The 72,089-nt window shown below is 37.0% G+C and overlaps 2 pseudogenes; both read right to left on the reverse strand.

Moving 5' to 3' along the window:
• Window positions 1-9,673: 9,673 nt before the first annotated feature.
• On the reverse strand, window positions 9,674-10,691 carry LOC143586650 (syntaxin-124 pseudogene; annotated as a pseudogene).
• Window positions 10,692-18,619: 7,928 nt separating this feature from the next.
• LOC143586646 (pentatricopeptide repeat-containing protein At1g73710 pseudogene) lies at window positions 18,620-25,460 on the reverse strand (annotated as a pseudogene).
• Between the last annotated feature and the right edge of the window lie 46,629 nt (window positions 25,461-72,089).

Genomic DNA, 72,089 nt, shown 5'->3' on the forward strand with positions numbered 1-72,089 from the left:
TTCCATACCCTTACACCTGGCCCCGTTACAACCATTTAAAGACCTCTTGATTTGCAATTGTGTCAAAGCAGCTTGATGGATGAATATGTACTTATGAGTGATACTGAGAGCAGAGTGATACTGGCACATCTTTTTCAAGTCCATATATTAAACCGAGAGGAGAGATGTTATATTACGAGGGGTATGAGCATGTGTGCCTTAACCGGAAACAAAGTACACTTGTCTGGGCGGCTCTGTTGTTTTATTATAGCACTTAACCGTATTTGTGAGATGTCAATCTAAAAACAGTGTCAGTCTGGGAAACTGGGTATGACCTTAAGCCTTACTAGTATTAATGGTGATAATCTACATACCTATGTTGGAGGTTGATGTTTGCTTTAGAGTTTTGCTTGAGGGCAAGCAAAAGATAAGTTTGGGGATGTGATGGTCGATTAATTTGTATATGTTTTAGTTCGTTTATTGTTTAGTTTTAACTGTTTATTCTAGAACTATCGATACTTCATACGTGTATTATTGGATTTCAGGTCATGGGCGTTAAAGTACTCAATATGGACCTGTTGTGACACGGAATGAAGACCCGGAATGTCCAGCACGCGAAACTATGAAGTTGATAGAAGGTTGTTGTAGCAGGACCCATCGCGGTACGCGATGGGCTTGCTGAAGGACCCATCGCGGTAAAAAATAAATGTTGACTTTTTGGTCAATCGTGATACGCGATTGACCATAGAAGACCCCGTTGCGTACCGCGACGGGGGTGCAGACGGGAATTTTAGGTTTAAATGATATCTTTCATTCAAAAGATCCCTAACTCCGTTTTGATGAACCAAAGGCGATTCCAGCAGCTCCAAGAGGCGATTTCCACCATTATAGCTTGTGCCAAGACCTTCGGCATGATCCATATCATCCGTATCGAAGATTTGATGATGTCAAGGCTCGGCTAAACTCCTAGAATCGCACCCGGGATGTATAGTTTGTAACCTTTACAGTTTTTCTCATGTGATTAAGAACACTTGTGTATTATTATTGATGATTGATATATGATTATTGATGTTTGGTATTTTTGTGTGTTTGGTCGGTTTAGGTTTTGTTGGTCTGAACGATCTGTTACCAGTTGCTAGATAATTAATTATATAACTGTTTGGTTAGATTGAATACGATAATACATACAATTTTGTCTTAACCGAGTCACACTGGCAAGGACTGTTTGATAACCAGTTCCGTGTGTAAAGTAATTGTTGATGTCTAAGGTTTTGTCTGATTGTTCAGTTTTCAGTTAATCGTTAATAATTAATCTGTTAGGTTGCGTGAGATAACTGTTGGTTGCTTACTTGAATTCCCGGGTGTGATTTGTTTGTTAACTGCTTAATACTCGTTTACTTGTTTGTTGCTTAGTTCTTTAAATTCAAACTATTGCTTGTGTGATTAGTACTAAAAATCATTCACTTCATAATTAGAAATCTGTTACACGAATACATTGACCACATACTGCTTGTGGTACGATACCTTACTTGCTCTAACTATTTAGAATAATTAGGTTTTTGATTGACTCAAACGACGGTCATCAAATTCTAAACAAGTAGTTCAATTATATGAAGGTTACCATCTAAGATCAAGAATCCACTCCATTTTATCATTAATGATTAATATGTAAACATGTGGTAAACTTGCCATAATAATATATGATAGATAGCACCTCATTTCTAAGCGAGCATCTATGACATAAAATAAGTAGCATGCACATTTTAAAGTCGACCATTTCCTATTGTCATGCTACCACGAGAATGTCAATTTAAGTAGGCAAGTATTTTAATAAAGTATAAAGATTAGAATTGACTTCGATTTCTCAAATACCAATTCTAACAACTTCGAGTGGCTATAGTTTATCACATAACCTCCCCTTGGTTGATTTAAGTAGGTTATAATTACACATTCCGTTAACATATGATTTCTTTAACTAGCATGATATCCTAAGCAATTGCGTTAGCGATGCCATTTTAGGATTACCAAAACTTAGAGAAATAGATCATAACTTATATATAATCATTTCTAAGTACAATATAATGATCCATGTGTCGATAAGTTTTCAAAGTACTTCTATCTTTCAAGAACATGAATCGATCATGAATGATTGCCAATATAATTGACAATCACCAACTTTGAATTGTTGAATTAAGATGGTGAAACATCTCTCATCAAAAGATAATTGCAAGATAACCATGTACTTTACTAAACTAAACCACATGTTTTATATAACTATCAAGTAAAACAAAGCTTCTTCATATATTTTAGATGGTAAATGGAGTTTAGCTCATAATGAGCATAGTTATGAACATTAGAATGGATGATGATAACAAACACATGATTAAACTAGAACAATCTAACCAAATGTGGATGAATCTTCCTTCTTAATGATGATGATGATGGATGATGATGATGGTCGATGATGATGACCTCCAAGCCTTCAAACTCTTCATTAGATCTTCAATATGAGTGTTAGTGGGTGTTTTTATAAGTGAAAACCATATAGAACTCTCTTCAAGACACACCAAATGAGTGCATCATGAGCCACTATTTATAGGCAGTCTAGAGTGAGAAACACGGCCCCGTGCCTTGGTAGGCATGCCCCCGTACTTTATTATGACATGTGCCAAATTTGTTTTGTCTTTTTCTTGAAGGTGACCACGGCCCCATGTTCAAGGGGCACGACCCTATGTTGTTCCCAGTTTTTGTCTTTTCTTGTAGATTTTTGTCTTTTCTGGTGTTCAGAAGCATGGGGGCGTGTTTCTTGAGGCATGGGGCGTGTTTCTTGCTTTTTCTTGTGTTTTCTTCCGTTTTTCTTCGTCTTTTCGCTTGTTTCTTCGTTTGGGGTTTGGTTTCACATGAAATTATATTTTATTACAATAAGTAGCCTTCTGTGCTATGTTATTTGATAGAAATTTCAGTTTTCAGAGATTATTTGATGCTAAAAAGATGTTTAATTTTATGTACATCAACACACATAGAAAATAATGGAGGCACAATTTATGAGAGGAAAATTATTTATTGTTACTTCACAACATTATAATATGCTACGAATGATTTTCGACATCAACTCGGGTTTAAAGACCTGGATATTGAGGAATAATATTAACAGAATACGTGGAAAATTTTGTTGCTGATGGTGCCGAATTTTGGGCTTCCATGATAACGGAGTGAAATAACATTTCAAGTAAACGACGATAGATCAAGCTATTGTAGGGTGTCGTCACCATTACTCTAACGAACATTCCTTTTACTTGGAGACCGATTATCGATTAACAAACTTATAAATTTAGATTAATCTGAACATCTGCTCAAGCCATAGCATTCACCAGGATTCTCATGCATTTCACATTATGATTGTGTGTGCACCCGTAATGATAATTTGCTTTACATGTTCATCCAAGCGTCTTCCATGTTCGAGCGTCTAGTTAAAGGGAACCAAAGTGTCTATTTAGTTGCATTATCGAATGCTAAAACTTTGTAATGAACAATAAAATATTTGTTAATAATCGTGGACCGAAGTTATATGGGACGGAATGATTATAAATACTCCATGCAAAGGCGTGCTCAAGATAGGATGTTACATGAATGGTTCAGTATGAACAATGAGTATACTCCTCTTCACGAATGTTAGCCTCTATGTCATCGTGCAAAATTTCAAATAGAAACCGGCAGGTAGCTTCCTCATGTGATATACGCCCACACATAATCTAGACGCACCATATTCCGTGTACCCGATTTGCAAGCTCTAAATCGCAGTCTCGTGAGACGTACTTTACGGGAGCAATATATCAATTTGGTACTCCCATTATTGGAGTTATCGGTTCACATTCCATAACGGTACATTGAGGTTACCGAGTCATCCAGACTCCTCAGTGTTTAAGAATACCATATTAAGTCACCACTCGGGTGTGGGTCCCAGTGGTTATCGGGATGGGTGGTTGATGTGATTTCAAAGACTAGCGCGTCATAATTCATGAAATAGTGGCGATTAGGAGACTGATCGTTATAATATCACTAAACACAGTGAAAGCGGATGATGAGGACGAAATCCATGTGACAACAATATCTGTACAATGTAGTATATATTATGCAAACGTGTATGCATGCAAAGAAAACATTTATGTGAGTCACCAGTTATAGACTAGACCCTCTAGTTCGCTATAACCAATGGCTCTGATACCAATCTGTCACACCCCGCCAAGGCAGAATCGCAGGCGAGTGGCGTCATGTATACCGTAAGCATTGATTATCGCCAACATACATGTATTAGGATACCAATAGTAATAATAAGCGTTTACAAATCATAACTTACTTTCAAACAAAATATGTTGAAAACAATTAGAAGATTTCTCGTATATGACCCTAAACATCGATAGGGTTATACAAGCAAAATCCTCCAAAATGGTATCCTAATTATGCATTGAGGTCCCGTCTTCATGATTCCTTATGAGCGTTGTTAATTCCCTAAAAAACATACGTTTAAAAAGTCAACACAATGGTTGGTGAGTTCACAGGTTTTGAGACTCGCCATGAAATGACGTTATTCATAAAACTTTGAATCAGTTCACAAATAAGTATACGATAATCTGTTGAAACAAATACGATGATCCTCCGTAGACTAGCTAAATCTACGAATTAATATGACGAACCCTAAGCCTATAACCAAACCACGACTTATATCCTTTTTCCCTATTCAAATCTCACAGATGGAATATATGCACCCTGTTTCGATGCAATATCGGAGGTTAGCGCGACTAACCTAACAGTAGGGGGAAATGTCAACGTCAATAGTACTATTCGTATATTTGTGTGGCTAACTCCGTTAGCTAATGGTTATAGTATGCAAGCAAGGGACTTTTAGCACTACATAGTTTAACTCATGTTCGCATAAGGATTGTGTATTTTGTATCTAATTATCGTATATAAAGGCAGCTTTGTATGTTTTCCACCCCCGGATAAATAAAACAATAAAACTGTAAAATGGGGGTAGTGAAACTCAACTCGTGAGTTCAGTGGTCGTTTCGCTAGCAATTTCAGATTAATCACAGTTTTGCTACCTTCACACGTCCTAAACGCGTAAGGTCAGTTAGTTCATTATCGACTCGCAAGTCGGTTTATGCTAGTTGCTTTCACCCAACTAGTCATTTTGTTAATTCGTTGTGTCGGTTGCTTTCACCAACCGGTCGTTTCGTTTGCGCCTGTTGCTTTCACCAACCGGTCGTTTCGTTTTCGTGTCGGTTGCTTTCACCAACCGATCATTTCGGTTGTTTTGTAACTAGTGTTCATACTTTAATTTTTGGTCGACCCGTTGGTGACAAGTTTTATATTCTTTTTGAAAATAAGTATTTATATTATTATATAAATATTATGTATGTACCTCATATTTGCGTCAGTTTCATTTATATGTCACTTGACTTAATACCAATTATTTGCTTGATCGAGTAATAAGTAATATATATATATTGAAAGTATATGTTTATTTCTAATAATACTTCTTAAAGTTACAATTACTGTATTTGGTAAAACCTAAAATATATTTATATTTTTGTTCACAATTTTTAAAACCAACTTTATATACCATTTCGGTTTTTTAACATGTAAAAATTATTATTCTTACGTCGAACATATATACATATATATTTATGTAAAGATCGCCGTTTTGGCACAAAGTGTCGCTATTACAAATAATATTATTATTTTTCGTTTTAAAACTTATAACTTAGTTTTATTCAAGACTCGTATTTTAGATTCATAGACTTATATGAACGTATTTTCAACAAAGAAATAAAAGTTAAATTTTATTTTCTTGAAATTATGAATTACGTTTTGACTAAAAAAATACGTTTAAATTTATATATCATCTCAACGTATCTGTTTTTCATTTATTTTACCAACTAATGTCCAAATACAATATATCCTTTATAATACATGCCTTTTGTACCAAAAATTCGTCTTCAAACAATATCACCTTGTATAACACATGTTGGGGGGTGCTTTTATTAAGTACTAGACACGAAATCACACTATATATTAACATGTAATCCGTATTAAACGTATTTAAGATGTTGGCATAGGCTTATTATTTACTTATAACATGTATCCATACTTTTTAACCCACATTGATTGTACACTCTTTTGATCTTAAATTATTATTCATGCTTAATAAGTTCACGTACATGGTCATATATTTTAATTAACGGGCAAATATGTAGATGGTTGTTTTGGGTGAAAGTCTTAGCATAAACGTATAACTTTTACATAAGTATAAAGATAGATTAAAGATAGGTTTTAGCTCACTTAGTTATAGGATTACGGTTCAAAGAGAGATTAGAGAGTCTTGAACTTGTTTAACTTCCCGGAGGATGCCTTACACCATTTTGATTCTTGAAAACAAAAATGGCATATATATTAGTTTTGGATGTATGTGTGTGTTTATATATAAAAAGAAGAGAGAGTAATGAGAGCGAAAAAACTCGTGAGTTGTATGCATGTTTTATACTTGATGTGAGAGATTTTAGAGAAAGAGAAAGTGACAGATGATTATGGTGGCTCCGAATGATTAGTTCGCGGTGGCGGCGGGAGGGTGTAGGTGGCGGTCGGCGGTTACAAGGTGGTTGGTGGTGGTGATATGTTGACAGTCGTGTTTTGTGGTGGTGTTACGGTGACCGCGAAGAGAGAAAGAGGCAACAGAGGTGGCGGCTGGAGGCTGAAAACACCAATGAAGAGAAGAAAGAAGTGGTCGGATGTTGTTTGGGTGGTAGGAGGTGGTGGTTCATGGTGTAATGATGTTACCATGAGACAAATGGGAAGGATTTGAGTTCTCCTTGGGTAGCCGGTGCATACATAGTAGAGAAAGAGTGAACAAAGTTGGGTTTGAGTTTGTTGTTGTGCCTTACTGATGGTATAAAACTATTAACCACATATAAAGATGACAAGATGTTATACAAGTATCGTTTGCTTCATTTAAAAATATAGGGAAGGTTTGACAATTGGTATTACAAGCATGGTTGGCGTTGAGTGTTTCAGACGAGCAAACCTGGAAAAAGAGTGATTGTGAATTTGTGTATATATCTTGTTTAATCATTAGGAGATCACGTGTAGAATTTTCTTCTTTCTCCCTTTTATATATATATATATATGGGTGGGTTATAATAAAAAGAAGTAGTTTTCTAGGAAGTGTAAGAATAAATCTAAGCCCTTGGATCTATGATCTAGTGGTTGAGATTGATAGTTTTTAAACTATCAAATAGTTTCCTAGGATCTAGGATTTAGGCTAAATAGTTTCCTAACTCTAAATTTTATGTTATTCCTACTCTTCCTACAAAACTATATATTTTTATTTTAACCTTTTTCTATATATATATATATATAAACTCCCTACTCTAATTAGGCTCATTAAAATGTATGAGAGATATGTATTATAGCAATATTTGAGTTTGTACATCCATCAATGATGGTTGTTAATCGATAATAGTTATAGAAGTAATAATGAGTGCTCGAATGATCATTTCACAGTCACAGTCAGTATTTTATAAAATAATTATAATATATTTGTATAAAATAGCTTCAAACCTTATAGGTTCATTAAATATGTTTTGAGTCGTTTGCATATCTTATCACCAACGTACGTATCCGTCGGATAATTCCGAAAGTTCGAGTAATTTTTATAAAACAAAAATTACTTAGATGCAAATCGTACATTTGCGGGGTTCCGCCAAACTCATTGTGATGTAACGTAAAGATATCATATTAAGCAATTGTACGGAAAACAACATATTTTACGGAGTGTCACAACGAGTAAATGAAGACTTGAATGAGGAACTCAAACCCTTAATCATCCCACGAGACCATAATATCCCCATTTAGTGAAATCAAAGGCCCACGACTCGTTGAGAGCCTCGTTCAAAGAAAACAGAAGCGACACTTTTTATACGAACAATTGAATGCCCTAACGAACAAATGATGACCGCGACGAGTAAATGAAGACTTGAATGGGGAACTCAACCCCTTAATCATCCCACAAGACCATAATATTCCCGTTCAGTGAAAACAAAGGCCCGCGAGTCGTTGCGAGCCCCGTTCAGTGAAAAAGAAGCGACACTTTTCAAACGAACAAATGAATGTCTTAACGAACACATGATGATCGCGACGAGTAAATGAAGACTTGAATGGGGAACTCAACCCCTTAATCATACCACAAGACCATAATATCTTTGTTCAGTGAAAACAAAGGATTATGAGTCGTTGCGAGCCCCCGTTCAGTGAAAACAGAAGCGACACTTTTCTATTTACTTTATATGCAATTAGTGAACTGCGGTTTTCGTCTATGTGGTTTGTCCAGATCTACGGTCTTAGTCCACTATTTTCGTCCCAATAAAATTTGCGATTTTCGTCCTTGTAGTTTCATTTCTCTTGCAATTAAACCTGAATTTATTAACACCGTTAAGTCTGGTCATTAACCCATCTACGTTCCCACCACGTGATGACCAATTTTTTCGTTTTTCTCTCCAAATAAACCTCAGTCCTAATTTGCAAGCCTCTTCACGTGAGGGCTGGGGTGTGTTTGGGGAAAAAGAAAAAAACTATAGGGACCAAAATGTCCCTCACGTGAAGGGCATACTGATGGGTTTAACGACCAGACTTAACGAGATTAGTGAATTCAGGTTTAATTGCAAGTAATATGAAACCATAGAGACAAATTACAAATTTGAAACTACTAGACTATAACCGCAGATTTAGACAAACCACGGGGACAAAACCACAGTTCACTACAATAAGTATTATAATAAATAAAGAGTAAAAAAACATGTCTACCACTGACTTAACGATTAAATTTAACGGAGTTAGTGATTTAGATGTAATTGGCAAGAATTGTGAAACATGGATGATCCATATGCAAAGAATAAATTCTTTTGGACTAAATTCTTATTATTTGTCAAACCATAAGGACGAAAATGAGACTTTATTCTAAAAAACATAGAAATTAATTATGATAAACTTTGTTATATATGATAGTGATTGGTATATAATATCCTTACAATTTAACATATATATAGTTTACTAAATTAACCGAAAAAATAAATAAATAGATTTAAAGCATATATTATAATTTATAAATTTATATGACAGTTTACAATAATAATAATAATAATAATAATAAAATAACAATAATAGATAAATTGATTGATTTTATAAAAATGGATCGACTTTTAAACATAAATTTATAAGTTAATGATTAAAAAAAGTGTTTCGTAAAATGAAATCATATTCGAGTTTTGTTTTTTAGAATATTTAACAATATAGTATAACATGTTAATGATAACATTTGAAATTATATTTTTTTCAATCTTTAACAAACATGGTTGGTTGTTGAGTTTTTTAGATTTCACCAAGTATTTTGGAATATATAATAACATACATAATATGTTAATATTTATTCTTATAAAAATGTATAAACATAATATAATTATGGTGTAAAAGGAAAATGAATAGTTATTGATTTATGACATATATTATGATCAATTAATATTTTAGTTTTGGAGGGAAAAGAGATATGAGGTTTAATCACAAAGCGGCACGTATCACAATTATTTTCTTTTATTAGAAGAGTAGGATGTAGATTATACAAAGAATCTAACCGTATAATGAAAACAAAACGTAGTAAAGATTTGTCATCACCACTCCAAGTTTCTTAAAGCAAAACGCGTAATCAAAGGTCAGCATAACTTAGAAAATAAAATACAACATTAAATCAAAACACAAATATCTTAATCTAAACTTAACACACTAGGTAACACGAAAAATAAAATGATAATAAAAACTAAAAAAATAAGGATGAGGATGACTGTGATGCAAGCACATTTTCTCCATTTCTTCTCCAAGCCCTTGGATCTTATTATTTGCCCGGTCCCAGGTCGGGCAAAAGAGCTTTCGTAATCCACGTGACTTTCAATGTCGCTAAGTTGTTGTCCTTGTGTCTCTACTAGTATCACCATGTCCAAAAAGATTTGATGTAATTGTATTAGATTCTTCTCAATTACAATAAAAGCATTATGTTGTTCTTGAATTTCGGATATCATGTTCGTAGCTTGTTCTCGACCATGATCTTGTATTACTTTGTGAAAAAGATCTTCAACATTGCCACTAGACATTAAGTTGCTTATTAATTCATCGTTGGCTTCTTCACTGATGAGGGTGAAGTATCTTCTCCCAATAGTCTCCCAGTACTTGTCTTTTGCTTGAATGCGCATTTCTTGAAAGTTGTCCGTAATGATCTTAAGCTTCTTACCCAAGTTGATAAACACTAAAGTGCGAGTTTGATATGTGGCATAACCTAGGATCTTTATATGTTCAACATTAGACTTGTCTAGGGCATCTAGCTTGCCCTTGATGATCTTCACAATCTTCAACAAGTGCGTAAAATCCGAATCCATCTTAGATCTAATTAACTTCATCTCACTTGCATTGGGGACCATCTTGCTTTCCTCAATAGACTCTTGTACCTTCTTGTAGAGATTCTCGACAATGATCAAGTCATCCTTCACCTTCTCAACATCACAAAAGAACTTGTCGAAATCGATTGTTTCATTTCTGACACCGCCATCATTCATGTTTTCAGAAAAGGAATTTGTGAGGTGGGATTTTGGGTATAGCTTATTGTCTATATACAGACTTTTTAAGGAAGAAGAAAAACAATGATAATGTTGGCGTGTTGAATCTAAAAGTTGAATACCCTTTAGCATTGACTATATTATCAAGAAAGTCAACGGTTGATCAGTGATTGCTGGCAATCTTTATATAAATATTTTAATTATTTGTTAATTAGCCACTTATTTACACGAAAGACTAGAGTTCCACAATTATATTAATTTTATACCGATACTAAATGTACTTTATTTATACTAACGTTTAAGTACTTCAATTAAATTTGTATGTTTAGTGTCCAAATAAATCCCAGTTTGAAGAGGTTTGAAAGTAAATAGTTGAGAAGATATTTTAAACATGCTATATGTTTTATGCTTAATTTGTAAGTCCCGAATCTGGATCACTACAATATGATATCAACCAAACACGTCAAATATGCGGAATCTAGTTAACGTGGTGATTCAAGAACAATATAAATGAAGAACACTATGTAATATGGTTTCAATGCATACGATTATATTAACAATAAATCGTCTAATACATAAACCGATTCACACAGAATCTTATGCTCACTAGATGGTGGCTCTTACTGATTTACAGTTTCTCTCAATGTGAACAACCTAAAACCCTATACAAGATGTTCTATATATAGGGAGCCAAAACAAGCTGGCCCAAACAACCAAAAGCCCACCGAGATCCCAAGGGATCTCGGTTAACATACGCAGCCCAAGCCCATATTACATACTCAACCCAACAAACATAGAACTAAGTACAAACCACCAAATATGGACCCAACAATCTCCCCCTTGGTTTGTAGCTTCGTTCTTGTTTATTTCACTTCAAACTAGCCAAACCGAAATCCATAGGGATTTCGGTATTACACCAATGTAATTATTCAACTCGTCTTCGTTTACATCACTTTAGTCTTGATCATGTTGTGGCCTTTTGATATGCGTCAGTTTAACCAAATTATGACCCAACAATCTTGCCCTTAAACTGACGCTTTCAAGATCTTCATAATCTTTACTAGAACATAATCAGCAACTTCAGTGATCAGCAACTTCAGCATCTGCATCCAATAATCTATCATCTCCCTTTTTTTGACAGCATCATCCAATTTGAATCTCAGATACTTCATATGCTTCCGTTGCAAGAAATCAGTCTTGAAAGAACAATCAACTTTGATAGAAAGATCAACCAAAATATTTTTGAAAACAATTAAATAAAACAAAATAAGACAAACATATTTTTGTAATTTTTATTTTTTGTTTTTTTAATGATTTTCTTGAAAAGACTTGAAATGAGATCATACCAGCTAAACCAACTATAACACAATAACCGATATCAGATTTCATGAGCTGAAAATTTTCAAAATGATTTCTTAACACATTTGTTTCGACAAGAGTAATCAAGAAGTAAAAACTAAAATAAATGAAATAAAATAAAACCTAAAACAACAAATAAAACAAATTTAATCACCCGGTCTTCTTGTAATTTAGCTAAAAGTTGGGATCAAATTTCAGTTTTTGATAAAAATGTCGCCTTTATGAAAAGATCCGAACATGGAATCATATTGTTTAAGGTGTTGTCACAGGGATTCATGTTCAGCTTTATTATGACAACAAGAGACAGGTTGATAGCGTGTATCCCATACTTAGCATGATTTTTCATCGCATCAGTGATATGATTAAGGTTCAGTTAGGCATAAAGCTTAGATGGACATCACTCATGGACCTGTGATGCCTCCTATCTCTTCTCAAAGCGTATTTGGCTTTCCCCAGATCACCCCAATTTGACTCCAACCCCCTGGATTTGAGGTTGAACGTTGGACTTACAGTTTAATTAACAGGCCTTTCATTCGGGATGTTAAAGGACTTATATTATTGCCTCCACCCCTGTAGTTCTGTTATTAACCCTCATGTTTGTGTTTTTCTTAAAAGCTTGTGAACATTTTTCAACTTTTGGTTGATTATATATTTACAGTAATTTTGTTCACATTTGTTCTTTGTCATTCTCAATAAGATACATCATTTTGGGGACCAAATACCAACGAGCTCGTGTATGACTGGGTAATTGCTTTTCTGCCTATCATTCGGAGAGATGTATATAGAGACATGCACATGTCTTCAAAATGACTCTCCACAGTAAGTTTAGCATATTTAGTTTATATCACTTCAACTTTTACGCATCATGGAAAGCTACCATACAGATCAATGACTGTTCTAGAGCCCTTTAAGCTTAATAACTTCACCCGTTAGGCACACAGAAACAATTTATCTATCACTTTCCAAAGGTTGGATCATTTTCATTTGAAAATATTTTGAAGCTTCTAAAAAGCTGTTAACTGAATAGTAATATCACATCCCTTGAAATTACAGAAGACACACATGTTAAGAACTCAGTCACCCCAGTCACTCTTCAGTTTTCAGGTAAATGGCTATCCCGTATGACCACTAGTGGTTAACAGGACCAAAACACATATGAAAATACGTGTCCGTCCAACTTGGAATTACTGACATAATTTCAAGTGAAAGAATTCAAAACACAAAAACACATCACAATCACCCCGGATGCTGTCAGTCTTTAGACAAATGGCTATCCTGTGAATCTACAAGTAGTTCACCGGACCAAACATATACAAGTATACGTTCTTCAAACTTGAGCAACCGACATAATTTTAAGCGAGAGTGAAGTTTGAAAGACATAGATTTTTTTTATTATTCAACGCACACACACTCTTTTTGAATTTTTTAAATTTCTCCCCCTAAATTTGTGCAAATACTTTTATGTACAAATTTAACCTCAAAAAGACTCAATCGTCGAAACGAAGTATTTAATAAAAATGAAGTGTGATAGTCAGCCAACTGATTTACTATCATTTCTCATGTACGTTCAAGTCATTTTCTCATTTTTGAGAAACTAAATACACTATACTTTTAAAACTATACGTGAACATATTTTTGAATTTTTTTATTAAAATTTAAAAATTTAAAATCTTTTTGACTGATCAATCTTTCATACCAAAGTGATACGGTTACCTTTTATCTTCAAGACATCATCTTTCATTTGTGAGAATCTCCCCTAGGAATAATCATGTTTTGAGATTTTGCATCCTTGCGAGTTGAATGTCTGGAGCAAACCTTTTAATATGCAATGTATTCCCTGATTTGTTCCTACACACTTAAAGAGCAGATTAAAAACGTTCTATCACCCAAAAATCCCGTCCAGGAAACAAATAATCCATTTTGTGGTTTAAGATTTTTTTAAAAAAACAATGGATATTTGCCCTGACATGTGCCTGGAACAACCCATTTAATAAGCAATGAATTTGTGGTTGTTCCTACACGCATAGCGGGATCAGTTGGACATAGGAACCCAAGTCATAAATGTCTTGGGGTTCCCTTGAGCATCAACATATGTGACCTCTTGCCAACTCATATCTTTCCCATCTTTAACAGAATTATTTGTCATTATAGATTCTGTTTGCTGAGTTTTAAGTTTCCAAGTCTGTCTTGGTTTAGTTAAATTTGAAAGAACAAACTTTGGAGTGGAGCAATTCGAATTTGAACTCTTAGAACTCTCAACACTTCTTTGAAATTTGAAAATTTATTTTTCTTTTAACAGTTTCTAAATCATTTGAGTGCAAACCTGTCATATTAGCTTTGAATCTTGGGTATCTGTGACCCGTTGTACAGATACTCGTGGTTTTCTAAAATAAGCATTTTGTTTAACCACTGGATTCAGTTGAAACTTGTTACCTTTCACCTGAGGGGCTTGTCTATTGACACTCCTTTGCCAAATGCCTGCCGTTCCGCAAACGAAACACTCATTCATCCTTCTTCTAATGTCAACGGAAGCACTTGCCTCATGTTGGAATTCATTCTTAGTAAAGGTTTTTCCATTCTTCTTGCCCATTGGCACAACATTCTGATTTTGCTTGTAATAGGGAACATATAAACGATGAACACAAATTCTGGCTATATGTCCTGGCGTGCCACAGTGGTAACATGTTTGCCTCTTCATATAAATGGCACCCATTGATTTATCAACACATGGAGATCTGGAGGATATATGAGGATGAGACTGTCCTTGTTGTGTTGATTTCTTACGTGCCTTCCCTTTGTTGCCACAACTCGGTGTATTATTATCAGTACAATTTTGTGTTGTAGGTGTCATCTGAGTTTGATGACACGTTCGAATGAGATTCACTTTCACTAGCCTGAACCCCTTTACTATCAGAAGCAACATCCTTCACTATATTTGAAGCAACATTATTTACTATATCTGCACATGAAGTAGAAGCATCAAAATTGTTCACACATTTAAAAACAGGCTTGATTTCCTCTAGGGATCTTGATTCAACATCTTCAGATTGAACCTGTTTACCATACTTCATGCCTTTTATCTTTTCCTCCTGTTCTTTGGTAAAAGGGGTAGGGACATAATTGTGGGTGTAAGGTGGGGAACTTGACTGTATCCTATTCCCTCACCTTCATTTTCCTTCCACCACAATTGGTTTTCAATCATTGAGTTAACTACTTTATTGGAACCCTCGAATTTTTTTAAATCAAGTTCAGCATTTTCAAACTTACTAGTTAGATTTAAGATTTCCAACTTGGAAGCTTCCAGTTTAGCAGTTAACTCAGCAATTTCTTGTTGGGCATCTAGATAATAACAACCTTTTATACTAAGATCAGACTTAAGTTTTTAATATCCTTGTTTTGAGCTTCTATTTTGTCTAAAAAACCATTTTCATTTTTCTTAAGTTTAAAATTCTCTGATTTTATTCTTTCCATATCTCTACTTAAACTGTCATTATGAAGCTTATACATTTCTATTTTCTCACCACAATTTAAAGAGCATGGTTGAAAAACGAGTTGTGAAGAATCCATTGAGTAATTAATCAGATTAAACTGATTTTCCCGCCAAAATTTCTCGAAAAATATGATCGCCAAAATTCTTAAGAAAGATGTCCCGCTCAACAGAGGCGTCCAGAAAAAAATTTCGTTCAGGACAAATTTTTCGATTTTTCCCGCCAAAAATTCACCGAAAATTACCCAAAAAAATTTGTTATCGCCAAAATTTTCAAGGATGGATTTTTACTAATAAGGAGTATTCTGGAAAAATTTCGTTCAAGAAAATTTTTCCACCGGCACTGGCTCTGATCATGGGTTGGAATTACAACTATTAAAGATGGGAAAGATATGAGTTGGCAAGAGGTCACATATGTTGATGCTCAAGGGAACCCCAAGACATTTATGACTTGGGTTCCTATGTCCAACTGATCCCGCTATGCGTGTAGGAACAACCACAAATTCATTGCTTATTAAATGGGTTGTTCCAGGAACATGTCAGGGCAAATATCCATTGTTTTTTTAAAAAAAATCTTAAACCATAAAATGGATTATTTGTTTCCTGGACGGGGATTTTTGGGTGATAGAACGTTTTTAATTTGCTCTTTAAGTGTGTAGGAACAAATCAGGGAATACATTGCATATTAAAAGGTTTGCTCCAGATATTCAACTCGCAAGGATGCAGAATCTCAAAACAAGATTATTCCTAGGGGAGATTCTCACAAATGAAAAATGATGTCTTGAAGATAAAAGGTAACCGTATCACTTTGGTATGAAAGATTGATCAATAAAAAAGATTTTAAAATTTTAAATTTAAAAATTCAAAAAATATGTTCACGTATAGTTTTTCAAGTATAGTGTATTTTGTTTAAAAAAATGAGAAAATGACTTGAACGTACATGAGAAATGATAGTAAATCAGTTGGCTGACTATCACACTTTATTTTTTATTAAATACTTCGTTTCGACGATTGAGTCTTTTTGAGGTTAAATTTGTACATAAAAGTTTTTGCACAAATTTAGGGAGAGAAAATTAAAAAAATTCAAAAAAAGAGTGTGTGTGCGCTTAAAATTATGTCGGTTGCTCAAGTTGAAGAATTACATTGGTGTAATACCGAAATCCCTATGGATTTCGGTTAGGCTAGTTTGAAGTGAAATAAACAAGAACGAAGCTACAAACCAAGGGGGAGATTGTTGGGTCCATATTTTGTGGTTTGTACTTAGTTCTATGTTTGTTGGGTTGAGTATGTAATATGGGCTTGGGCTGCGTATGTTAACCAAGATCCCTTGGGATCTCAGTGGGCTTTTGGTTGTTTGGGCCATCTTGTTTTGGCTCCCTATATATAGAACATCTTGTATAGGGTTTTAGGTTGTTCACATTGAGAGAAACTGTAAATCAGTAAGAGCCACCATCTAGTGAGCATAAGATTCTGTGTGAATCGTTTTATGTATTAGACGATTTATTGTTAATATAATCGTATGCATTGAAACCATATTACATAGTGTTCTTCATTTATATTGTTCTTGAATCACCACGTTAACTAGATTCCGCATATTTGACGTGTTTGGTTGATATCATATTGTAGTGATCCGGATTCGGGACTTAAAATTGGTATCAGATCCTTTGACGAATTCAGGCTCGTTATTTTGGTATCGACGGATTCAAGATACTAAGGTTTGGTGGTGTTTGTGATTTTTCCGGCGGATTTCTGATCGGAGAAGAAGAACAACAGCAATTTTTGTGGAGATTTGGTCAACTTGGAAACAAAATTTGAATCCCTTGATTTACAGGATTCAGTGGGTTACAATATTATTCAATCAAGTCCAGATCTAGACTGAAATCAGTAGATTTCGGCCATCAATCAAGAGCTTTCTATGTTTTCGGCCAAATCTTGACTGTTTTCGGATTAAAATCATTGTTTTAGGTCAAAGGACTGAGTTCTCGGTCAAACGTGGTCAACATTAAGGGTTTTCGGTCAAGTATAAGTGTTTTCGACCATTTTTAGGTGTTCTCGGTCAGCGCGTGTTTTCGGTCAACATCTGTTTTCGGCCAAAAAGGTGTTCTCTGTTCACCTTATTTGTTTTCGGTCAATAACATATATTCTCGGTCAACACTAGTTTTCGGTTAACACTGGTTTTCGGTCAAACTTGGTTTTCGGTCAACATTGATTTTCGGTCAAACTAGTTTTTGGTCAACTAATAGTTCTCGGTAAAAAAAAAAGTATTTCGGCTGGAAAAATTTTCTTGAACGAAATATTTCCAGAATACTCCTTATTAGTAAAAATCTATCATTGAAAATTTTGGCGATAACACATTTTTTCGGATAATTTTCTTTTTTTTTCTTTTTTTTTTTTGCTTCAAAACACACGTATATTGATTACGTTGGGTGCTTAACCACTTACAAATACTTGAATAATGATAAGAATGAACAACGATAACCCTATACATTACACATCTATATATAGGGAAACTAACAACCAAGCCCAAGTAAAACCCAAAGCCAATACTAAACCCAATAAACATATAACTAAGTACAAACCACCAAATATGGACCTAACATAATTTGTACCCAATCAAATTAGCACGAATTCAAATCGGTTTTCTTGAATTTAATTCAAATCCAACTTCATATTTTAAAATTTTTATAAGGCTATGTGTTGTGGACTAACAAACACGTCACTGTCAAGTAGTCAAAGAGGTTTTAACTAGCCTACTCATTAACTTAGGTGTTGTAGGTTAACTAGCTAGTTATGAGATGAAATAAATAAAGAAACAAAAGAAACAGAAAAGTTGTTGGCTTACCGCCCTGATGCACCGACACGATATAGCCGGCGTTAATGTATTTATTTGACACCTAAAACGCCCTAGACGTTAATTTGTTAATTGGCCAAAGTGCCAAACTATTTTACATACCGAAAGTACCAAAACAAAATTTTAAGTTTTAACAACTTGATATGTGACAATTAATAACATTTGTAAACAACATTTTCTTGTTCATTTTATAACTTCTGCATATATAACACACACAAAAATTGAAATAATAATCTACTTAAAAATATTCAACAACACTAACAAAACTTAACTATCTACAAATAATCATTACACTTCTACAGATAAATCTACATATGTTTCATCACACTCATCATCACCCTCAGAATAACTCAAGTTTTCTCCATTAGAACTCAAATTCATCTCTTGGTTCACCAACTCTACAAGATCATGTCTGTTCATAAACTTATACGCTTCGATAACCGCCTTAAACAACGACTCGCTTCGATCGATTTCACCATATTTCATTTTACCATACACCCGCTTCACCCCCTCCAACATACCCGCTTTCCCGTAACACCTGACTAAATATATATACGTTACAACGTCCGCTTCCAAACCCTCGTCTTGCATCCGCATAAACACCTTTAACGCGTCATCAATTCCCCGCACCCCAAATACATAAATCGTAGCGTTATAGATAAAGTTTTCCAAACCCGATTTTTTTCATGATTTGATCCTTTTATATATAACACAAACCGAACTACATCTGGAAAATGGGTAAGCGAGCAACAAGCTGCGCCGCAATCCCCTTTTGAATCGCAAAGCCTATTCTATTAAATATAAATCCTTGGTTCCTCGGGCTCTGCGAGTCACTGTGGACCACCTTCTGCATCCGCTCCAAGAAGCGAACCGCCTCGGGAGCTAGGGATCCAAAAGTGTCGAAGGCAAATGGAATGAACACGTGCTGATTCCCCAAACACGATGTCTCATGATTAGCAACCTTCCTAGACTCCGCTCTCAAAACCGTCTGTCCCGGTACGAAGCCACTGTCTCTCAGCCCCACCAACGGGGACATCCCAGTGAGGTCAACACACGCATGCTTACCCCCTGTCCAGCCAAACACAAGAACATCTGCAGGACGCAGGGTAGATCTTCCCTCACGCGGATCAGTCAAAAAGTTAAAAGGTGCCTCTTTCTTGGCTGAGATCCCGGCACGTCTAAGCACATCCCATAACACATCTCTAACCCAGTCATGACGATTCTTGAATCCGGCAATTCCTTACAGTGGAGGGCATGCTCACCGAATCTATCCTAACAAGCTTTTTTACAAATGAGGCATAATTCATCTGGAGGGAAAATGGGAATCATAAGCCGGTATTTAAGGATGGCTCTGTATTCAACTGCCGACATCCGTTGCCCGAGACCTTCAATGGGCACAACAGTCAAAAAATCCTGGGCATGAGCCCCCTTAAGACAAGCTAAAACTGCCTTTTGTCTCGTGGTCATATCGAATCGCTCCTCCAAATCATGTACGTGTTTACCATAAAGAGCACTCGCCAAGGTTTGTTGAGGTTTCTTGGGGGCGGTCTCCTTATCAGTAAAACCGCCTATATCAAGGTTCGGGAGAGTTGTTCCAATATTACCAAGTGCAAAAGAGTAGTCAGGATCTACCTCCGTAACACCAGCGGACGTGGTCCTACAATTTCCACGACTGAGACCTGGAAGCCACAAATGCATATGCGGAGACATCCTCAGCCGAGAAAATTCCTAAGCCTCCGCAACACATAGGGAAGGAAGCCAACCTCCATTGGAGGTCCCCAAAATGCGGTCCTCCACACATAACAATATCTTCAATTGCCCCCCCGCAGGCTCGCATCAAAGATGGACACAGCCTCTTTGACATGTTCAGGTTGACAGGTCCGGAGCCCAAACACTAACTTAGCAACCCCCATGCACGAGCGTAACAAAAGGAGCTCACTTTGGGGGTCCCTCAGGTCCGGCAGGCGTTTCATAAGTTCAACTGCCCTCAAAGCTCTTTTATTTGCCAAAGACCGAATAAACCCTGCATCCCGACTAACCGCTCCCCCCAAGAGTTTAACTCCCATCGCAGGCCTGCTAATCTCTCCAGGGAATAAACCCGACACTTTCTTCAAATCATCACATGACGGCCAAAAAACCTTTGTTTTTCGAATATTAAGCCTAAGCCCTAGAGACGCCCCCTCTGAGCGAATAATGCCCAACGCTCTAGCGACCTCCTCAGCCTTACCAATAATAGTGCCATCGTCTAAATACCAAGCATGGAAGGGCAAGGAACAGGTCCCCTGCACCCTAAGGATGAGCAGATGAAGGACCAACGCAAAAAGAAGAGGGCCAAGGGGGTCCCCTTGCTGCACCCCAGTAAAAGCCCCGATATGAGTATCCCCAACATATAAACGGGCGGGGCGGGCATATAAAAACTGGACCCATGGGAAGATGGATGGACATATGCAGCTAACATCCCTGGGAAGGGTCGTCCGATCCACCTCGTTGAAGGCGTTAGAAAAATCAACAGTGAGCATAGCCAGGGACCCGTCATAATGAAACGCGCTCAAAAATCTGTTAGCACTATGCAATACCGCTTCTGCCCCATTAGGGATCCCAACCCCGAATTGGAAATCCCCTAGATAAGCAGCCACCTTTTTCCCTATTTTACGCATAATGACTTTCGACACCAATCTTCTCCAAATGGCCCCCACTGCGATGGGTTTAATTCCATTATCAGGCTTCAACAGGGGGGTCAACGGTGCCGAAGCAATGAACTCTGCTAGAACTTTTGGACAAAGCCGCCCAAGCCACAAGTTGACAACATCAGTGATGGCCTTTAAGATCCCGGAGGCGGTCGGAGACCCCTGGCCACAGAAAGCGTCTAAAATATGTTGGGCCCGCAAACCATCCCTCCCACAAGATGTACCTTTCGGGAAGGTTTTAATATATTCCAACACACAATCACCGTCCACCTGCAAGGCTGGTTCCGATGGCGCGATGGAGGGCATGGTCGGGGGGTCCACCACATGATGTTTATCAATCAATGCTCTCAAAGTATCCCCCCCGGCAGGCATGACTCCGGATGAACACAGGACTTTGATCGCCGCTGTGTAATGGCCGTCCGCTACCTTCCGGAGGCACTGCTTGATATTGCCCCATCCCTCTTCTTTATGTTGGCAATCCCACATCACTGGAAGTTCAAGGAGCGGTAGCACCAACTCTTCTAAACCTGCCCCATCTTTCCAAACAGCCAAAGCCCGCATAATGGAGCTACATTGAAGCGATTTCCTGTTACCGGACCTTCGTTCTTGCCTAGTAGCCGGTTTGACAACACGTAACGTGCAACGAGGCAACAACAAAAGTTTAACCCAAACCTCAATAGACCTCGGGGCATCCACCACTTTACGGAGCCCCCTGACAAAGCCTGGGCAAAAGCCATGCGACACGCGGGCGGGATATTCTTGACAGTGGAAATAGGAATGACGAGGACACGCTCAAGGAGAGCGACATCTACCACAAACATCTCAGACTGAACACTCCCAAGTTCCACCTGCGAATCGCGGGGTTGAGGGATCCCCACAATAAAATCAAAGTCGCCTCCTGCACGTGGGGTGCATTTAACAACTTCTTTTCCGTGCAGACAAGGCCTATTCAAGGCATGCAGGGCCATGCACTCCCCGCATAACCAGTTCTTAAGCAAGCGCAAGGTTTCGACAACGTCATTGTAGAGTTCCAAGTCCGAAGCAAGACGCTCCTTTAACTGATCTCTCCTTTCCTTTACAATGAAGTGATCCTGCTGAAAATGCATGAGTAACCTAGAGTACTCCTTGTATCTCGGGATACCATCTTTGCAAACATGAAAATTTTTAAAGGGGCAACGCCAAATCCCCGTGCCCGAGCTAGGACCGGGCTCTCCACCACAGGCCCTCATAAATCACTTAAGAAATTATTTTTTTTTTTGTTTTTGGGAACAAAGGAAATTAAAATAAAATTTGGTGTTGGCATTTAATCAAACACCTGGCGGGCATTACTAGCGAAACCTCCAAACTAATGCCAATCAAATCAAATCGCCTAGAAAATGAAATGCTAGAAGACCAAATAAGCAAAAACCGAGAATGGGTGATGGCGGTGGCAAAATAAGGGTGGAGCAGTGAGGTGGAGATGGGGGGGGGGGGGGTAACGGCAGTGGTGGTGGTGGGTGAGAGGCGGAGACGGAAAGGGAGGGTTACGGTGGAGCTGTGGGGCGGAGATGGAGGTGGTGGGTCTGGGTGGTGGGTAATGAATGATTGAGTTGTGTGTTTTTGCAGAGGGTTATGATCAAGAGGGCCAGCCAATTGTGTTTTATAGGTAGAACATGAACTGTTAACCAATGATGAGGTTGACATGCAACCTATGCCAGACACAGAGACATATTGGGAACAAAAGTTGCCGATTGATTATGAAGAAATAATTAAGTTGTCAAAAGACGGTGTGCAATGGAAAACAAAGAAGGAACTGTACCACATTCTTTCCGAGGGGTTTTTAATCAATTCTGGTGAAGAGGTATATTTTATCATAACTTTATCATATGAAACCCGATTCGAATTTCATATTGTTTTGAAAATAATCCAATGCATACACGTGCATACCGATAACCGAAAATACAAATGACACAACCGCTTGTTTTGCGTACGCTTTAGTTTCTCGATAACCAAATTCGAGCTGCTCAACTGCTTCAACTGGGATCCCACCTTTTCTCAACAAGGTGAATAATACTTTCAATGTACCCGATGTCGGTTGTAACTTTCGGGTTATTAACATTTCGTAAAGCATTTCACCTCATGCAGTTAGATTCCCAATGGTGACGTGGCATGCCATCGCTTTGTTGAAAGCCGGGCAGTCGGTTAATAAACCCGAATCTTTCATTCCGTTTGCCACATTTATGGCTTTATCAAGCATACCCATGTTTTTATAAACATACATCATTGTTGTGAACGAAACTGCGTCAGCTTTATTGCGTTTTTTGTAAATCATCGAATACTGATTTTGCTTCGGTTACCATACTAAGGTCCGCGTAAAGATTTAGAATGCTGCTTGATGCCACGACATCGGGCCCACCCGGGAACTCGTTTAATTTGTTATAAATCGTTCTCACTCCGTCAATGCTCCCGGCTTTGCTATAGGCCTTGATTAAAGAAGTCAACACAACTTGGTTGATCGACACTCCCGATTCTTGCATGATTTGGAAATACCGAAGAGCTTCCTCGTGCTCGCCGGCTTCTGCGAACCCATTTATTAACGAACCAAACACAACCTCGTTCGGTTTGACCGAAGACTTGACCATTTTGTGATAAACCTCGATCGCATCTGACACTCTGGTCAACCGAACGTAACTCACGATAACACTAGAAAAAGTCAAACACGAGGGTTTCAAACCCGCTTCACACATTTCATTCACAAGATCTCTCGCTTCATCAACCGAATCCGCACCCGAAAGCATCTGAATTAACGAGTTATACGTGCATTCATCGGGCCAGACGCCTCGACTTTTCATTGCTTTGAATAATAAAATCGCTTTATCATACGCGTGTGAAATCCCGTACGCTTTGATAATAACATTATACTAGACAACATCCTTTTCCCGCTCACGATTAAACACATACTCAGCCTCGGTCAACAGACCCTTTTCACCAAACGCATCAATAACCGCAGCATAACCCTTCGACGTTAACCCACCATTCCTTTCACACTTTTCCAATATTAACCTTGCACGCTCGGTTAACCCTTCAACCACATACATTTTAACAATTACTGGAACCGATTGTTTATCGACACAAAATCCCAATTCCTCAATCTAAGTAATCACATTTTCGACTTCATTAACCATTCTTCTCTCACATAAAATATTAATAACCGCTCTATACGTAACATCATCAGGAATAAGACCCGCCTCGCATGTCTTGTTATACCAAAAAAGAGCTTGATCTATGTGGCCTGTATCAACATATAGAGAGAAAAAGATATTATAAGTTTTTGTGTCGGGTGATATATCTCGTTCTTCCATCTTACTAAATAACGACTCGGCTTCTGATAAACGCCCGTGGGTCCCACACTTATAGATCATGGTGTTAAAAGTAACCGTATCCATCGGGACTCCTGACTTAAGCATTTAATCAAACACCTTACCTGCATCTTTCAACCGACCCACTATTCCATATAAATTGATTAAATTGTTGTAAGTTGAAGTTAACATAGGTTTTTCAGCCAGGTTTTCGTGATCATATCGACTCGTGCTCGGTGTATGGTCTCTCCCCCCGGTTTTGAAAAGCTCGGTTAACAAAAACTGCGTCAAATTAACGGGTTCTTGAGACGAACCAGCCTCCGAATCAAACTCCAAATCATCCAAAACAACCTTCCCAACACACCAATTCCTATAAAACCGATCAGCCAGATCATACTCGCCCCCATCTTTCAACACTCGTACTACCGTATTCATAGTAACTACATCCGGAAACATGCCTCTAATCTTCATATGCTTAACCCATAACAACGCTTCTTTCACAAGCCCCGCTTTTCCATAAACATCAACCAGCATCCCGTACGTATTATTCGTCGGTAAAACCCCCTTTTCCGCCATCTCGACCCAGCACCGTCTCAAATAATCCCACTCCCGGGCCCAACCCAAAACCCGAAGCACAACATTTTAATGAATCACAATAGGAAAATAATCCGGGTGCGATTTCATCCAATCGAAAACCCGAACCACCCGTTCCCAATTCCTCTGTTCTTTCAGAATCACAGTCTGCTCTTTCGGGTTCAATTTCCCATAATACAAACCTAGGGTTTTATCGATATCGTCTTCAGAATTCAAAAATTTCAAAATTGTCGGTAACAGACCGCTGTATCGCTTACTATTATTCTTTTTCTTATTGTTGGTATTATAACTATTTACAGGTAAAAACTCTGTTTTTGAACGAATTTGGGGGTTAAAGCTAAACCCTAGATAAACCCTAATGGGGAATTTGAGTCGTTTAACGTAGAATCGTTTAACAGAAATGAAATTGGAGGAATAATTAAGGGTTTGAAGCTTAAAACTGTGTGATTTGTGCATATTATTATTATTGTTGTCTTGGGTGATTTCTCTGTAGCTGCAAATTTGAAGCATTATGGCGGCTTTTTTAGTTGCAGGGTGGGTGGAAGCCTCTGGTTGTTTAATAACTAGGGGAAATGATATTATAGCTTCTTTAGCAATAGATTATAGCTTTTTTTCTAAAAAATAAGCTTAATTTAGTGTTTGGTTTAGCTTTTTTTAGTTTATGTTTATAAGCTTATATAAGCTAATTTAAAAAGGCTTACTTGAAGATGGTTTATTAGCTTATTTGAAAAAGTTTATTTGTTTAAGGGGGTAAGTTACTCATTTACCCTTCAAATGATGGTCGATTAATAATATAGAAACAACTTATTACGTTAACAATTCAAATAATGGTGGATTTAACAACTTATTAAGTCGTATAATCAACTTGTAGAATATAAGATAATCCAAACACTTAAAAAGAGTTTATCGAATAATTGAAAATAAGCTATAAGCTATAGTACTTTAAAATATAAGCATAAGCTCGAAAATAAAAGCTAGGCCAAACACCCCCTATGGAAACCCTGTAATTTGTTTTATTTAAAGTAGTTTCTCAAAGGTCCTTCATGTTATGCCTTGTTGCTATTTTAACATTTTAGAGGTGAGCATAAATAGGGTAAGACCCAAACCGAATCAGACCTGGTTATCTACAATAGGACCAGGTCAGTTCTCGCGAATTTGACTCATTTTGTCTTTACATAAATCAGGTAAGTGTCACGAAGACATCGAGACACGAATCAATCAGACTTGGTTATTTACAACAGGGTCAGCTCTTGAATTCGGGTCGGGCCAGGTCTAACCGTTTGCTTACCCTTAAACAACTGAAAAACCATAACCCAAAGTTTTTGTAAACCCCAAAAATTGAAAATTCGGTTTTGGTTTCGTTTGGTTTTAACCTTGGTGGGAAACTAGAGTTAGGCAGACTACACCGACAAGGGTTACACCATCACTGAACAAATTTTCAAACAACTTTGTGAGATGAAATTTGTTATATTATACAACTAGTTAGTTATCTATCTATCTATTCTAATAAAGTAAAATAATTGTGACACCTGTCAGTTTGTGGTTAATCCTTATAATTTTTTTCCCTCCAAAACTAATATATGACATAGATCAATAATATTCACTTTATTTTTTACACTCAATTTATATTATATCTAATTAAACTATTCATTTTTTTTAAACTCTATTTGTATTATTTCTATACACTTTTGTACAAATAAATATTTACATCTTATAGTACATTGTTAGAATGTATTTCATAACATACTTAGTGAAATCAAAAAATCTACAAAAAACCATGTTTTATTAAATATTGAAAAGAATATAATTTTAAATGTTATCATTAACACATTATACTATGTATATTGTTGAAAACTGTAAATTAAAAAAAATAAAAAAAAACATTATTATGCTTTCAATTTACAAAGTAATTTTTTTAATCATTAAATTATAAATATATGCTTAAAAGTTGATCCATTTTTTAAAAATAAATCCATTTATCAATTGGTTTTTTTGTACATTGCCATATAAATTTATAAATTATAAATATATGATCTAAATCTATGTAATTATTCGGTTAATTTAGGAAACTATACATATATGCGTTTGATCGATGTCGAAAGTTTAATAAAAAACATTTATAAAATACATTTACTAGCTAAGGCAAGTAAGGTGTCGAATCTACAGGGAATCAGTGGAGAGTGCAAGTGAAACTCAAATTTTGTTATAAAAATAACTAAAGTGGACAGACGATGTCAAGCGGCTTAAATATTGTTTGGTTGTAAAACAATTAAGAGAAAGATAACCAACCCCAGGTTTCAGGTTGTGAAGCAGACTAGACAATTGATTAAACTTATTTAGAAAATTCGTTTGATTACACCTATAATCGAAAGACTAGATATTTGACCTTACTGATTGATAGAACTTAATCCGAACAATTGGTTTGAATATATAATAACCTAATTGATTACCAATTTTAGGGTTTGATAAATATATGTGATTTAATGGCTAAAGATAAACGGGTCAATGACTCAAAGAACTTAATCCTAAAAGTTGATGACCACAAATCAATAGACTGATAAAATCACAAAACATTCAATTATAACGAAAAACTATTGAATGCATAAATAAACATAAAAGGTTAATCAACCGGATGATTGATCAACTCTAGTTCCAATATAAAGATTTAAATACCAAAAGGTCTTGCTTACAAACACAACCCTACTCCCGGAGATGGTTATGAAGTATTTAGCCTATCATCTCGATCTTCATGCTCTTGATTATGATGTTGGAGATGGTGTTCATGAATCAATCTTGTGATTAGGATGAGTGTTGGTGGTGTAAGATGGCCTCCAAGAAGTCCCAAAACTGATTATGATTGAATGATATCGATATTAGGGTTTTTGGGCCTTAAATATGGAAGAAAAATCACCAAAATCTCTTTTTTCGTCAGACCAGACCGTAAGCTACGGTCTGGCCACCGTAAGCTACGGTCAGACCGTAAGCTACGGTCTGGTCACTCTGCCTTACGGTCCTGCTTGGCCAAAACTGTTTTCTTCATAAAATCTTCTTTTCAACTCCGTTTTCCTCCCCGTTTGCTGCCACATCTTCGTATTTCAATTCTCTATCTTCTCATAGATCATCACTTTCATTTCCACTCCATCATTAATGCTCCAAATTAGCTTCTTTAAGCTCCGTTAAGCTCCGCACACCTGTAACTACAAACGCACTCAAAGTAATCGTGTTCACAATATATAACTAATCAAAACACATGACTTTACACACTTAATACACATATTTCTACCCACACATCACATCCCCACACTTATCATTTGCTTGCCCTCAAGCAAACTCTCATGCAACACATACACCTCGATCGACGGTTCATCAATTATCAGTATTAATACTAGTGAGGTATAAGGTCATACCCGATTCCCAAGAATTGACACTGTCAAGGTTGATAACCCACCAAATAATTTACTGATACATTTTAAAACTTTTGAAATTGCCTAAACAAGTGTACTTTGTTTCCGGTTAAGGAACACATGGTCATACCCCTCATAATATAATATCTCTCCTCTCGGTTTAATATCTGGACTAGCGAAAGATGTGCTAGTATCACTCTTCTCTCAGTATCATTTATAAGCAAATATTCATCCATAAAGCTGCTTTGACATAAATGCAAATCAAGAGGTCTTAAAAGGGTTGTAACGGGGTCAAGTGTAAGGGTATTGAAGGGAATTTTTGAAGTAGCTCAGACGATCCGATCCGGCTTATTACAAAACAACTAAATAAACAATGACTTAATTTATTCCAATGACTAAACAACTAAACAAACTCACTGACTTTCATTTACAACCAATACTGACTAGAACATTGACTCCTTTTTAGCTTTTCTTTGACTTTGTAATTTTTTTTTCTTTTTTTTACATAAACGAACTACTGAATACATAACTGAATATACACAGACATATTTTTGGGCTTTTTCATCAATTATTTTTTTTAAAGCATAATAACGTAATGCTTAATACTGGAACAAATACAAATACAAAATCAGAAACAAATACAATTACAAATAAACCTAGTAAGCCGGATCGTCTCGTAACATAATGTCGGGGTTAACCAGTTGAAAATAAGTCAAAGAAAGGTTTTCTAAGGGACCCAACCCCCCACCCCTCACATTAACCATCCTCATATGTATAATGTATGAGGCCCCAACCCCCCAGTACCCACACTCTCGCTCATCCAGACGAGGCTTAACCTAATTGCCTTTATATCTTTTGCATTTTGCCAACTACGATCCCGTAATTCATGAACATCAATGAAAGCACTCAAATGACATGTGTGTACTATATATTATATGTGTATTATATATATTTGGGCCAACTCACACACGTACCGGAGGAATAGGGTTGACGATAAAAACATGTGTACATGTCCCCATGACTCGTTATCCCCATCTAAACGGTTCATTTTAATTTTCTATTTTTGAAAAACATTTGCATAGGAAGACTTTCGAGAAGCTTAAAAATTGACCATGACCAAAGACCTCTACTTGGCATTAATACTAGCAATTAACAAGTTACAATTCCAGCTTTTGCGCACAATCAAGGTACTCTAATGCCAAAATTTTAAATTTTCCCCCCATCCCCACACTTGATGTTGACATTGTCCTCAATGTTTAAAAATATAACTTTTAAAAGAACATTAACGAGGACGAGGTTGAAATTTACTGCTTATTATTTTTTTTTAATTTTAAAACTGGGCTTAATGTGATGGTCATAACAATTTATACAAATACACTTTTAACAACGCAACTTATAAAACAAAGAAAATTATGAAAACGAAATCACCTGATATAGGTAACTCGTGTGCACTCGTGCTTGCTCCAGATGAACCAATCTCCTCAACTCACTCAACAATATCTGAAAACTCTCACACGTGTAGAAGCATGCTTCTCACCATATTAGAATATGCCTTTTAAGCTATTTGCAAAACTGTTAATTATAATACCAAGCCGAGTTAAATAAATTTTATAATTAAATTTGTTAAACGAGTAAAAATGTTAAAAGACCTAACTCACTTTCGTAGGAATCACGATTGCATTTAGCATATGCAACAAGCCCTTTAAACCCCCCGGTAGCCCGGGTGGACGAGTAAGGTCTCGTGAGGGTTTATAGTGAACTACACCCACAAAGTTCAAATACAACAAAAATATACACGTACCTGAATCAACCGTAGCAAAATATGAACGCACCTTGGGTAGCTGCAACTGATGTCAAGATGATTCTTTACCAAAACATTGCAAACTCCGACTTTTCCATGTGTGGCATCCCCACACTTGACTTTTGCTACAATGGCATGCTTGAAATAAAACGGTTAAACAAACTACAAAAACAAATAATAATAAAATAAAATACAAATTGAAAATAAAATCAGGGTTGCCTCCCGATCAGCGCTAAGTTTTTGTTAAGGTCTTCAGCCAGTCCGTTACCTGATTTGGCGGTTATGGTGGTCTAATGGAGTGCATACCTTACTCCACCTCATTCTTCTTACTTCTCCAACACAATGGTAGATCTAATGCCTCCCACCTGGGCCCAAAACATGCCAACCTTCTTTGTTCATTCTCGAATCCGGGTGGTTTCTTTACCTTCTCCTTCTTTGGTGGTTTCTTCTTGTTTGGTCCATCCTTTTCCTTATCGACCACCACTTCCATCACCGTCTTAGTGTTGTTTTTTGAACTTACTCCACTTTTTACATCTACTGTATTTAACTCTTCCTTTTCTCGTTCACGCTTAGACCTGTCAAAAACAACATTTTTCTCCTTTTTGGTGTCATCCTCACATGTACTGGGAAGACACCCATTAGTAGCACAAAACCTAGAATAATTGCTTTCAAAAGAATAATCATATAAATTTGAAAATATACTTAAAATTAACTTACGGTTACCGAAGGTCATGCAAACTGTTCCGTCTCGGCAGTTAATCTGAGCATTTGAAGTAGCCAAAAACGGTCTCCCCAATATCACACGGGATTCTTCTTCATTCTCAGCCAGTGCATAATCAAGTACCAAGAAATCCTCAGGGTAGTAAAAATCACCAACCTTTACCGCAACACCAATCAGCTTCCCACGGGGTCGTCTTCGAGTAAAATCAGCTAACACCAACGTGGTATCAACTTCTTGTAAAGGTCCAAAATCAAACCGGTCATACACACTCCCTGGTAGAACACTCACACTCGCACCATAATCAACAAGTGCCTTGGTCGTCTTGAACTCACCAATCTGAATAGAAATGAGTGGTGCCCCAGTTTCAAGTTCTTCAACCGTGCCATTCTCCACACTATCTTCGATTGTGATGGAACTAACGTGTGCATTTTTGGAGTTTGACGAACTACTACTTTGATGGCTCGGATTCTTCAAGGTGTCACTTGGTAGTTTGGATGGATTTCTCTTTAGGCTTGCCATTTCTTCTGCTATTTGACTCACCTATTTATCTCTTGCATTATTTGCGTTTTCTTGGAGTTCCATCCTCTGATTCATTTGCTTCAATAACTCCATCACATCCTTAATCGACTCCTCTTTGTTACCCGAAGAATTCCCTTGGTTATACTTGCTCTGATTATTACCCGAGCCAACCCCATACTGCCTTTGATTCGACTGGTATCCTGTTTTCTGAGAACTGCCTTGAAAGTTTGGGCTATGTTGGGTGTTTGGATTTCCATAACTGAAGTTTGGGTGGTTTCTGAGACCAGAGTGGTAATTGTTTGAGTTCATGTTGTTATTGTATCTATGTTTACCCAGAACATAATTCACCTCTTCTTCATCGTATGTTGCCCCACAATTCGCAACTTCATGTCCCAACACACCACAACCTTCGCAGACCAGGTATGTTTTCCCGAATTACCCTTTCCTTGCACACCTGCATCCAATAGCCTGTCCATCTTCTTTTCCAACCTATCCATTATGTCATCTGACCCATGACTTTCAACTGCTTTTACCACTGACCTTTTTGACATCTTGTTCGACTGTGGTTGTCTATTTGAATTACTCACATGTCTCTCCAAATGTCCCCAATCCTCGTTTTTGTCATTTGCAAGAAAAGATTCATTCATGGTGGCTTGGAGGTCACGAACATCATCATTTGAGAGACTATCATGGAATGCCTTTATCAATTCCCATAAGGCAATCCCATGATGTGGACATGTCCTCAACAATCGTTTAAACCTTTGGAATGATTCATAGAAAGATTCGCCAGTGAACTGCTGAAAGTTTCGAATGTTGTTGTGGGCCTCTGTGGTTCTTTGTGAAGTATAATACTCGTCTAAAAACTGTTGTGCCAAGTCTCCTCAAGTGAAAATACTAGCTGATGGTAACGATAAAGACCACTGCTTTGCTGCATCTTTCAAACTGAACTGGAAAACTACCATCTTCACCTCTTTCGCAGTAAAACCTTGACTCGAGATGAGTGCGCATATCGAGTTGAAATCACTCAAGTGTAAGTATGGTTCTTCTGTATCCTTTCTATGAAATGTCGGTAATCCCGTTAAACTGTTCTGCCTTACCGAAAAAGTTCTTCCCCGTCTGACTGGAATGATGATTGGTAGAGGATTCGTAGCCACTTGTGGAATGAAGTGGCTTTGAACACCTCTGACTGGCGGTGGAACAAACGCCCTTGGAACTCCATCATCAAAATCATAATACGGCTGTTCATGGTGTTGTTGCCGTCTCGGTGCTCGATCTCTCTGATTTTCTGGATGATTCTGCCTAATTTTTTAGTCATCACGGGGATCTTGTTGCTGATATCGACCCCCCTGTTCATCTCTACGTTCCTCCTCATCCTCAGAATCGTAACCAAAATCATCCCTTATGTGCCAATTTTCCATCCGTGCACGAGCACGACCAATATCAGGGTTTTCCTCTCTCAAATCATTGTGTCTTTGACGGTTCACTGGAGCTGATCTGATTGACAAGTTGTCATCCATGTTCCTGTGATTACGGTTAGCATATCTTTGGTTGAACAGATTGTGGTTTATGTCATGGTTAACGTTCTGGTTTTGTGGGATTGGTTGTTCTTGGTCATGTGGTTGGTAAACATTTGGGTCTCTTCTGTTTCGGTTACTCATGGTCTCTTCTTTTGGAGCTATGAATTCGGGTATTTGGTTTCGTATAGTTTTCTGAGCTGCTCGGTTTCGTCTTGCTGTTTTCTTGATTTCGGGATCAAACTAGAGTGGCTCTTTCTCATAGGAATATCTCGCCTGCATCAACTTGTGAAGTTACCTACACAGACACAAACACTAACACCCCGCGTAAAATCAACGAAGAAAAAATTAAAAACAAAAACTAAAAACTAAGCTAAACTAGCACTTTGCGCGTTGATTCCCCGGCAACGGCGCCATTTTGATCGATGTCGGAAGGTCAATCAAAAACATTATAAAATACCTTTACTAGCTAAGGCAAGTAAGGTGTCGAATCCACAGGGAATCAGTGGAAAGTGCAAGTGAAACTCAAATTTTGTTATAAAAATAACTAAAGTGGACAGACGATGTCAAGCGGCTTAAATATTGTTTGGTTGTAAAACAATTAAGAGAAAGATAACCAACTCCAAGTTTCAGGTTGTGAAGCAGACTAGACCAATTGATTAAACTTATTTGGAAAATTCATTTGATTACACCTATAATCGAAAGACTAGATATTTGACCTTACTTATTGACAGAACTTAATCTGAACAATTGGTTTGAATATATAATAACCTAATTGATTACTAGTTTTAGGGTTTGATAAATATAAATAATTTAATGGCTAAAGATAAACGGGTCAATGACTCAAAGAACTAAATCCTAAAAGTTGATGACTACAAATCAATAGACTGATAAAATCATAAAACATTCAATTATAACGAAAAACTATTGAATCCATAAACAAACATAAAAGGTTAATCAACCGGATGATTGATCAACTCTAGTTCCAATATAAAGATTTAAATACCAAAAGGTCTTGCTTACAAACACAACCTTACTCCCGGAGATGGTTATGAAGTCTTTAGCCTAGCATCTCGATGTTCATGCTCTTTATTATTATGTTGGAGATGGTGTTCATGAATCAATCTTGTGATTAGGATGAGTGTTGGTGGTGTAAGATGGCCTCCAAGAAGTCCCAAAACTGATTATGATTGAATGATATCGATATTACGGTTTTTGGGCCTTAAATATGGAAGAAAAATCACCAAAATCTCTTTTTTCGTCAGACCAGACCGTAAGCTACGGTCTGGTCACTCTGCCTTACGGTCCTGCTAGGCCAAAACTGTTTTCTTCATAAAATCTACGTTTCAAATCCGTTTTCCTCCCCATTTGCCGCCACGTCTTCGTATTTCAATTCTCTATCTTCTCATAGATTATCACTTTCATTTCCACTCCATCATTAATGCTTCAAATTAGCTTCTTTAAGCTCCGTTAAGCTCCGCACACCCGTAACCACAAACTCACTCAAAGTAATCGTGTAGAATATATAACTAATCAAAACACACGAATTTACACACTTAATACACATATTTCTACCTACACATCAGTGTTAAATTGTAAGTATAGTATATACCAATCACTTTCAAATATAATAAAGTTTATCATATTTAGTTTCCTGGGATTTTTTTATCAAGGATTGCTTCGAGTTTTTGGTGAAACTTAATATTGATTGTCACGGGTTAAATGTTGATAAATAGATCATTTCGTACAAATTAACCAATATTTAGCTCAAATTTGTTACGTGTACAAATGGGGTAATCTTAATATTGTTAAAATTTTGAGAATGCAAATAGATATATCGTCAAACTTGTTACGGGTTGAAAGTTTTGACTTGAAAATGTAAAACAAATGAAAGTTAAAATTTTAAATGAGACTGAGTTTCAAATTTATTTTTAGTGACATTTTTGGAAATAGTCAAAAGATTTGGGATGTTACACATTGAGTATTTTTCACAAGACTATTAAAATTTAAGAAAAAATGACAACCACTTTGACATGCCACCTCTAGGCCTATCAATACTTCTAACTTTTAGTTCAAATTAGAAACATTTGTGTCAACATTGACTTTTTCTTGATTAGTGATCAGAATGTTGTATGTTTAGTAACACCCCAACCCGGAACGGGCTGACGTGTCACTATTACAGATTACAAATGAAAGCCACAATCCAAAATAAAACAAAAATCAAGTCAGCCTATGTCATATTATTAAACCAAAATGAAATAACTTTTAAAAGGTTGAGCTTCATTATTCTGTCTCGTCACTAAATTCCTCGAGTCCCAGATTACTTGAAAACAAAATAAGAAAAACAAAACAAGAAAATACGGCTGAGCCAAAAATTGCCGAGTAACGGAAAGAACAATAGTATAGGTAAAGACGGACGAAGGAAAATAAATATACGGACTTCAATTCAAACTCGAAACCAACCTTTTTACCGAAACATATAATTAATAAAATTCGGAGGTATGATCCGACACTTGGCCAAAACATAATCAAACGCACACGGAAACATATCAGAAACATATCATAACATATACACACATCAAACCACGTGACTACACATATCAAAAACTTAAAGTCATGTGAAACGGAAGCACCCACGAGCCAAAAGAAAAGACTAGTACACAACTAGCTAGTCCATGCACCTATGAGACGGTGAGCGTAGCGTACACCCATTATTCCATCTTCACAAAACAAACGCAAACTCAGAGCTAAGATCGATCTATACGCCTCTAGGGGCCAATGTTCTACGTAAGCACAAGCTAGAGACGCCGTGCACTTTTATTACGCACTGTCACGATAAGTGCATGTCGTTGATGCCCCTACGACAAGTCAGAAAATGCTCGGGTAACAGAGGACAAAGCTAAAAACATATAACTAAAATATATTATATAACATAACTGAACTCAAAATATAACTGACGCGTAACAAAAATCCGTACTACAAAGTAACGGAATAGAGTTTATATTATAAGTAAACGAAAACAGAAACCGTATTACGAAGTAACGGAATATAATCAATACCATGAGTGAAAGAAACCAGAAACCGTATAACAAAGTAACAGACTATAATTAATACTAAGAGTAACAAAAACAGAAACTGTACCTTAATTATTGAGAAAAAGTAAACAAGGTGGCTTATCTTCAACAATTATGAGAACCTAGGGTTTATTTAAGGATCAAATTAATTTTATGAATTAAACTTATTTATTATCAGACACACAAAGTTGTTATATATTCCGGCGACAAAAGCTTTCTGATTCTAAGCTGATGACTTATATTATATACATATGATATTAGATATGAGTATGGACTTTCGTGTAACCAATTTTATGATCATAGCAACATTCCATAATATTAATAAAATAATTATATGCCTTTGTATTAATAAAAAGACGTATTAACAAAATAACCATTCATGATGCACGAGTACAAAATAATTTACATCAGTTTAAAATTCTTCGTCGCCAAAACGAATTAGAGCCAAGAACCATGTTAACCCAGATTATTTAAACAAGAACGATTAACAAAGACGACTATTACCTTCGTAACCGACCAACACCGATCGGTCGAGAAGTAAAACGGTGCGCGCGGAAACAAACGGACGCGTGACGATAACTGCGTATTTAACCGGATGAGTTACCACTTTGTTACGTAAATATGATATCAAAAGAATGAAACTGACTCAGGTTAGTACCTGTCTCTTACTAAATCGGGGAGATCGATGGCAGCGGCGGTGTATTCCCGGAAGTTGCAGAACGGTGGTGGTGCACGGTACTTGACGGTGGTGACGGTCGTCGGGATTTGAATTGAACGTTGTAAAACTAATATGATGAAACAACTCAGATTGCTAGGAGGTCAGAGGTTGTATACCATAGGTTCGTGATGGTTAACTACGGTGGCGACAACAAGCGGCGAAGAGGGTGGCGGAGATCGCCGTTTTCCGGCGACGAGTTATAGGGAGGTGGTAATGGCGTAATGGATAAACACGATGTAGGGTTTGTGATAAAGAATATATAATTAAACGACTCATACACCTCAAGTTATATCTTTTGTTAATAGGATTAGTTTTTGAAATTCAAATAAAGAAGCTTTTTCCCGGAAAAATCGTCGTGGAAGATGCAGTGGGTTTTCAAATGTAGTTTTGGGTATTTGGCAAAACTGGTCCTCCTACTTTGTTTCATAATTAATTTATTATTTACAAAACAAACCTTTATGTTTAGTATTTAATTTAACTATCCCCTAAACTCACTTTTATCATTATCTAACATGTTTAACGTTCCAACTGGTTAACGAGATATTAACACATCAAATAATTGACCCCAAAACATTCAATGGTTATTTCTTTATTATTTTATTGTTTCGATTTTTCGTATATTACAATTAAGTTCATTTAAAAAAAAAATCATTTTATGATATTAATAAATCAATTTATGTATAATGATACAAGCATAGATGTAATACATTTTTCTATATACATTATGTATTGTTTTATTTGTAACTTAATTATTTAGATTATCCCGTGTGTTACACGGGCTCTAAAACTAGTATGATAATATAGTCTCAATTTGCCATTATGAGTTATACCCGTATGTACAAGGAGTACACTTAAGTCCACCTTTCTTCCTAAAATGGTCTACAATTGACTTTCATTGGAAGAAGAAATTATGTTACATAAAGATCTAGATACTAAAATTGAATAAAATGTGGTAAAATACAAGCGAGTAAGATCTCGACCTTAGATTACAATCATGATACAAAGTCTTGGTCCGATTTGTCAAACCAATGACCATTCTATCTCTTGGAAACGAACTAGCATCTAACACTGTACTCGTGTGGTAAATGGTACCTCGAGGAGTTCCCCGAACACATATTTATGGTTTTTGATTTTAACTAATTGTAGGTGATGTCACAATGCTTCCAAAATACTCTTCTTTGTAGCCTCATTTTTCATTTGTGTAGCTTTTCCACTCCCACGGAAGTACATGTAAACTTGCTGCAAATGCACATAAAACAAATCATTTGATACCGAAAAATGAACACACGAGTATATAAATATGTGTGTGTGACGCGCTTATATTCAAATTACCTGAATGACCCATACGCTAATCGCCGTTTCAAGAGCAAACTGTACAAATCCAATGAAGTAGATGCCCTACAAGTGAAGTACAATAATGACCTTGATCTAAAAACTTTTATAACAAACTCACAGTCCCACCATTACACTGCTAATCAATGGGACCATTTCAAGGGTTTAAAGGCAGGATCAAGTACTCAGACACTTATCACTGGGTAACTCCTTTATAGGTTCCTTAAGCTCAATTCGAAACCCCTATTTACCATACATGTGTGTGCTTCTATCTATCTATCTATCTATCTATCTATCTATCTATCTATCTATCTATCTATCTCTCTCTCTCTCTATATATATATATGTGTGTGTGTGTGTGTAACATCACGTAAATATCGGGCCAAAAACGTCAATTTTCAAAGTCAAGGGACTAATTCTGCCAATTTCCAAACTAGAAGAACTAAAATGTAAATTCTGATTTTCCTGACTTATCGCGATACGCGATAGGGTCAGAGGAGACACCCATCGCGTACCGCGATAGGGTTGTCTGACACATGAGACACGTGTGCCACGTGGCACACGGTGGCAACGTCTGCCGCCACGTGTCACCACGTGGCAACACGTCTGCCACGTGCCGCCACGTGGCGCGGTGCCTGCCACGTGTCGCCACGTGGCAGGTCTACCCTGTGACTCGATAAGCCTACATCGCGCTACGCGATGGGCTTGCCAATGAACCCATCGCTTAGCGCGATGGGGTCCAAAAATGGCTCTATAAATAGCAGCCACGGATTCTTCACAAAACCACACCCAAATCACACACTTTACTCTCTCTTTAACTTCTCTCACTACCTCGAAATACGTGCCATCAATCTACCTCGTTTTACGTACCCGATTTCTCATAATTCGTGCTATACCTCGATAATTGTGCCACCTCCCGATAATATTAAGCAAGAAAATGGTATTGGAGTGACGTCCCGACAAGATACCTCGTTAAGCGTGCGACGTAGAAGAGTGTCTCGATTTGCGTGCCGAAGTGAAATGTTGATCAAGTAAAGCGATGAAAAGCAGGCGACACAAGTGTTGCCCAAGCGATGAAAAGGGGCGGAAAGGGAGGGTTACGGTGGAGCTGTGGGGCGGAGATGGAGGTGGTGGGTTTGGGTGGTGGGTAATGAATGATTTGAGTTGTCTGTTTTTGCAGAGGGTTATGATCAAGAGGGCCAGCCAATTGTGTTTTATAGGTAGAACATGAAGTGTTAACTAATGATGAGGTTGACATGCAACCTATACCAGACACAGAGACATATTGGGAACAAAAGTTGCCGATTGATTATGAAGAAATAATTAATTTGTCAAAAGACGGTGTGCAATGGAAAACAAAAAAGGAACTGTACCACATTCTTTCCGAGGGGTTTTTAATCAATTCTGGTGAAGAGGTATATTTTATCATAACTATATCATATGAAACCCGATTCGAATTTCATATTGTTTTGAAAATAATCCAATGCATACACGTGCATACCGATAACCGAAAATACAACTGACACAACCGCTTGTTTTGCGTACGCTTTAGTTTCTCGATAACCAAATTCGAGCTGCTCAACTGCTTCAACTGGGATCCCACCTTTTCTCAACACGGTGAATAATACTTTAAATGTACCCGATGTCGGTTGTAACTTTCGGGTTATTAACATTTCGTAAAGCATTTCACCACATGCAGTTAGATTCCCAATGGTGACGTGGCACGCCATCGCTTTGTTGAAAGCCGGGCAGTCGGTTAATAAACCTGAATCTCTCATTCGGTTTGCCACATTTATGGCTTCATCAAGCATACCCATGTTTTTATAAACATACATCATTGTTGTGAACGAAACTGCATCAGCTTTATTGCATTTTTGTAAATCATCGAATACTGATTTTGCTTCGGTTACCATACCAAGATCCGCGTAAAGATTTAGAATGCTGCTTGATGCCACGACATCGGGCCCACCCGGGAACTCGTTTAATTTGTTATAAATCGTTCTCGCTCCGTCAATGCTCCCGGCTTTGCTATAGGCCTTGATTAAAGAAGTCAACACAACTTGGTTGACCGACACTCCCGATTCTTGCATGATTTGGAAATACCGAAGAGCTTCTTCGTGCTCGCCGGCTTCTGCGAACCCATTTATTAACGAACCAAACACAACCTCGTTCGGTTTGACCGAAGACTTGACCATTTCGTGATAAACCTCGATCGCATCTGACACTCTGGTCAACCGAACGTAACTCACGATAACACTAGAAAAAGTCAAACACTAGGGTTTCAAACCCGCTTCACACATTTCATTCACAAGATCTCTCGCTTCATCAACCGAATCTGCACCCGAAAGCATCTGAATTAACGAGTTATACGTGCATTCATCGGGCCAGACGCCTCGACTTTTCATTGCCTTGAATAATAAAATCGCTTTATCATACGCGTGTATAAAATCGCTTTGAATAATAAAATCGCTTTACAAACCTAGGGTTTTATCGATATCGTCTTCAGAATCCAAAAATTTCAAAATTGTCGGTAACAGACCGCTGTATCGCTTACTATTATTCTTTTTCTTATTGTTGGTATTATAACTATTTACAGGTAAAAACTCTGTTTTTGAACGAATTTGGGGGTTAAAGCTAAACCCTAGATAAACCCTAATGGGGAATTTGAGTCGTTTAACGTAGAATCGTTTAACAGAAATGAAATTGGAGGAATAATTAAGGGTTGAAGCTTAAAACTGTGTGATTTGTGCATATTATTATTATTGTTGTCTTGGGTGATTTCTCTGTAGCTGCAAATTTGAAGCATTATGGCGGCTTTTTTAGTTGCAGGGTGGGTGGAAGCCTCTGGTTGTTTAATAACTAGGGGAAATGATATTATAGCTTCTTTAGCAATAGATTATAGCTTTTTTTCTAAAAAATAAGCTTAATTTAGTGTTTGGTTTAGCTTTTTTTAGTTTATGTTTATAAGCTTATATAAGCTAATTTAAAAAGGCTTACTTGAAGATGGTTTATTAGCTTATTTGAAAAAGTTTATTTGTTTAAGGGGGTAAGTTACTCATTTACCCTCAAATGATGGTCGATTAATAATATAGAAACAACTTATTACGTTAACAAATCAAATAATGGTGGATTTAACAACTTATTAAGTCGTATAATCAACTTGTAGAATATAAGATAATCCAAACACTTAAAAAGAGTTTATCGAATAATTGAAAATAAGCTATAAGCTATAGTACTTTAAAATATAAGCATAAGCTCGAAAATAAAAGCTAGGCCAAACACCCCCTATGGAAACCCTGTAATTTGTTTTATTTAAAGTAGTTTCTCAAAGGTCCTTCATGTTATGCCTTGTTGCTATTTTAACATTTTAGAGGTGAGCATAAATAGGGTAAGACCCAAACCGAATCAGACCTGGTTATCTACAATAGGACCAGGTCAGTTCTCGCGAATTTGACTCATTTTGTCTTTACATAAATCAGGTAAGTGTCACGAAGACATCGAGACACGAATCAATCAGACTTGGTTATTTACAACAGGGTCAGCTCTTGAATTCGGGTCGGGCCAGGTCTAACCGTTTGCTTACCCTTAAACAACTGAAAAACCATAACCCAAAGTTTTTGTAAACCCCAAAAATTGAAAATTCGGTTTTGGTTTCGTTTGGTTTTAACCTTGGTGGGAAACTAGAGTTAGGCAGACTACACCGACAAGGGTTACACCATCACTGAACAAATTTTCAAACAACTTTGTGAGATGAAATTTGTTATATTATACAACTAGTTAGTTATCTATCTATCTATTCTAATAAAGTAAAATAATTGTGACACCTGTCAGTTTGTGGTTAATCCTTATAATTTTTTTCCCTCCAAAACTAATATATGACATAGATCAATAATATTCACTTTATTTTTTACACTCAATTTATATTATATCTAATTAAACTATTCATTTTTTTTAAACTCTATTTGTATTATTTCTATACACTTTTGTACAAATAAATATTTACATCTTATAGTACATTGTTAGAATGTATTTCATAACATACTTAGTGAAATCAAAAAATCTACAAAAAACCATGTTTTATTAAATATTGAAAAGAATATAATTTTAAATGTTATCATTAACACATTATACTATGTATATTGTTGAAAACTGTAAATTAAAAAAAATAAAAAAAAACATTATTATGCTTTCAATTTACAAAGTAATTTTTTTAATCATTAAATTATAAATATATGCTTAAAAGTTGATCCATTTTTTAAAAATAAATCCATTTATCAATTGGTTTTTTTGTACATTGCCATATAAATTTATAAATTATAAATATATGATCTAAATCTATGTAATTATTCGGTTAATTTAGGAAACTATACATATATGCGTTTGATCGATGTCGAAAGTTTAATAAAAAACATTTATAAAATACATTTACTAGCTAAGGCAAGTAAGGTGTCGAATCTACAGGGAATCAGTGGAGAGTGCAAGTGAAACTCAAATTTTGTTATAAAAATAACTAAAGTGGACAGACGATGTCAAGCGGCTTAAATATTGTTTGGTTGTAAAACAATTAAGAGAAAGATAACCAACCCCAGGTTTCAGGTTGTGAAGCAGACTAGACAATTGATTAAACTTATTTAGAAAATTCGTTTGATTACACCTATAATCGAAAGACTAGATATTTGACCTTACTGATTGATAGAACTTAATCCGAACAATTGGTTTGAATATATAATAACCTAATTGATTACCAATTTTAGGGTTTGATAAATATATGTGATTTAATGGCTAAAGATAAACGGGTCAATGACTCAAAGAACTTAATCCTAAAAGTTGATGACCACAAATCAATAGACTGATAAAATCACAAAACATTCAATTATAACGAAAAACTGTTGAATGCATAAATAAACATAAAAGGTTAATCAACAGGATGATTGATCAACTCTAGTTCCAATATAAAGATTTAAATACCAAAAGGTCTTGCTTACAAACACAACCCTACTCCCGGAGATGGTTATGAAGTATTTAGCCTATCATCTCGATCTTCATGCTCTTGATTATGATGTTGGAGATGGTGTTAATGAATCAATCTTGTGATTAGGATAAGTGTTGGTGGTGTAAGATGGCCTCCAAGAAGTCCCAAAACTGATTATGATTGAATGATATCGATATTAGGGTTTTTGGGACTTAAATATGGAAGAAAAATCACCAAAATCTCTTTTTTCGTCAGACCAGACCGTAAGCTACGGTCTGGCCACCGTAAGCTACGGTCTGGTCACTCTGCCTTACGGTCCTGCTAGGCTAAAATTGTGTTCTTCATAAAATCTTCTTTTCAACTCCGTTTTCCTCCCCGTTTGCGGCCACGTCTTCGTATTTCAATTCTCTATCGTCTCATATATCATCACTTTCATTTCCACTCCATCATTAATGCTCCAAATTAGCTTCTTTAAGCTCCGTTAAGCTCCGCACACCTGTAACCCCAAACGCACTCAAAGTAATCGTGTTCACAATATATAACTAATCAAAACACACGACTTTACACACTTAATACACATATTTCTACCCACACATCACATCCCCACACTTATCATTTGCCTGCCCTCAAGCAAACTCTCATGCAACACATACACCTCGATCGACGGTTCATCAATTATCAGTATTAATACTAGTGGGGTATAAGGTCATACCCGATTCCCAAGAATTGACACTGTCAAGGTTGATAACCCACCAAATAATTTACTGATACATTTTAAAACTTTTGAAATTGCCCAAACAAGTGTACTTTGTTTCCGGTTAAGGAACACATGGTCATACCCCTCATAATATAATATCTCTCCTCTCGGTTTAATATCTGGACTAGCGAAAGATGTGCTAGTATCACTCTTCTCTCAGTATCATTTATAAGCAAATATTCATCCATAAAGCTGCTTTGACCTAAATGCAAATCAAGAGGTCTTAAAAGGGTTGTAACGGGGTCAAGTGTAAGGGTATTGAAGGGAATTTTTGAAGTAGCTCAGACGATCCGATCCGGCTTATTACAAAACAACTAAATAAACAATGACTTAATTTATTCCAATGACTAAACAACTAAACAAACTCACTGACTTTCATTTACAACCAATACTGACTAGAACATTGACTCTTTTTTAGCTTTTCTTTGACTTTGTAATTTTTTTTTCTTTTTTTTACATAAACGAACTACTGAATACATAACTGAATATACACAGACATATTTTTGGGCTTTTTCCTCAATTATTTTTTTTAAAGCATAATAACGTAATGCTTAATACTGGAACAAATACAAATACAAAATCAGAAACAAATACAATTACAAATAAACCTAGTAAGCCGGATCGTCTCGTAACATAATGTCGGGGTTAACCAGCTGAAAATAAGTCCAAGAAAGGTTTTCTAAGGGACCCAACCCCCCACCCCTCACATTAACCATCCTCATATGTATAATGTATGAGGCCCCAACCCCCCAGTACCCACACTCTCGCTCATCCAGACGAGGCTTAACCTAATTGCCTCTATCACTTTTGCATTTTGCCAACTACGATCCCGTAATTCATGAACATCAATGAAAGCACTCAAATGACATGTGTGTACTATATATTATATGTGTATTATATATATTTGGGCCAACTCACACACGTACCGGAGGAATAGGGTTGACGATATAAACATGTGTACATGTCCCCATGACTTGTTATCCCCATCTAAACGGTTCATTTTAATTTTCTATTTTTGAAAAACATTTGCATAGGAAGACTTTCGAGAAGCTTAAAAATTGACCATGACCAAAGACCTCTACTTGGCATTAATACTGGCAATTAACAAGTTACAATTCCAGCTTTTGCGCACAATCAAGGTACTCTAATGCCAAAATTTTAAATTTCCCCCCCATCCCCACAATTGAGGTTGACATTGTCCTCAATGTTTAAAAATATAACTTTTAAAAGAACATTAACGAGGACGAGGTTGAAATTTACTGCTTATTATTTTTTTTTTAATTTTAAAACTGGGCTTAATGTGATGGTCATAACAATTTATACAAATACACTTTTAACAACGCAACTTACAAAACAAAGAAAATTATGAAAACGAAATCACCTGATATAGGTAACTCGTGTGCACTCGTGCTTGCTCCAGATGAACCAATCTCCTCAACTCACTCAACAATATCTGAAAACTCTCACACGTGTAGAAGCATGCTTCTCACCATATTAGAATATGCCTTTTAAGCTATTTGCAAAACTGTTAATTATAATTACCAAGCCGAGTTAAATAAATTTTATAATTAAATTTGTTAAACGAGTAAAAATGTTAAAAGACCTAACTCACTTTCGTAGGAATCACGATTGCATTTAGCATATGCAACAAGCCCTTTAAACCCCCCGGTAGCCCGGGTGGACGAGTAAGGTCTCGTGAGGGTTTATAGTGAACTACACCCACAAAGTTCAAATACAACAAAAATATACACGTACCTGAATCAACCGTAGCAAAATATGAACGCACCTTGGGTAGCTGCAACTGATGTCAAGATGATTCTTTACCAAAACATTGCAAACTCCAACTTTTCCATGTGTGGCATCCCCACACTTGACTTTTGCTACAATGGCATGCTTGAAATAAAACGGTTAAACAAACTACAAAAACAAATAATAATAAAATAAAATACAAATTGAAAATAAATCAGGGTTGCCTCCCGATCAGCGCTAAGTTTTTGTTAAGGTCTTCAGCCAGACCGTTACCTGATTTGGCGGTTATGGTGGTCTAATGGAGTGCATACCTTGCTCCACCTCATTCTTCTTACTTCTCCAACACAATGGTAGATCTAATGCCTCCCACCTGAGCCCAAAACATGCCAACCTTCTTTGTTCATTCTCGAATCCGGGTGGTTTCTTTACATTCTCCTTCTTTGGTGGTTTCTTCTTGTTTGGTCCATCCTTTTCCTTATCGACCACCACTTCCATCACCGTCTTAGTGTTGTTTGTTGAACTTGCTCCACTTTTTACATCTACTGCATTTAACTCTTCCTTTTCTCGTTCACGCTTAGACCTGTCAAAAACAACATTTTTCTCCTTTTTGGTGTCATCCTCACATGTACTGGGAAGACACCCATTAGTAGCACAAAACCTAGAATAATTGCTTTCAAAAGAATAATCATATAAATTTGAAAATATACTTAAAATTAACTTACGGTTACCGAAGGTCATGCAAACTGTTCCGTCTCGGCAGTTAATCTGAGCATTTGAAGTAGCCAAAAACGGTCTCCCCAATATCACACGGGATTCTTCTTCATTCTCAGCCAGTGCATAATCAAGTACCAAGAAATCCTCAGGGTAGTAAAAATCACCAACCTTTACCGCAACACCAATCAGCTTCCCACGGGGTCGTCTTCGAGTAAAATCAGCTAACACCAACGTGGTATCAACTTCTTGTAAAGGTCCAAAATCAAACCGGTCATACACACTCCCTGGTAGAACACTCACACTCGCACCATAATCAACAAGTGCCTTGGTCGTCTTGAACTCACCAATCTGAATAGAAATGAGTGGTGCCCCAGTTTCAAGTTCTTCAACCGTGCCATTCTCCACACTATCTTCGATTGTGATGGAACTAACGTGTGCATTTTTGGAGTTTGACGAACTACTACTTTGATGGCTCGGATTCTTCAAGGTGTCACTTGGTAGTTTGGATGGATTTCTCTTTAGGCTTGCCATTTCTTCTGCTATTTGACTCACCTATTTATCTCTTGCATTATTTGCGTTTTCTTGGAGTTCCATCCTCTGATTCATTTGCTTCAATAACTCCATCACATCCTTAATCGACTCCTCTTTGTTACCTGAAGAATTCCCTTGGTTATACTTGCTCTGATTATTACCCGAGCCAACCCCATACTGCCTTTGATTCGACTGGTATCCTGTTTTCTGAGAACTGCCTTGAAAGTTTGGGCTATGTTGGGTGTTTGGATTTCCATAACTGAAGTTTGGGTGGTTTCTGAGACCAGAGTGGTAATTGTTTGAGTTCATGTTGTTATTGTATCTATGTTTACCCAGAACATAATTCACCTCTTCTTCATCGTATGTTGCCCCACAATTCGCAACTTCATGTCCCAACACACCACAACCTTCGCAGACCAGGTATGTTTTCCCGAATTACCCTTTCCTTGCACACCTGCATCCAATAGCCTGTCCATCTTCTTTTCCAACCTATCCATTATGTCATCTGACCCATGACTTTCAACTGCTTTTACCACTGACCTTTTTGACATCCTGTTCGACTGTGGTTGTCTATTTGAATTACTCACATGTCTCTCCAAATGTCCCCAATCCTCGTTTTTGTCATTTGCAAGAAAAGATTCATTCATGGTGGCTTGGAGGTCACGAACATCATCATTTGAGAGACTATCATGGAATGCCTTTATCAATTCCCATAAGGCAATCCCATGATGTGGACATGTCCTCAACAATCGTTTAAACCTTTGGAATGATTCATAGAAAGATTCGCCAGTGAACTGCTGAAAGTTTCGAATGTTGTTGTGGGCCTCTGTGGTTCTTTGTGAAGTATAATACTCGTCTAAAAACTGTTGTGCCAAGTCTTCTCAAGTGAAAATACTAGCTGATGGTAACGATAAAGACCACTGCTTTGCTGCATCTTTCAAACTGAACTGGAAAACTACCATCTTCACCTCTTTCGCAGTAAAACCTTGACTCGAGATGAGTGCGCATATCGAGTTGAAATCACTCAAGTGTAAGTATGGTTCTTCTGTATCCTTTCTATGAAATGTCGGTAATCCCGTTAAACTGTTCTGCCTTACCGAAAAAGTTCTTCCCCGTCTGACTGGAATGATGATTGGTAGAGGATTCGTAGCGACTTGTGGAATGAAGTGGCTTTGAACACCTCTGACTGGCGGTGGAACAAACGCCCTTGGAACTCCATCATCAAAATCATAATACGGCTGTTCATGGTGTTGTTGCCGTCTCGGTGCTCGATCTCTCTGATTTTCTGGATGATTCTGCCTAATTTTTTAGTCATCACGGGGATCTTGTTGCTGATATCGACCCCCCTGTTCATCTCTACGTTCCTCCTCATCCTCAGAATCGTAACCAAAATCATCCCTTATGTGCCAATTTTCCATCCGTGCACGAGCACGACCAATATCAGGGTTTTCCTCTCTCAAATCATTGTGTCTTTGACGGTTCACTGGAGCTGATCTGATTGACAAGTTGTCATCCATGTTCCTGTGATTACGGTTAGCATATCTTTGGTTGAACAGATTGTGGTTTATGTCATGGTTAACGTTCTGGTTTTGTGGGATTGGTTGTTCTTGGTCATGTGGTTGGTAAACATTTGGGTCTCTTCTGTTTCGGTTACTCATGGTCTCTTCTTTTGGAGCTATGAATTCGGGTATTTGGTTTCGTATAGTTTTCTGAGCTGCTCGGTTTCGTCTTGCTGTTTTCTTGATTTCGGGATCAAACTAGAGTGGCTCTTTCTCATAGGAATATCTCGCCTGCATCAACTTGTGAAGTTACCTACACAGACACAAACACTAACACCCCGCGTAAAATCAACGAAGAAAAAATTAAAAACAAAAACTAAAAACTAAGCTAAACTAGCACTTTGCGCGTTGATTCCCCGGCAACGGCGCCATTTTGATCGATGTCGGAAGGTCAATCAAAAACATTATAAAATACCTTTACTAGCTAAGGCAAGTAAGGTGTCGAATCCACAGGGAATCAGTGGAAAGTGCAAGTGAAACTCAAATTTTGTTATAAAAATAACTAAAGTGGACAGACGATGTCAAGCGGCTTAAATATTGTTTGGTTGTAAAACAATTAAGAGAAAGATAACCAACTCCAAGTTTCAGGTTGTGAAGCAGACTAGACCAATTGATTAAACTTATTTGGAAAATTCATTTGATTACACCTATAATCGAAAGACTAGATATTTGACCTTACTTATTGACAGAACTTAATCTGAACAATTGGTTTGAATATATAATAACCTAATTGATTACTAGTTTTAGGGTTTGATAAATATAAATAATTTAATGGCTAAAGATAAACGGGTCAATGACTCAAAGAACTAAATCCTAAAAGTTGATGACTACAAATCAATAGACTGATAAAATCATAAAACATTCAATTATAACGAAAAACTATTGAATCCATAAACAAACATAAAAGGTTAATCAACCGGATGATTGATCAACTCTAGTTCCAATATAAAGATTTAAATACCAAAAGGTCTTGCTTACAAACACAACCTTACTCCCGGAGATGGTTATGAAGTCTTTAGCCTAGCATCTCGATGTTCATGCTCTTTATTATTATGTTGGAGATGGTGTTCATGAATCAATCTTGTGATTAGGATGAGTGTTGGTGGTGTAAGATGGCCTCCAAGAAGTCCCAAAACTGATTATGATTGAATGATATCGATATTACGGTTTTTGGGCCTTAAATATGGAAGAAAAATCACCAAAATCTCTTTTTTCGTCAGACCAGACCGTAAGCTACGGTCTGGTCACTCTGCCTTACGGTCCTGCTAGGCCAAAACTGTTTTCTTCATAAAATCTACGTTTCAAATCCGTTTTCCTCCCCATTTGCGGCCACGTCTTCGTATTTCAATTCTCTATCTTCTCATAGATTATCACTTTCATTTCCACTCCATCATTAATGCTTCAAATTAGCTTCTTTAAGCTCCGTTAAGCTCCGCACACCCGTAACCACAAACTCACTCAAAGTAATCGTGTAGAATATATAACTAATCAAAACACACGAATTTACACACTTAATACACATATTTCTACCTACACATCAGTGTTAAATTGTAAGTATAGTATATACCAATCACTTTCAAATATAATAAAGTTTATCATATTTAGTTTCCTGGGATTTTTTTATCAAGGATTGCTTCGAGTTTTTGGTGAAACTTAATATTGATTGTCACGGGTTAAATGTTGATAAATAGATCATTTCGTACAAATTAACCAATATTTAGCTCAAATTTGTTACGTGTACAAATGGGGTAATCTTAATATTGTTAAAATTTTGAGAATGCAAATAGATATATCGTCAAACTTGTTACGGGTTGAAAGTTTTGACTTGAAAATGTAAAACAAATGAAAGTTAAAATTTTAAATGAGACTGAGTTTCAAATTTATTTTTAGTGACATTTTTGGAAATAGTCAAAAGATTTGGGATGTTACACATTGAGTATTTTTCACAAGCCTATTAAAATTTAAGAAAAAATGACAACCACTTTGACATGCCACCTCTAGGCCTATCAATACTTCTAACTTTTAGTTCAAATTAGAAACATTTGTGTCAACATTGACTTTTTCTTGATTAGTGATCAGAATGTTGTATGTTTAGTAACACCCCAACCCGGAACGGGCTGACGTGTCACTATTACAGATTACAAATGAAAGCCACAATCCAAAATAAAACAAAAATCAAGTCAGCCTATGTCATATTATTAAACCAAAATGAAATAACTTTTAAAAGGTTGAGCTTCATTATTCTGTCTCGTCACTAAATTCCTCGAGTCCCAGATTACTTGAAAACAAAATAAGAAAAACAAAACAAGAAAATACGGCTGAGCCAAAAATTGCCGAGTAACGGAAAGAACAATAGTATAGGTAAAGACGGACGAAGGAAAATAAATATACGGACTTCAATTCAAACTCGAAACCAACCTTTTTACCGAAACATATAATTAATAAAATTCGGAGGTATGATCCGACACTTGGCCAAAACATAATCAAACGCACACGGAAACATATCAGAAACATATCATAACATATACACACATCAAACCACGTGACTACACATATCAAAAACTTAAAGTCATGTGAAACGGAAGCACCCACGAGCCAAAAGAAAAGACTAGTACACAACTAGCTAGTCCATGCACCTATGAGACGGTGAGCGTAGCGTACACCCATTATTCCATCTTCACAAAACAAACGCAAACTCAGAGCTAAGATCGATCTATACGCCTCTAGGGGCCAATGTTCTACGTAAGCACAAGTTAGAGACGCCGTGCACTTTTATTACGCACTGTCACGATAAGTGCATGTCGTTGATGCCCCTACGACAAGTCAGAAAATGCTCGGGTAACAGAGGACAAAGCTAAAAACATATAACTAAAATATATTATATAACATAACTGAACTCAAAATATAACTGACGCGTAACAAAAATCCGTACTACAAAGTAACGGAATAGAGTTTATATTATAAGTAAACGAAAACAGAAACCGTATTACGAAGTAACGGAATATAATCAATACCATGAGTGAAAGAAACCAGAAACCGTATAACAAAGTAACAGACTATAATTAATACTAAGAGTAACAAAAACAGAAACTGTACCTTAATTATTGAGAAAAAGTAAACAAGGTGGCTTATCTTCAACAATTATGAGAACCTAGGGTTTATTTAAGGATCAAATTAATTTTATGAATTAAACTTATTTATTATCAGACACACAAAGTTGTTATATATTCCGGCGACAAAAGCTTTCTGATTCTAAGCTGATGACTTATATTATATACATATGATATTAGATATGAGTATGGACTTTCGTGTAACCAATTTTATGATCATAGCAACATTCCATAATATTAATAAAATAATTATATGCCTTTGTATTAATAAAAAGACGTATTAACAAAATAACCATTCATGATGCACGAGTACAAAATAATTTATATCAGTTTAAAATTCTTCGTCGCCAAAACGAATTAGAGCCAAGAACCATGTTAACCCAGATTATTTAAACAAGAACGATTAACAAAGACGACTATTACCTTCGTAACCGACCAACACCGATCGGTCGAGAAGTAAAACGGTGCGCGCGGAAACAAACGGACGCGTGACGATAACTGCGTATTTAACCGGATGAGTTACCACTTTGTTACGTAAATATGATATCAAAAGAATGAAACTGACTCAGGTTAGTACCTGTCTCTTACTAAATCGGGGAGATCGATGGCAGCGGCGGTGTATTCCCGGAAGTTGCAGAACGGTGGTGGTGCACGGTACTTGACGGTGGTGACGGTCGTCGGGATTTGAATTGAACGTTGTAAAACTAATATGATGAAACAACTCAGATTGCTAGGAGGTCAGAGGTTGTATACCATAGGTTCGTGATGGTTAACTACGGTGGCGACAACAAGCGGCGAAGAGGGTGGCGGAGATCGCCGTTTTCCGGCGACGAGTTATAGGGAGGTGGTAATGGCGTAATGGATAAACACGATGTAGGGTTTGTGATAAAGAATATATAATTAAACGACTCATACACCTCAAGTTATATCTTTTGTTAATAGGATTAGTTTTTGAAATTCAAATAAAGAAGCTTTTTCCCGGAAAAATCGTCGTGGAAGATGCAGTGGGTTTTCAAATGTAGTTTTGGGTATTTGGCAAAACTGGTCCTCCTACTTTGTTTCATAATTAATTTATTATTTACAAAACAAACCTTTATGTTTAGTATTTAATTTAACTATCCCCTAAACTCACTTTTATCATTATCTAACATGTTTAACGTTCCAACTGGTTAACGAGATATTAACACATCAAATAATTGACCCCAAAACATTCAATGGTTATTTCTTTATTATTTTATTGTTTCGATTTTTCGTATATTACAATTAAGTTCATTTAAAAAAAAAATCATTTTATGATATTAATAAATCAATTTATGTATAATGATACAAGCATAGATGTAATACATTTTTCTATATACATTATGTATTGTTTTATTTGTAACTTAATTATTTAGATTATCCCGTGTGTTACACGGGCTCTAAAACTAGTATGATAATATAGTCTCAATTTGCCATTATGAGTTATACCCGTATGTACAAGGAGTACACTTAAGTCCACCTTTCTTCCTAAAATGGTCTACAATTGACTTTCATTGGAAGAAGAAATTATGTTACATAAAGATCTAGATACTAAAATTGAATAAAATGTGGTAAAATACAAGCGAGTAAGATCTCGACCTTAGATTACAATCATGATACAAAGTCTTGGTCCGATTTGTCAAACCAATGACCATTCTATCTCTTGGAAACGAACTAGCATCTAACACTGTACTCGTGTGGTAAATGGTACCTCGAGGAGTTCCCCGAACACATATTTATGGTTTTTGATTTTAACTAATTGTAGGTGATGTCACAATGCTTCCAAAATACTCTTCTTTGTAGCCTCATTTTTCATTTGTGTAGCTTTTCCACTCCCACGGAAGTACATGTAAACTTGCTGCAAATGCACATAAAACAAATCATTTGATACCGAAAAATGAACACACGAGTATATAAATATGTGTGTGTGACGCGCTTATATTCAAATTACCTGAATGACCCATACGCTAATCGCCGTTTCAAGAGCAAACTGTACAAATCCAATGAAGTAGATGCCCTACAAGTGAAGTACAATAATGACCTTGATCTAAAAACTTTTATAACAAACTCACAGTCCCACCATTACACTGCTAATCAATGGGACCATTTCAAGGGTTTAAAGGCAGGATCAAGTACTCAGACACTTATCACTGGGTAACTCCTTTATAGGTTCCTTAAGCTCAATTCGAAACCCCTATTTACCATACATGTGTGTGCTTCTATCTATCTATCTATCTATCTATCTATCTATCTATCTATCTCTCTCTCTCTATATATATATATGTGTGTGTGTGTGTGTGTGTAACATCACGTAAATATCGGGCCAAAAACGTCAATTTTCAAAGTCAAGGGACTAATTCTGCCAATTTCCAAACTAGAAGAACTAAAATGTAAATTCTGATTTTCCTGACTTATCGCGATACGCGATAGGGTCAGAGGAGACACCCATCGCGTACCGCGATAGGGTTGTCTGACACATGAGACACGTGTGCCACGTGGCACACGGTGGCAACGTCTGCCGCCACGTGTCACCACGTGGCAACACGTCTGCCACGTGCCGCCACGTGGCGCGGTGCCTGCCACGTGTCGCCACGTGGCAGGTCTACCCTGTGACTCGATAAGCCTACATCGCGCTACGCGATGGGCTTGCCAATGAACCCATCGCTTAGCGCGATGGGGTCCAAAAATGGCTCTATAAATAGCAGCCACGGATTCTTCACAAAACCACACCCAAATCACACACTTTACTCTCTCTTTAACTTCTCTCAGTACCTCGAAATACGTGCCATCAATCTACCTCGTTTTACGTACCCGATTTCTCATAATTCGTGCTATACCTCGATAATTGTGCCACCTCCCGATAATATTAAGCAAGAAAATGGTATTGGAGTGACGTCCCGACAAGATACCTCGTTAAGCGTGCGACGTAGAAGAGTGTCTCGATTTGCGTGCCGAAGTGAAATGTTGATCAAGTAAAGCGATGAAAAGCAGGCGACACAAGTGTTGCCCAAGCGATGAAAAGGGGCGGAAAGGGAGGGTTACGGTGGAGCTGTGGGGCGGAGATGGAGGTGGTGGGTTTGGGTGGTGGGTAATGAATGATTTGAGTTTTCTGTTTTTGCAGAGGGTTATGATCAAGAGGGCCAGCCAATTGTGTTTTATAGGTAGAACATGAAGTGTTAACTAATGATGAGGTTGACATGCAACCTATACCAGACACAGAGACATATTGGGAACAAAAGTTGCCGATTGATTATGAAGAAATAATTAATTTGTCAAAAGACGGTGTGCAATGGAAAACAAAAAAGGAACTGTACCACATTCTTTCCGAGGGGTTTTTAATCAATTCTGGTGAAGAGGTATATTTTATCATAACTATATCATATGAAACCCGATTCGAATTTCATATTGTTTTGAAAATAATCCAATGCATACACGTGCATACCGATAACCGAAAATACAACTGACACAACCGCTTGTTTTGCGTACGCTTTAGTTTCTCGATAACCAAATTCGAGCTGCTCAACTGCTTCAACTGGGATCCCACCTTTTCTCAACACGGTGAATAATACTTTAAATGTACCCGATGTCGGTTGTAACTTTCGGGTTATTAACATTTCGTAAAGCATTTCACCACATGCAGTTAGATTCCCAATGGTGACGTGGCACGCCATCGCTTTGTTGAAAGCCGGGCAGTCGGTTAATAAACCTGAATCTCTCATTCGGTTTGCCACATTTATGGCTTCATCAAGCATACCCATGTTTTTATAAACATACATCATTGTTGTGAACGAAACTGCATCAGCTTTATTGCATTTTTGTAAATCATCGAATACTGATTTTGCTTCGGTTACCATACCAAGATCCGCGTAAAGATTTAGAATGCTGCTTGATGCCACGACATCGGGCCCACCCGGGAACTCGTTTAATTTGTTATAAATCGTTCTCGCTCCGTCAATGCTCCCGGCTTTGCTATAGGCCTTGATTAAAGAAGTCAACACAACTTGGTTGACCGACACTCCCGATTCTTGCATGATTTGGAAATACTGAAGAGCTTCTTCGTGCTCGCCGGCTTCTGCGAACCCATTTATTAACGAACCAAACACAACCTCGTTCGGTTTGACCGAAGACTTGACCATTTCGTGATAAACCTCGATCGCATCTGACACTCTGGTCAACCGAACGTAACTCACGATAACACTAGAAAAAGTCAAACACTAGGGTTTCAAACCCGCTTCACACATTTCATTCACAAGATCTCTCGCTTCATCAACCGAATCTGCACCCGAAAGCATCTGAATTAACGAGTTATACGTGCATTCATCGGGCCAGACGCCTCGACTTTTCATTGCCTTGAATAATAAAATCGCTTTATCATACGCGTGTATAAAATCGCTTTGAATAATAAAATCGCTTTACAAACCTAGGGTTTTATCGATATCGTCTTCAGAATCCAAAAATTTCAAAATTGTCGGTAACAGACCGCTGTATCGCTTACTATTATTCTTTTTCTTATTGTTGGTATTATAACTATTTACAGGTAAAAACTCTGTTTTTGAACGAATTTGGGGGTTAAAGCTAAACCCTAGATAAACCCTAATGGGGAATTTGAGTCGTTTAACGTAGAATCGTTTAACAGAAATGAAATTGGAGGAATAATTAAGGGTTGAAGCTTAAAACTGTGTGATTTGTGCATATTATTATTATTGTTGTCTTGGGTGATTTCTCTGTAGCTGCAAATTTGAAGCATTATGGCGGCTTTTTTAGTTGCAGGGTGGGTGGAAGCCTCTGGTTGTTTAATAACTAGGGGAAATGATATTATAGCTTCTTTAGCAATAGATTATAGCTTTTTTTCTAAAAAATAAGCTTAATTTAGTGTTTGGTTTAGCTTTTTTTAGTTTATGTTTATAAGCTTATATAAGCTAATTTAAAAAGGCTTACTTGAAGATGGTTTATTAGCTTATTTGAAAAAGTTTATTTGTTTAAGGGGGTAAGTTACTCATTTACCCTCAAATGATGGTCGATTAATAATATAGAAACAACTTATTACGTTAACAAATCAAATAATGGTGGATTTAACAACTTATTAAGTCGTATAATCAACTTGTAGAATATAAGATAATCCAAACACTTAAAAAGAGTTTATCGAATAATTGAAAATAAGCTATAAGCTATAGTACTTTAAAATATAAGCATAAGCTCGAAAATAAAAGCTAGGCCAAACACCCCCTATGGAAACCCTGTAATTTGTTTTATTTAAAGTAGTTTCTCTAAGGTCCTTCATGTTATGCCTTGTTGCTATTTTAACATTTTAGAGGTGAGCATAAATAGGGTAAGACCCAAACCGAATCAGACCTGGTTATCTACAATAGGACCAGGTCAGTTCTCGCGAATTTGACTCATTTTGTCTTTACATAAATCAGGTAAGTGTCACGAAGACATCGAGACACGAATCAATCAGACTTGGTTATTTACAACAGGGTCAGCTCTTGAATTCGGGTCAGGCCAGGTCTAACCGTTTGCTTACCCTTAAACAACTGAAAAACCATAACCCAAAGTTTTTGTAAACCCCAAAAATTGAAAATTCGGTTTTGGTTTCGTTTGGTTTTAACCTTGGTGGGAAACTAGAGTTAGCCAGACTACACCGACAAGGGTTACACCATCACTGAACAAATTTTCAAACAACTTGGTGAGATGAAATTTGTTATATTATACAACTAGTTAGTTATCTATCTATCTATTCTAATAAAGTAAAATAATTGTGACACGTGTCAGTTTGTGGTTAATCCTTATAATTTTTTTCCCTCCAAAACTAATATATGACATAGATCAATAATATTCACTTTATTTTTTACACTCAATTTATATTATATCTAATTAAACTATTCATTTTTTTTAAACTCTATTTGTATTATTTCTATACACTTTTGTACAAATAAATATTTACATCTTATAGTACATTGTTAGAATGTATTTCATAACATACTTAGTGAAATCAAAAAATCTACAAAAAACCATGTTTTATTAAATATTGAAAAGAATATAATTTTAAATGTTATCATTAACACATTATACTATGTATATTGTTGAAAACTGTAAATTAAAAAAAAATAAAAAAAACATTATTATGCTTTCAATTTACAAAGTAATTTTTTTAATCATTAAATTATAAATATATGCTTAAAAGTTGATCCATTTTTTAAAAATAAATCCATTTATCAATTGGTTTTTTTGTACATTGCCATATAAATTTATAAATTATAAATATATGATCTAAATCTATGTAATTATTCGGTTAATTTAGGAAACTATACATATATGCGTTTGATCGATGTCGAAAGTTTAATAAAAAACATTTATAAAATACATTTACTAGCTAAGACAAGTAAGGTGTCGAATCTACAGGGATTCAGTGGAGAGTGCAAGTGAAACTCAAATTTTGTTATAAAAATAACTAAAGTGGACAGACGATGTCAAGCGGCTTAAATATTGTTTGGTTGTAAAACAATTAAGAGAAAGATAACCAACCCCAGGTTTCAGGTTGTGAAGCAGACTAGACAATTGATTAAACTTATTTGGAAAATTCGTTTGATTACACCTATAATCGAAAGACTAGATATTTGACCTTACTGATTGATAGAACTTAATCCGAACAATTGGTTTGAATATATAATAACCTAATTGATTACCAGTTTTAGGGTTTGATAAATATATATGATTTAATGGCTAAAGATAAACGGGTCAATGACTCAAAGAACTTAATCCTAAAAGTTGATGACCACAAATCAATAGACTGATAAAATCACAAAACATTCAATTATAACGAAAAACTGTTGATTGCATAAATAAACATAAAAGGTTAATCAACAGGATGATTGATCAACTCTAGTTCCAATATAAAGATTTAAATACCAAAAGGTCTTGCTTACAAACACAACCCTACTCCCGGAGATGGTTATGAAGTATTTAGCCTATCATCTCGATCTTCATGCTCTTGATTATGATGTTGGAGATGGTGTTAATGAATCAATCTTGTGATTAGGATAAGTGTTGGTGGTGTAAGATGGCCTCCAAGAAGTCCCAAAACTGATTATGATTGAATGATATCGATATTAGGGTTTTTGGGACTTAAATATGGAAGAAAAATCACCAAAATCTCTTTTTTCGTCAGACCAGACCGTAAGCTACGGTCTGGCCACCGTAAGCTACGGTCTGGTCACTCTGCCTTACGGTCCTGCTAGGCTAAAATTGTGTTCTTCATAAAATCTTCTTTTCAACTCCGTTTTCCTCCCCGTTTGCGGCCACGTCTTCGTATTTCAATTCTCTATCGTCTCATATATCATCACTTTCATTTCCACTCCATCATTAATGCTCCAAATTAGCTTCTTTAAGCTCCGTTAAGCTCCGCACACCTGTAACCCCAAACGCACTCAAAGTAATCGTGTTCACAATATATAACTAATCAAAACACACGACTTTACACACTTAATACACATATTTCTACCCACACATCACATCCCCACACTTATCATTTGCCTGCCCTCAAGCAAACTCTCATGCAACACATACACCTCGATCGACGGTTCATCAATTATCAGTATTAATACTAGTGGGGTATAAGGTCATACCCGATTCCCAAGAATTGACACTGTCAAGGTTGATAACCCACCAAATAATTTACTGATACATTTTAAAACTTTTGAAATTGCCCAAACAAGTGTACTTTGTTTCCGGTTAAGGAACACATGGTCATACCCCTCATAATATAATATCTCTCCTCTCGGTTTAATATCTGGACTAGCGAAAGATGTGCTAGTATCACTCTTCTCTCAGTATCATTTATAAGCAAATATTCATCCATAAAGCTGCTTTGACCTAAATGCAAATCAAGAGGTCTTAAAAGGGTTGTAACGGGGTCAAGTGTAAGGGTATTGAAGGGAATTTTTGAAGTAGCTCAGACGATCCGATCCGGCTTATTACAAAACAACTAAATAAACAATGACTTAATTTATTCCAATGACTAAACAACTAAACAAACTCACTGACTTTCATTTACAACCAATACTGACTAGAACATTGACTCTTTTTTAGCTTTTCTTTGACTTTGTAATTTTTTTTTCTTTTTTTTTACATAAACGAACTACTGAATACATAACTGAATATACACAGACATATTTTTGGGCTTTTTCCTCAATTATTTTTTTTAAAGCATAATAACGTAATGCTTAATACTGGAACAAATACAAATACAAAATCAGAAACAAATACAATTACAAATAAACCTAGTAAGCCGGATCGTCTCGTAACATAATGTCGGGGTTAACCAGCTGAAAATAAGTCCAAGAAAGGTTTTCTAAGGGACCCAACCCCCCACCCCTCACATTAACCATCCTCATATGTATAATGTATGAGGCCCCAACCCCCCAGTACCCACACTCTCGCTCATCCAGACGAGGCTTAACCTAATTGCCTCTATCACTTTTGCATTTTGCCAACTACGATCCCGTAATTCATGAACATCAATGAAAGCACTCAAATGACATGTGTGTACTATATATTATATGTGTATTATATATATTTGGGCCAACTCACACACGTACCGGAGGAATAGGGTTGACGATATAAACATGTGTACATGTCCCCATGACTTGTTATCCCCATCTAAACGGTTCATTTTAATTTTCTATTTTTGAAAAACATTTGCATAGGAAGACTTTCGAGAAGCTTAAAAATTGACCATGACCAAAGACCTCTACTTGGCATTAATACTGGCAATTAACAAGTTACAATTCCAGCTTTTGCGCACAATCAAGGTACTCTAATGCCAAAATTTTAAATTTCCCCCCCATCCCCACAATTGAGGTTGACATTGTCCTCAATGTTTAAAAATATAACTTTTAAAAGAACATTAACGAGGACGAGGTTGAAATTTACTGCTTATTATTTTTTTTTTAATTTTAAAACTGGGCTTAATGTGATGGTCATAACAATTTATACAAATACACTTTTAACAACGCAACTTACAAAACAAAGAAAATTATGAAAACGAAATCACCTGATATAGGTAACTCGTGTGCACTCGTGCTTGCTCCAGATGAACCAATCTCCTCAACTCACTCAACAATATCTGAAAACTCTCACACGTGTAGAAGCATGCTTCTCACCATATTAGAATATGCCTTTTAAGCTATTTGCAAAACTGTTAATTATAATTACCAAGCCGAGTTAAATAAATTTTATAATTAAATTTGTTAAACGAGTAAAAATGTTAAAAGACCTAACTCACTTTCGTAGGAATCACGATTGCATTTAGCATATGCAACAAGCCCTTTAAACCCCCCGGTAGCCCGGGTGGACGAGTAAGGTCTCGTGAGGGTTTATAGTGAACTACACCCACAAAGTTCAAATACAACAAAAATATACACGTACCTGAATCAACCGTAGCAAAATATGAACGCACCTTGGGTAGCTGCAACTGATGTCAAGATGATTCTTTACCAAAACATTGCAAACTCCAACTTTTCCATGTGTGGCATCCCCACACTTGACTTTTGCTACAATGGCATGCTTGAAATAAAACGGTTAAACAAACTACAAAAACAAATAATAATAAAATAAAATACAAATTGAAAATAAATCAGGGTTGCCTCCCGATCAGCGCTAAGTTTTTGTTAAGGTCTTCAGCCAGACCGTTACCTGATTTGGCGGTTATGGTGGTCTAATGGAGTGCATACCTTGCTCCACCTCATTCTTCTTACTTCTCCAACACAATGGTAGATCTAATGCCTCCCACCTGAGCCCAAAACATGCCAACCTTCTTTGTTCATTCTCGAATCCGGGTGGTTTCTTTACATTCTCCTTCTTTGGTGGTTTCTTCTTGTTTGGTCCATCCTTTTCCTTATCGACCACCACTTCCATCACCGTCTTAGTGTTGTTTGTTGAACTTGCTCCACTTTTTACATCTACTGCATTTAACTCTTCCTTCTCTCGTTCACGCTTAGACCTGTCAAAAACAACATTTTTCTCCTTTTTGGTGTCATCCTCACATGTACTGGGAAGACACCCATTAGTAGCACAAAACCTAGAATAATTGTTTTCAAAAGAATAATCGTATGAATTTGAAAATATACTTAAATTAACTTACGGTTACCGAAGGTCATGCAAACTGTTCCGTCTCGGCAGTTAATCTGAGCATTTGAAGTAGCCAAAAACGGTCTCCCCAATATCACACGGGATTCTTCTTCCTTCTCAGCCAGTGCATAATCAAGTACCAAGAAATCCTCAGGGTAGTAAAAATCACCAACCTTTACCGCAACACCAATCAGCTTCCCACGGGGTCGTCTTCGAGTAAAATCAGCTAACACCAAGGTGGTATCAACTTCTTGTAAAGGTCCAAAATCAAACCGGTCATACACACTCCCTGGTAGAACACTCACACTCGCACCATAATTAACAAGTGCCTTGGTCGTCTTGAACTCACCAATCTGAATAGAAATGAGTGGTGCCCCCGTTTCAAGTTCTTCAACCGTGCCATTCTCCACACTATCTTCGATTGTGATGGAACTAACGTGTGCATTTTTGGAGTTTGACGAACTACTACTTTGATGGCTCGGATTCTTCAAGGTGTCACTTGGTAGTTTGGATGGATTTCTCTTTAGGCTTGCCATTTCTTCTGCTATTCGACTCACCTATTTATCTCTTGCATTATTTGCGTTTTCTTGGAGTTCCATCCTCTGATTCATTTGCTTCAATAACTCCATCACATCCTTAATCGACTCCTCTTTGTTACCCGAAGAATTCCCTTGGTTATACTTGCTCTGATTATTACCCGAGCCAACCCCATACTGCCTTTGATTCGACTGGTATCCTGTTTTCTGAGAACTGCCCTGAAAGTTTGGGCTATGTTGGGTGTTTGGATTTCCATAACTGAAGTTTGGGTGGTTTCTGAGACCAGAGTGGTAATTGTTTGAGTTCATGTTGTTATTGTATCTATGTTTACCCAGAACATAATTCACCTCTTCTTCATCGTATGTTGCCCCACAATTCGCAACTTCATGTCCCAACTCACCACAACCTTCGCAGACCAGGTATGTTTTCCCGAATTACCCTTTCCTTGCACACCTGCATCTAATAGCCTGTCCATCTTCTTTTCTAACCTATCCATTATGTCATCTAACCCATGACTTTCAACTGCTTTTACACTGACCTTTTTGACATCTTGTTCGACTGTGCTTGTTTATTTGAATTACTCGCATGTCTCTCCAAATGTCCCCAATCCTCGTTTTCGTCATTTGCAAGAAAAGATTCATTCGTGGTGGCTTGGAGGTCACGAACATCATCATTTGAGAGACTATCATGGAATGCCTTTATCAATTCCCATAAGGCAATCCCATGATGTGGACATGTCCTCATCAATCATTTAAACCTTTGGAATGATTCATAGAAAGATTCGCCGGTGAACTGCTGAAAGTTTCGAATGTTGTTGTGGGCCTCTGTGGTTCTTTGTGAAGTATAATACTCGTCTAAATACTGTTGTGCCAAGTCTCCTCAAGTGAAAATACTAGCTGATGGTAACGATAAAGACCACTGCTTTGCCGCATCTTTCAAACTGAACTGGAAAACTACCATCTTCACCTCTTTCGCAGTAAAACCTTGACTCGAGATGAGTGCGCATATCGAGTTGAAATCACTCAAGTGTAAGTATGGTTCTTCTGTATCCTTTCTATGAAATGTCGGTAATCTTGTTAAACTGTTCTGCCTTACCGAAAAAGTTCTTCCCCGTCTGACTGGAATGATGATTGGTAGAGGATTCGTAGCCACTTGTGGAATGAAGTGGCTTTGAACACCTCTGACTGGCGGTGGAACAAACGCCCTTGGAACTCCATCATCAAAATCATAATACGGATGTTCATGGTGTTGTTGCCGTCTTGGTGCTCGATCTCTCTGATTTTCTGGATGATTCTGTCTAATTTCTTAGTCATCACGGGGATCTTGTTGCTGATATCGACCCCCCTGTTCATCTCTACGTTCCTCCTCATCCTCATAATCGTAACCAAAATCATCCCCTATGTGCCAATTTTCCATCCGTGCACGAGCACGACCAATATCGGGGTTTTCCTCTCTCAAATCATTGTGTCTTTGACGGTTCACTGGAGCTGATCTGATTGACAAGTTGTCATCCATGTTCCTGTGATTACGGTTAGCATATCTTTGGTTGAACAGATTGTGGTTTATGTCACGGTTAACGTTCTGGTTTTGTGGGATTGGTTGTTCTTGGTCATGTGGTTGGTAAACATTTGGGTCTCTTCTGTTTCGGTTACTCATGGTCTCTTCTTTTGGAGCTATGAATTCGGGTATTTGGTTTAGTATAGGTTTCTGAGCTGCTCGGTTTCGTCTTGCTGTTTTCTTGATTTCGGGATCAAACTAGAGTGGCTCTTTCTCATGGGAATATCTCGTCTGCATCAACTTGTGAAGTTACCTACACAGACACAAACACTAACACCCCGCATAAAATAAACGAAGAAAAAATTAAAAACAAAAACTAAAAACTAAGCTAAACTAGCACTTTGCACGTTGATTCCCCGGCAACGGAGCCATTTTGATCGATGTCGAAAGGTCAATCAAAAACATTATAAAATACCTTTACTAGCTAAGGCAAGTAAGGTGTCGAATCCACAGGGAATCAGTGGAAAGTGCAAGTGAAACTCAAATTTTGTTATAAAAATAACTAAAGTGAACAGACGATGTCAAGCGGCTTAAATATTGTTTGGTTGTAAAACAATTAAGAGAAAGATAACCAACTCCAAGTTTCAGGTTGTGAAGCAGACTAGACCAATTGATTAAACTTATTTGGAAAATTCATTTGATTACACCTATAATCGAAAGACTAGATATTTGACCTTACTGATTGACAGAACTTAATCTGAACAATTGGTTTGAATATATAATAACCTAATTGATTACTAGTTTTAGGGTTTGATAAATATAAATAATTTAATGGCTAAAGATAAACGGGTCAATGACTCAAAGAACTAAATCCTAAAAGTTGATGACTACAAATCAATAGACTGATAAAATCATAAAACATTCAATTATAACGAAAAACTATTGAATGCATAAACAAACATAAAAGGTTAATCAACCGGATGATTGATCAACTCTAGTTCCAATATAAAGATTTAAATACCAAAAGGTCTTGCTTACAAACACAACCCTACTCCCGGAGATGGTTATGAAGTCTTTAGCCTAGCATCTCGATCTTCATGCTCTTTATTATTATGTTGGAGATGGTGTTCATGAATCAATCTTGTGATTAGGATGAGTGTTGGTGGTGTAAGATGGCCTCCAAGAAGTCCCAAAACTGATTATGATTGAATGATATCGATATTAGGGTTTTTGGGCCTTAAATATGGAAGAAAAATCACCAAAATCTCTTTTTTCGTCAGACCAGACCGTAAGCTACGGTCTGGTCACTCTGCCTTACGGTCCTGTAGGCCAAAACTGTTTTCTTCATAAAATCTACGTTTCAAATCCGTTTTCCTCCCCATTTGCGGCCACATCTTCGTATTTCAATTCTCTATCTTCTCATAGATTATCACTTTCATTTCCACTCCATCATTAATGGTTCAAATTAGCTTCTTTAAGCTCCGTTAAGCTCCGCACACCTGTAACCACAAACTCACTCAAAGTAATCGTGTAGAATATATAACTAATCAAAACACACGAATTTACACACTTAATACACATATTTCTACCCACACATCAGTGTTAAATTGTAAGTATAGTATATACCAATCACTTTCAAATATAATAAAATTTATCATATTTAGTTTCTTGGGATTTTTTTATCAAGGATTGCTTCGAGTTTTTGGTGAAACTTAAATTTGATTGTTACGGGTTAAATGTTGATAAATAGATCATTTGGTACAAATTAACCAACATTTAGCTCAAATTTGTTACGTGTACAAATGGGGTAATCTTAATATTGTTAAAATTTTGAGAATGCAAATAGATATATCGTCAAACTTGTTACGGGTTGAAAGTTTTGACTTGAAAATGTAAAACAAATGAAAGTTAAAATTTTAAATGAGACTGAGTTTCAAATTTATTTTTAGTGACATTTTTTGAAATAGTCAAAAGATTTGGGATGTTACACATTGAGTATTTTTCACAAGACTATTAAAATTTAAGAAAAAATGACAACCACTTTTGACATGCCACCTCTAGGCCTATCAATACTTCTAACTTTTATGTAGGTTCCCAGCCGGATCTACACGGAATATCTCGTTCTCCGTAGGTGCGGAATCCCTACGTAAGATGATACGTGCGTAGAAGACGATACACGTTAACACGATCAAACACACGTTACAATAAACAAATACACGTTGTATTGCAACTGGAAACACGTGATTCACTGATCACCGATTACACAAAGCTCTGAACAACTTGTAAACTCTAATGATAACTCGTTTTCTAATCACGACGTAACCTAAACACTTATAACAGATGACAACTTCGCCTAACATGTTTAGTCGAAGTTGTCCCTAACTTCGCTTGTTCCACAAGTTCGCCTATATAAGCGAACTTGTGAGCTAACTTCGCTTAATACAAAATACAAATCCAACTAACTCGATTACAGACACTAGACACTGAACTACTGACATCATGTACCAACAGACTCCCCCTTGGCAGTAGCTTCATATCTCTATCTTCAAGCACGTGTCTTGTAATCTCAACAATCTTGTATCTTTCATCTTTAAGCATGAACTCCTTCTCATACACAAACTGATACAACTCTTTGATATTTCTTCGCTTCTTCTTTCCAAGCAGGAATATAAAATATCTTTTTCTCGTTCAGCTCCTGCAGATCAGCTTGAGACAAATTCACCAAGTGCATTGGACCATACACTCTCAGCAACTCTTGTTCATCTTCATCCTCCATTACTGCTTCAGCTGTTTCACAATCAACATACCACCACTTCAGATCTTTGAGCACATCCTTGGGCATTTGTTTCATCGGCACTTCTTTTATACACCGGATCGGCTTATACTTCATGATCATCCAAGGCTTGCCATCTGCTCTCATTCCTCTGTCTTTGTCTTCAATGAGCTTTCCTTTCTGTGGTTTCAACAGCTCGAACTTTTTCTCCTTTATACTTTCCTTCCAGACAATCTTTCCAATGACCCTAGCCATGTTATCATCACTCCTGTTTATCAACCCCAACCTGGCTAAGTCCTTCACTTCACATTCAGGCAACGTATTCAACGATCTCAACAGCCTCTTGAACAAGATATGGATCGAAAAATAAGTTCGCCTAGGTTACTGGAAGATATGTTCGCTGGTTTATGAAAATAATAAAGTGTTTGACCAGAAAAATCCTTTATATAGGGTCAGAGTTATACAGGCGAAGTTATGGATAACTTCGCCTATTGCAGGCGAAGTTATGGATAACTTCGCCGATATTAAACTTTACAAAACAAACCCCTATAATTTGAACAATTTGCAATTAAGTTTTAAAACATCATTTAAAGAGTTAAATGATACAATCAAGACCAAGTAACCAGGTATAAAATCATACAACTACATAAGTAGAATAAAACTTAGAAATAAAGTACACGGGATCAAATTTCAGTCTCGATAGGGACTACCACGTTTTAGAAAAGATCCGAACAGGAATCATACTAATTAAGTGACTGTCACATAGATCCATGTTCAGCTGTATTATGACATAAAGAAACAGGTTGTAAGCAGGTAAATAACTTAAAATGGTTTTCATCGCTTCTGTGATACGGGTTAGGTTCAATTAAGCTCAAAATATAAATGGGCAACTCCTCAGAGATTAAGATGACTCCTATCTATTCTCAAAGCGTATTTGGCTTTCCCCAAGTCACCCCGAGTTAACCTCGACCCGTAGTGTCTGATTAAATAGTAAGTACACGTCGATCTGTAGAGTCTTCTTCCCATTGTCTTTCTTGCATCTTGATTGAGAAGAATTAACATTATAAGCTCTAGAATGCCTCAATAACACATATTTTTTTTTTTTAAATATTTACACAGCTTCAAGTAAACTACTGCAAGTCCCGAATCTGAATCACTGCAGTTTCTTGACACACCATCTTCTCGGGAATCAGAACACTCACGGGCTCGTGTATGACTGGGTAATCGCTTTTCTGCCTATCATACGAAAAGATATATATGGAGACATGCACAACTCTTAAGAGTTTCCACGTAAAATCGAGGAGATTTAGTTAGTATCACTTCTACTTTTACGCACCATAAAAAGCTACCATGACATACAATGACTGTTCTAAAGTCTTTTAGGCCTAATAACTTCACTAGTTAAGCACACAGAATCAGTATATCTATCACTTTCCAAGGTTGGATCAATTTTCTGTTAAACATAGTAAAGGAACTTCTTACGAAGTAGTAGACTTGAAAAATAATTTCATCTCCCTAAAAATTTTTTTTTTAACTTCTATCGCCCCGATCAAGTCGAAGTCTTCAGGTAAACAGCTATCCTGAAGATCCAATGGATCAGCTGGACCGACCACATACGAGTATGTGTCCTTCTAACTAAGTATGAACGACTAATTTTCAGCGAAAGAATAAAACCACATCATAAACCGCCCCGGTCACTTTCAGTCATCTGGTTAATGGCTATCCTCATACTCTACAGGTAGAAATGAGGACCAAACATATCCGAAGATATGTCCTTCAAACTGAAGCAACCGACATAATTCTAAGCGATAGTGACGTTTTTTTTTTTTTTTTTGTCAATAACGGAAAACACGGTTGCTCGGGATTGATCATCCCATTTAACTCAACAAAGTTTCAAGGGAACACCCAGCACCAGCCCATTCTTGACAATGTAGTTCATTTTACAAAGTTAGAACAACTTCGCCATAGGCGAAGTTGTAACAACTTCTGCCATAGGCGAAGTTGTAACAACTTCTGCCATAGGCGAAGTTAGAACAACTTCGCGTTAGGCGAAGTTATAACAACTTCGCCTACAGGCCCAAGCCCAAGCCCGCGAAGTTGTGTATCTATATATAGGTGTGTCTTGTTTAGGTTTGAGAATCCAGAAAGTCAGAGTGTTTTGTGATCAGTTTAATTGTCTAGAGAGAAACCGAGAGGGAGAGTCGTGTGGGACGGCCCGAGGTAGAGCTCACCTCGGGTCGGCCGTCATTTGTTTTCGTGTTTGGTATGTAATGTGTTTCGGTTATTATATAAAAGATCTGCAGATGTGTTTATCTCATTCGTGTGTTTGTTCGTGTGTTTGTATGTGTGTAATCGTGTTATTCGTCTTCTACACCATTAAACGAGTCTAGGAGGATTCCGCACTCCTAGACCTCGTGCGGATCTCGTATCGATCAGCGACGCCCCGCAGGAACCTACAAGTGGTATCAGAGCCTTAGGCTCTTATGCTATGGTTCGAGATCTGCGTTTTGGTGTTTCTGGCACGTTTCTGATGCGTTTTTGGCCGAACAGCTGCCGCAGGCGAAGTTATAGGGTTCAGGCGAAGTTGTCACTTAAATTTAAGGGTTTAGGCGAAGTTCTGGTCAGGCGAAGTTATGGTCAGGCGAAGTTATGGACAGGCGAAGTTATGGACAGGCGAAGTTGACTTTAGGCGAAGTTAAAAAAAAAAAAAAAAAAAAAAAAAAAAAAAATTGTTTGGAGTTTTCGTCTGTATGGCCAGGTGTACACGATTATTGTGAGACCTAAGACGTTGTTCCGTCAACGAGTGAAACTTGTTATCTCTTAGTCTTACGTGTGAACAAATACGTGTCAACTCTGGATATGGAGTTGAGGTTGTGTATGGGATATTGATTGAAACTGGATATTGACACACATTTGGGTGTTTGTGGGCAATGAAATAGTTGTCGTTCAAGGTTGACCAACTGAAGAAAGTCAAATTGAACTGAAGGTTTTCGTCATTACTGGATTGCGGTCAGAGCATATTATTTATGTTATTTTCAAGGCGTTCGAGAATTGGATCCTGAAACGTGATGCTTATTTATTAAAGTGAAAATTTTGGAACAAGTTGGATTTAATCGGGAATTAAAGTGTTTATGTTCTTGATCGTTATCCCTGGTGATTGAAGATGCTTAGGATTAATTAATGGTCATGTGTGTTAGATTCTGTCAAGGTGGTTTTGTGATGAAATTGATCACTTGATGTTGAGTAGTTGAAGATTAAACCTTATCGTATGCCGACGTGTTGGTGAAGTTAGAAGAACTTCACGTGTTGTGAAGTCAGAAGGACTCACGTGATTGGTTGAGATGATCAATTAGGCACGGGGATGCATGCATTTCAAAGACCTCAATCTATATAGTCGGAGAAGCTTACACTGAAGGGGAGATCTGATACGGAAGACGCTGGGTGATTGGTAGATTTGTGAAGCTACAAGACAGTTTCAGACACGGCTGGTTGAAGAGCAAACAGAAGATCATTAGTTAAGAGGGAGTCTGTTGGTGCATGTTTTGTAACAGATGATCTTTTTTGTTTGTTAGAATTGAGAGCAACGATCAAAGGGGAGTCTGTTGGTGCATTTTGTGACCGTCGCTATGCAATTCTGTTCAGCGGAAACGAAGTACGAAGTTAGAACAACTTCGCCATAGGCGAAGTTGTAACAACTTCTGCCATAGGCGAAGTTAGAACAACTTCGCCTTAGGCGAAGTTATAACAACTTCGCCTACAGGCCCAAGCCCAAGCCCGCAAAGTTGTGTATCTATATATAGGTGTGTCTTGTTTAGGTTTGAGAATCCAGAAAGTCAGAGTGTTTTGTGATCAGTTTAATTGTCTAGAGAGAAACCGAGAGGGAGAGTCGTGTGGGACGGCCCGAGGTAGAGCTCACCTCGGGTCGGCCGTCATTTGTTTTCGTGTTTGGTATGTAATGTGTTTCGGTTATTATATAAAAAATCTGCAGATGTGTTTATCCCATTCGTGTGTTTGTTCGTGTGTTTGTATGTGTGTAATCGTGTTCTTCGTCTTCTACACCATTAAACGAGTCTAGGAGGATTCCGCACTCCTAGACCTCGTGCGGATCTCGTATCGATCAGCGACGCCCCGCAAAAACCTACAATTCTTCGATGCCATAACTCGGACTCCGATTCAGTTGCTTTTGACAGAAGACAAGATTCTTCTGTTGCCATCTCAGTCGATCTCATGTCCATAACATACGTATTCTTTTCCCTTGGAGCCTTCATTACTATCCATTCCTCTGGTATCTTGAAACCAGGATACAGTACGATCGCTTCATTCTTGGTAAAGTGCACAGTGTACTCTTTGTCATAAATCTGAGACACACTCAGCAGATTATGCTTCAGCTCTTCAACAAAATTCACATTCTCTAACTTCATTTTACCATTAGTCACCGTCCCAATTCCAGTAATCCTTCCACCACTCTCTCCAGCAAAACTTACTCTTCCTCCCTGAACAGGTTTCCATTCGTGTAACAAATTCTTGTTACCCATCATGTGCCGGGAACAGCCGCTATCCACAACCCATAGATTGTTTGCAGCCCTGTTCAACTGTTCCTGCAAGATTAAAGCAAAGGATTAAAATCTGGGGACCCAAGACCTATTGGTCTTGGGTCGATACATCTCGTACTTTGGCTGTCCAAAGTTAGTATTAGTATGATTTCTGTTAGTCCTAAAAGGATACCTTCTTGTAGATTGACTATGAGGCCATCCAAACCATCGTGAATTAAATGAATTATTACTAAAGATTTGGTTGTTAACAGGGAAAAACTGAGATCGACTTCTTTGAAAACCTGGATTAGTCGAATGTCTGAACTTTAATGAGTTTTCATTTTTACCATTATAGTAATTATCGTTAGTTCTATTCTCAGTTTTTGAAGGCCTCATACCTCTGAATCTCTGCTTCAGAGGGCAATCAGCAATCAGGTGTCCTATTTGATTGCATCTGAAACAACTCATGTGTTCAACTTTCTTCTCAATGGTTGTTTTAGATGTTGAGGCTGCATTACTGCCCGTTTTTCTAACATATGGTGGGACATACGGGTTTAGTGGAGAATTCTTTTCAGTTGGTTCATGTTTCTCTCCACTTTTTAGTAACACTGCCTCTTCTTTTGTCTCACTAGACTCGGATGTCTTGTCCGAATTTGATGAGACAGAACTAGGAACAGAAATCTTAACACTCGAAACAGGCTTACTCGTTTCGCCTTTACTAACTTCTGGATCTTTAATCGTAACCTTAACCGGAACTGTTTGACCAATTTCAACATCAACAGATTTCTGATTACTAGGATCATAAGTATAGTTATGATTATAAGGTGGTGGAACTTCATTATATCCAATTCCTCCCCTTTTAACTGGGGAACGTTGATCACTTACGAGGTGATCAAGTATAGCAGAGGAATTTCTAAATTGCTCAAGCTTTCTGTTTAGTTCCACCACTTTCACCTGGTGATCAGCTATATGTTTATCCCTTTCAGCTATTAGTTTGGTTTTCTCTTCTAACACTTCATAGCTAAGATCAATTACTTGTATTTTTTCAGCTAGACTGGCTTTAAGACTTCTGATATCTTTCTCACTAGCTTTTATTTTTACCTTGTAACTATTTTCTCTAGCTTTAGTGTAATGATGATCTTCTTTTAATGTTTTAAATTGAGCATCCAAACTAACAAA

This window comes from Bidens hawaiensis, unplaced genomic scaffold, assembly GCF_021521415.1.
Source record: "Bidens hawaiensis isolate Kalapana, Puna unplaced genomic scaffold, B.hawaiensis_p1.1 tig00034751_1, whole genome shotgun sequence".
NCBI classification, from domain to species: domain Eukaryota; kingdom Viridiplantae; phylum Streptophyta; class Magnoliopsida; order Asterales; family Asteraceae; genus Bidens; species Bidens hawaiensis.